Source organism: Tamandua tetradactyla, chromosome 4 (genome assembly GCF_023851605.1).
Source record: "Tamandua tetradactyla isolate mTamTet1 chromosome 4, mTamTet1.pri, whole genome shotgun sequence".
Classification (NCBI taxonomy): Eukaryota; Metazoa; Chordata; class Mammalia; order Pilosa; family Myrmecophagidae; genus Tamandua; species Tamandua tetradactyla.
Window position 1 is genome coordinate 44,179 of NC_135330.1, and position 72,089 is coordinate 116,267.

At 39.7% G+C, this 72,089-nt stretch overlaps 1 protein-coding gene across 4 annotated transcripts; it reads right to left on the reverse strand.

Annotated features, from left to right (window-relative positions):
• Nucleotides 1–24,876: 24,876 nt before the first annotated feature.
• PRKAB2 (protein kinase AMP-activated non-catalytic subunit beta 2) lies at nucleotides 24,877–54,878 on the reverse strand. 4 transcript variants are annotated; one of them, XM_077155888.1, is made up of 8 exons: nucleotides 54,544–54,878; nucleotides 50,860–51,026; nucleotides 49,979–50,072; nucleotides 49,608–49,728; nucleotides 43,571–43,704; nucleotides 42,700–42,768; nucleotides 29,322–29,365; nucleotides 24,877–27,880 (listed from the first exon to the last, which is right to left on the reverse strand). In XM_077155888.1, exons 1-8 carry the CDS (start codon nucleotides 54,697–54,699, stop codon nucleotides 27,877–27,879), a joined length of 789 nt encoding a protein of 262 aa, XP_077012003.1. In that variant the 5' UTR covers nucleotides 54,700–54,878; the 3' UTR covers nucleotides 24,877–27,876. The 4 variants fall into 4 exon arrangements, 2 of the variants coding, with proteins under 2 accessions (XP_077012003.1, XP_077012002.1); XR_013173894.1 differs by lacking the exon at nucleotides 24,877–27,880 and adding an exon at nucleotides 33,464–33,603 and having other exon boundaries at nucleotides 28,299–29,365; XR_013173895.1 differs by lacking the exons at nucleotides 24,877–27,880; nucleotides 29,322–29,365 and adding exons at nucleotides 29,372–32,453; nucleotides 33,464–33,603.
• Nucleotides 54,879–72,089: the final 17,211 nt, after the last annotated feature.

Sequence of the window (72,089 nt, forward strand, 5' to 3'; positions counted from 1 at the left end):
TGAAGGTCAGATTCAACTCTGGTTTCGGATGCTGCATTGTGAATGAGAGCCTCACAGCATTTTCTTAGCTTCTGCTGTTGAGATCAGGGAAAATGAATTATTTCATGAGCCACAGAAAAGAAATCCATGCAAGCTGGAGAAAATAAGCAAGACAGGCATCCCCATAATAGAAATAGAAAATAACAAATTGGGGTCACTGTGGAGCTGCTTTGAGACAAGAGGGAAGAATCCCAGGACTAGTGGACTTAGCAGACAGGAAAGAACAGCTTTGGGCTCTCCAGGCAGAAGGAGCAGGTACACCACACCCAGAAGTTCACCTGTGTACCCTTCTGCTGCCTGAAGTTCCTTTGGTTTACTGTAGGACAGACACAATGGACCTAATTCATCTACAAGAATTGTACAGAACTCGAGATGAAAAGAATCTCATGGGACAGAATATAGGTGCATTAATGTATTCCCACTTATGAACAAAGCAGGATTAGAACGGAGGGAAAACCTCTATACCTCACTGCACAGCTTATCTTGCAGCTTTTTAGGGCTAGAGGTAGGGAGAGATCCTTTATTAGGAAAAATTTCAGCTATAAGAGGGTACTTGACTAAAATGGCTAAGCCAATTACCCCCCACCTGGTGAGAAAAGGGGAAGATGAGCAGCATTCGAGGGAGTTAATAAAAGAGCAGGCTTTGAACAGAGAAATTCTTGAAATATACTGTCTGGCTATCTCTGGACTAACACTTCCTTCCCTTCCCTTCCCTTTCCTTCCTTCCTCGCTGAGATGTAACCTACTGATTTCATGTTATGAGAGATGAAGATTTCGCTCTCTCCACCTCCCTTCTCCCCCCTTCCAAGCGCATTCCATCTGTACAGTTATACTTCTGGTTCCTTTATAACTTTAAATAATGCGCACACACCCTTCAACTTCACGCACAACGATCACAGGTGCTGTCTCTTACTCTCTACCTCATAACGCTGAAGATTTATTAGCAAGCCTCCTCCTTCCTCTCGATAACTAGTCTCTTTATTTGGACATTTTCAAAGTTGATAATGGTATCTTCCATTCTGCTACGATAATGAAGATTTTAGTGACTTTTTTGGTATATATTGAAAATTTTAAAAAGAAACTTTTGAAAAGTTTTGAAAAATTAAAAAGAAGCTTTTGAAAAATTTTAAAAAGAGTGAAGAAATATAAATCTCTGCCGAATTGTGTGCATAAAATTTGTTAAACCTGCAAGTGGTAGTTTTCTTATATTTGCTGTCAATTTTTGCATAAGACTTAGGTTTGACTTCAGATTTGTCATTCCTTTGAGGTTTATTTGAATACTATTCCTATTGTGGAAATGTGATGTGCAAACTTAAAGACATTAGGATATTAAAGTTGAAGGTGGTCTCCCTAATTGTCCAATGCCCTTATTTTATAGAAGAGGAACTTTATCTCCTACGGCTTGTTAGTTGCAGAACCTGGACCAAACCTCAGAAAACCTGATTCTGACATTATACTTGTAATGCCTTGTTTTGATACCATGTGTTGAAACAAAATAATAAATTATGCCATTGACTCTGATTAAATTTTGCTGTCTTCTCTAAATTCTGAAAATCCTTGATATTTTATAGCCAAACTAATTTAGAATCCAAACTTTCATGTCCATCTCAAATGTAATTTCTTTTTGGATTTTGAGTCTCATGAGTGTATTTGCTTCCTGCGAGAAACTCAAAGAAATTAAGCTTTCTGGGCCATTTTTTGAAGTTACGCCATTTGGTAAACGCTATAATTGTACAATCTTGGTTTAAAAAGTTTCTATTGACTCAGTCATTTTACTCATTTTTCTAAAAGCCACATTTAAAAAAATACAGATGATCTGTTTTTGTTTCCCAAATGCTAAAACAAATACCATAAAATGGGTTGGCATAACAATTGGAATGTATTGACTCAAGTTTCTGGTCTAGAAGGCTTGCTTCGCCCCAGGGTCCAAGTCTTCCAGCTGGCCATCAGTCCTGGGGCTGCCTGGCTTTTCCATCACATGCCAATGCACATGGCAGCAACTTCTTTCTCTTCCGGGCTCCACTGACTTCCAGCTTTGGGCTGCTCCTGGTGACTTCTCTCTCCATCTGACTTCCACTTGCTATAAAGGACTCCAATATCTAGATTAAAGCCCAACCTGATTCAGTTGGGTCACACAACTTAACTGAAGCCTTAAGAGATTTTATTTACAATGGGCCCACACCCACCTGGAGGAGGATCAACTCCAAGAAGAGGTCCGAATTGGTACAGTTCAATCCACAACAATGTCAAGGAATAAAACTACTGTAATTGATATCTGATCTTAAATGAACTTATCAGATAAGGTGCATTTGTTTCTAAAATTCTAAACATTTTTAATTATCAGAATCAGTTTCTGAGCAAAGATTTATCTACTTAGTCATATAAATTAATTCAATCTGAATTGCATTTTATCACTTTTCTTTGTAGTCTTTAAAGACCATTATTCTTTGTTTTGAGAGGTTCAGCTAGCATAACTAAATTTTTATTTTCCCTTTTGGGGTCATCATTTTGCCAAATTTTATTTCTCTGAAGATATTAAATCTTGAACAACAATTTCCTGATAAGAAACATCTGAAAAAAGGGTTAGGTTTACAGAACAGTACCTTTTACTTATTCTTTATTCTTTTCCAAAATAATCCTTTTTCTCCTGTTAGAATTAGCCACAAATCAAAATACATATTAGCTGGCCCTTTCTTATTAGAAGGAAGTAGCAGTGATGCTTAACTTCTACTGGGCAAATTCCTTAATTTTTTTTTTGCACATTCTTCACATTTGATACCATTCAAAACAATGACATATTTCTTAGAGTGCATATTTGATCATTATAGCAGTATGCAATTTCATTGTCAGGTATTCATTCCAAACATGGTAAGTTCATTTTAAGGTTAAGGAAATGCAATATGTAAAAAGGCCAGCTTTAACAAAATGATAAATATAGAAGTAATTTAAGTACCTGTTGTTTGTATAATTACAAAAATAATATACTTGGGGAAAAAATTCTAACAGGAAAAAAATAGGAGGAGACAGTGGAGATATGGAGTATAGAGCAATGCTATTCAAAGTGCTTCTCAAACATGCATTAGAATCACCTGGAGCTCTTCTCCCTTTCTCTTTTGTTCCCTTGGTGACAACAGTACGGCCAGCAACTGAGGAGGCAATAAGGCTGAGGGGGCAGAGGCAGGATTAGGTGCCAAATTGGTGCTTGGCATATAGTTAGATTGAGTATAGTGAGAGCTGGGTACAAATATTGAAAGGGGGAAGTCTAGAAAGAACCTGGGGATGCTGGATTAAAACTGGTAATATTGGTGTAGACTTGTGGTTTTTTAAGCTACATATATAGGAAGACACTAAATATAGATGTTTTTAGATAGATGGATGTCTACATATCTAAATATACACCATTGGTCTGTCAACTGACTGCAAAATGACACCTTAGTGGCAATGAGCCAGAGCACACCCAGATCTCTTCTCGATACTCTCCTCCCTAAAAGGAATCAGGGTCCTTGGAGAAATGGCCTATTTAAGAACTAGGACAGGGGAACTAAAGGATAAGCCTGAAACATTGTTTTATGCTAAAGTGTTCAAAATATTTTGAATTGCAAGGTCTCAGAAGTAGAGAACTTTCTAGTGGTCAAGCTGTACACAGAATGCCCTGCTAAGGAGAGGAAGGTGGCTGGGAGAGGTGGATTGTGAGGCTGGAGTGCTGGTAGGCAGATGTTGTGATCACTGAGGACAACAGCTGGAGGTGGAATGGAAAGGACGGCTATCAAAGGTATTGAGGAACTAGGGGAGTGAATTGGAGATGCAGAAGCTTCCATCTAAAAGAGGAAATGGAGATATGATCGACAGCCTAGGCTTTCGTGCAACAGGTTGGTTGGGGGAGGGCAGAGGGTTGGTTGTCTGGGAGCAGCCATGAGGAACAACGAGTATGCTAACCCCTTTTCCTTACTGCTCTAGATTGCTAGCTGCTGGAATGCAACACACCAGAGACGGACTGGCTTTCAATAAAAGGGGATTTATTTCGTTAGTTCTTCAGAGGAAAGGCAGCTAACTTTCAACTGAGGTTCTTTCTTACATGGGAAGGCACAGGGTGATCTCTGCTGTCCTTCTCTCCAGGCCTCTGGTTTCCAACAACTTTCCCCTGGGTGATTCCTTTCTGCATCTACAAAGGGCTGGGCTGAGCTGCGAGTGCTGAGATGAGGTATGCTGAGCTGTTCGGGCTGTGCTAGGTTGTGCTCTCTCATTAAACACCAGCCAATTAAATTAAACATTACATCATTCATTGCAGCAGGCACGCCTCCTAGCTGACTGCAGATGTAATGAGCAACAGATGAGGGTCACACGCTATTGGCTCATGTCCACAACAATACACTAGGCACCTTCACCTGGCCAAGTTGACAACTGAATCTAACTACCACACTTACCCTGGGAGAGAAAGAGTTAACATCAGTGCTACATGGCCTAGAGTCTCCAGGGCTGTGCATGATTTTGAGGCTATGGATTACCATTGTTTAGGAAGAAAATTTGACTGGAGATTAACTAAATTTGTGCTTTGCAGAAAATTGAGTATTAATGTTTTAGATAACATTTTTATATATCACAATGGCCTTAGAATTTTTTTTTTTAAGAATCCACTATACAGGGAGCACATAACTTGTCTCTTTACTGTCTTCTTGTTGTTCAAGGTAGTCCATTCGAGGTAGATGACCACATCTATGACTCTCCAGAATTTCACTCCTCCCAGTTAAGTATCATAGTTTTCTGAATGGCCAATAGGCCATTCTAAATTCATGATGCCATGAATTCATGATGCCAAAGCAACTTATCATATCAACCTTTAACCAACAACTAAAATGGTCTAGGGTGAATCCCAGTTACATGGACACCAATTCTTAAACTAAATCAAGAAAATAAGATCTACTTCTCCTGAGAATTTGAACTGCAAGACACAGGCATAGTCAAATGGTGTATCTGATGGAACAGAAAGGTCATGTTGTAGAGAAAATGGCTCAGGCAACTTGTGTTAGGCAATGTGCATAAGGAAGCCAGGGGTATGGGAGAGAGGGAGAGAGAAAGGAAACTAGGAGAGGCAAGAGATGGGAACAGGGAGGGAGGGACAGACACAGAGATGATGGAAAGTTGCAGACAGGAGAATGACCACAGAACTCCCGAGACACAGAACATACTTGGCTCCTACCTGGTCAGGTCTAGTCCTTGTGATCTCTGCTGGCCTGTTTCTTAACCTTGGATTATCAGCGAGACTGCTCTACAATAGGTTGTATCTTTATAATACTACCTTTCATATACATTAAATAGTTTTCTTTCTACATCTTTAAACAGCTCCACCTTATTCCAAAGAAACATATTCACATATATTCAAAGTTTGACAAAAAAAAAAAGTTTATTCACATGTATTTTTTAAAGGCATTAATAAAAAGTTTAACATACTAAGAAATTTACAATATACAAATATGCTCAATTCCAGTAATGACGCATTGTTTTTAAGCACTTTATGTGACCTTCAGTTACTTTTAATCACCTACATTTCCATTGTTCAAAGATTCAAACTGATTATTTCCTTAAAACACTTTGTTAGTTCTTTAAGCATGGAACATATGCAACATCTGAAAAAATGCACAGGATTGTGCCATCCAACCAGGAGATGATGAAACTTTTGTTTGCATTGACCAGGATACAGCAAAATGCCATTCTCCTTGGGAGCGAGTTGTACCTGAATTTCAAACAAAAAAGTCTAGATGCAATTATGAAATGTAAAAAACCTATTTTCTTATAAAATCATAAGCAGAATAGAGAAAATGAAAAACAATACACTCATCGTGGTAAATAAAACTGGAATTAAAATATGCTAGTATAAAGATTTAATGCAATAGTAATTACAATCTTTATGAGATAGTTCATTAGGCAAACTAGTTGTAAATTTCATTTGGAAGAGTAAATAAGTAAAATCTATTCGACTAGAATATAAAACATATTACCATACAACCAGGTAAGTCCTGAAATGCTGAGGGCCCAGCCTCTTCAGAACATCAGCTAGTTCCATCCCCCTATACCATATTATTGATAGCCCCTTCCAACATGAAGTCACAATAGGCACAGGCCAAATACCCCTAAAGAGTAGGAGGAAGATCAAAGGTGATGGTGGAGTTATACAGAGAAGGTAGGGTTTAACAAATGAGTGTGAGTGCTGAATCATTATATTGATATTTCTTTCAGTCTCCAATACCTTAGAGCAGCCAGAAGTAAAAACTTAAAATTGTACTAAACTCTGATATCTGTTCTACAACTAATTGTTGCAATGTACTCTGAAATTTATTGCTTTTTTATATATATGTTATTCTCCATAAAAAAGAAAGAAAAAGGGAAGGAATATATTACCATACAGCAATTATCAAAATTGTGTTAAAAACACACAATAGTGATTACAATAGTAAAAAATTCTAATTACAATAAAACTATATTTAATTTTAAAAATTCCTTTATTATTAAATTATTAAAAATTTAATATTTTTTCAATTCCTGGAACTAAAATATTTTTAAACACTTAAAATTAAATGTTTAATTAAATTTAAACATTAAATGTTTAGGAATGAAAATATCTATTAACTTCTAGAGGTGAGGAGAAAATAAAACCTCAAATTTAAAAATATCTAGAAAATGATAAAAACCCTATGTAATAGAACCTATGAAATATAGCCAAAGCACTGCTCAGAGGAAAATTTATGGTCCTAAAGTATTAATTTTAATAAATAATAGGCAATAAGAAATTAAAATAAATAATTAAAAAAGATACTTATGGGCGGGCCGCGGTGGCTCAGCGGGCAAAGTGCTTGCCTGCTATGCCGGAGGACCTCGGTTCGATTCCCGGCCCCAGCCCATGTAACAAAAACGGAGAAACAAAATACAATAAAACAAGAAAATGTTTAAAAAAAAGATGTTTCCCTTTCTTCCTCCTTTCCTTCCTTCTATCCTTCCTTCCTTCTCTCTGTCTTTCCTTTAAAAAAAAAAAAAAAAAAAAAAAAAAAAAAAAAAAGATACTTATAAGGGAAGCAGAAAGATGGGACTAACCCCTGGTATATAATTGGGGTCCACTGAACCTATTGTCAGTTTCTGAGTTTTTTTTAACGAGTAGTTCTAACTATGGTAAGAATCGGTAACCTATTCTTTCTTAGAGATCTTCCAAAGAGCAAAGAGAAAATTTACTGATCAAAAATCAAATAAAATTCTTATTTGGCAATTACCATGTGACTCTACTGGCCCATATTACAATCTAAGATTTAATACAGAATCTTAGTGATTTTATTATCCTTTATCTTGAAACATTTGGTGACTACCTCCAGGATGGTCCCCAGTGATTCTTGCCTCCTGGATTTACACGTTCATGTAATTCCTTCTTATTGACTGTGGACTGAATTTAAGGTTGCTTCTTAAAAAAGAGAAAAAGTTAGAAGTGATGGTATGTGGTTCAGAGACTAAGTTAGTGTTTCATTGCTCTCTCATTCTTGGGTAATTTGTTATGTGACAATAGATAACTAATAATACTCATCACTTATTCCCAACCATCTTTTTCTTTAAAAAGACTGTAAGAATTAGAAAATGGAAGAATGGAAAATTCAGATAGTAAAAGAGAGAAAAAAAGCACTGTATGAATTACCTATAAAATAAAATTTAAAGGACTAATGATAGATATATCTTACCAGATTTATGTTAATTAGATATTATTTATTTTATTGGCAATAAATGTACATGACACAAAAATTAAAAAATACAAGAGTAAATTGTGAAAAGTCCTCCTTCCACCCCGTGTTTTCTAATCCTCCTTTAGAGGTAATTTACCTTGAGGTCATTCCTAAAATGATAATCTTATCTCATATAACCACACACACATAAACATATTTACACAAATGACAGTAGCATAGTTAACGCAGTTCTGCACCTTACTTTTTTTATTTAAACATATATCTTAATCAGATGTATAAATATATAACAAAGCAACAATTATTTAAAATCATGTTTAAAACAATAAAAATAAACTGAATGTTTCAAAAAAATAGATTCAAATTATTTTAGAACTTTTACTGTCTAAAAAAGAGTAACAATAGAGATAGGATTAATTATTAAATAAACTGTAATATGAGTGTGAAGAATGAGGGCATTATTAACTAGTTTACTCTTTTGGGGGAACAATATGCAATCATATGATGACCTATAGAAGTATTTAAATCTAGGACCCAGTATATGAAATGAATCATCAGTACACAAAAATAATTCTATGAAATGTTAAGCACAAAGAGCCCAGATAGGTTATTGTATAAAAATATATGTTGATAACTGCAAATCTGAACTCTAAATCTCATGTACTTGAGGGGTATGGAGTGCAATATCATTATTTAGTACATTTTGTTTAAAGCTCCACAACAGATTATCTCTCAGAAAACATGAAACAACTGAAAATTAATTGTTCCAAGATGGGCAAGGTGATACAATGAATGATGCCATCGGGCCAAGTATGTTTGTTCACATCAACGAGGATTTTAAATATGGGGAAGAGATGGTGGTAGACTTGCTCTCCTGCCATAAACTATAAAACTGGGCAGAATATTTGAGGCAAATATTTTCAGGCACTAGACACCACACAGAACACGAGTGAGATCCTTGAGAAAGGAAAACACATCCAGTGAGCTTTGCATTCAGCCCCTTCTGGCTGGATGTGCGTGCCAAACTGCACCGTGGGAGGTGGAGGCCATGCTGGAGTATTGGTCTTTCTGACTAGAGGACAACAGAATTGGGGCCATGGAATAAGGCAGCTGGAATTTGAGGGAGCAGGGTCTGGAGAGGAAAAATTAGAGAGGAGGAGCTCCAGAAATTGGAGGAAGAGCTCCTCTTAGTCCTTGCCCAAATCCCAACTCAGGAATGTTCAAGACAACACTTGATGGGGGCCTGGCACAAACAGCTGCCCAGGGCCTGAGAGCTGGAGAGTTCATTGGTTGTACAGATTTCCACCACTAACTATGGGGCCCAACACAAATAGTTTCACCTCTGTGAGTCTCCCTTCTCATCTGTAAAATGTGAATAACAGTACCGAACTTGATGAGTATAATAAAGATGAAATGAAATAAACTATGCTTAGCATATAGTAATTACTCAAAGTTTGGCTATTATTACTAATAAAGAACAGACAAATTGCACGTGGCAGTTTCTAAATTTCCTTTACAATACAAACCCAAATCTACTAAAACATACCTAAGATTCCATTAGAACTAAAAGCTATAAAATAAGTGTTATGTTTTTAAACGGTAGCCGACTGAAAAATCAGAGGAACCAAGTCCGAGTTTAAAAAAAGTTTATGGTCCAGGTGCTCAGGGTGCGGCTGGGGAAGTCACGCCCCCCTGGGGGCGGTGGGGCTAGATATAGGCTAGCTAGTGGGGGTGCCGACGATGCCTACAGGGCCTCCTGTGGTAGGCCCCCGGCCCGTGTGCAGTGGGCATAGCTACGGGCCGTGTGCAGTGGCCATACCTACGGGCCTTGGCCAGGGGCATAACTATGGGCCATGTGCAGTGGGCATAGGTATGGGCCGTGTGCAGTGAGGGTCCTTTGTTTGTCAGGCCAGGTCCGGGTTGGCTGAGTTTGAATAGCTGTATGCCCAGATGTGCACTAGTTTTAGTTCAGGTGGGCCAGGCCTTACAATAAGATTTTACTTTCTTAACTAGAAATCCTTATTTAAACACAAAGGCTCATTAGCGCTCAGGTTCCTGATTCACACTTGTCATATATCGGAAAACCAAGAACTGACATATTTTCTTTGAAGTGGAATATAACTCAAATGTTAATTACATGCCAATTTTAAATGTTAAAGGTCAATATGTCTATCATGATAACTAGTAATGAAAGAATCAAAACTGCAAACCTCAGAAACTAATCTCTTCAAAACCTTCTCCAACTATAATACTTGATATCTTTAAATATGTTACATATATTATCTCAGGACAATAGCTGAACTCAAAAGTATAAATTAAAAAACAATGCTGTGCAAAGGAATGCATACTGTGTAATTCTATTATATGAAGTTCTAAAGCAAAAACTAGTCTTCTCTCCTGGGAATCAGAATAATGGTTGCTGGGGAGGGGGTAGGGCGGCAAATGGCTAGAAACGGGCACAAAGGGATTGAGGGAAATGTCTTCTATCTTGACGGAGGGGTAAGGAACAAAGGTACTCCCTTTGTCAAAATGGATCAAATTCGTCACTTTAAAACTGCGCATTATACCCTCAAAAAAAGTATGAAAAAAAAGAGTGTTATGTACAAATGTTCTTGAATACTTTTGAAAGGACACAATTCATACATACAAATGACCTATTGTCAAGTACTTAGTGAGATAACTGAATAGTGATGTCTTCTGATTGCTGTATTTAAAATATGGGTTTGTGCAAAAAAGCAGGAATTACACATTCAACTTTAAGACTCTGATTTCTGAATTAAATTGTTTTTCTATTCCCCAAAGAGCTTCAAACCAAACATGACTTAAGATTATAAAAATTCAAGAACATTAACCTTGTAGCTTATTTTTGTTAATAACAACCATAAAGAAAAGCTAAACTTACAATATGGCTGAGATAAAGTAATCTCTGGCTGATCTTAATGAAGGCTCTCTTCAAACATGTCAGTTTCTATTTGTCTCTGTAACTTCTGAACGTAGCTACTACCATAGTTGTATGACAGACTAATTTTCCACCTGGGATTCCTCACAATCATAAGGATAATCATTACAGTGAAAACCAGAAAAGGAGCTCTGTTCTGATTTTCTGCTAGGGTTAGTTTAGGCATCTAGTGTGGCAGCTTTGCTGTTTTCTAGCTGTATCATTATTCAGGTCTAAATTAAGGTAAACAGTCCCTAAAAAGAACTACAGGCCAAATACCACTATAATTAATTCATCTTTAAACCATTCACCTAAGGCAGAATTTATTATAAAGAAAGTCTTTAAAAGTAGGAAGAAATACTGATGCCTAACACTCCAAGATGAGTGAAAGATTGATAGAAAAATCTGAAATCTTTCTTCCATTCACCATTTTCTTTCTCCTTTGACATTTCTTCATCCTTCCTCCAGTCTGTAAACTCACCCTTGGATTTCTATTAAAAAACTGTGACAGATACCATGGAAATGATGAAGAACAAGATATAGTACCTGTCCTCTAATGAGTCAGATAGACATATGCACATAATAAAAATAGTATGTGAAAAGCTATGTGATGGAATTAGAGAACATATTCATCCCCGTGCTTAATTTATCTAATCACTCTTTTAGACTTGGTTGAATAAGTCAACTAAAGAACCTCAATTGAATATAGACCAACCAAAGAATGAAAAATGATTTTAACCAAAAGATGAAACACAGATAATTATATCTTAAATGTGATTATATAATTAAGAAAGAAAAAAAAAAAGCACCTCGACCTCCAGCAATGCATATCCCATTTTGAATAGGGAAAAGAAAATGTAATTTTCAAAAATATGCTTTTCAAGGCAACATGGAAACACCTACAAAGGATTATAATAATGTCTATTATCTCTTATCAAATATTTACATCACAGAAACTTATCCTAAGGCTATGAGAGAATGAATAGAATTACTCATATATATGAAAATATCTACTATAACATTATCCAGAATAACAAAAACTACTGAACTAAAGGAACAGTGGCATACCATAATGGCAAACAATCTGACAGAAAAACATGTAAAATGAAAAATGTGATATTAGTTGGGGATACATACTCACACACATAAAATGCTATGATGGTATCCATATCAAACCATGCATGAAACCAAATATATATGAGCCAAAAATGTAAAATAATATGCCAAAGTAGGAGTAACAGAGACATGGCTAGTTTTTTTAATTAGCTAAAAATAATAGACATTTTTATTATGCATTTTTCAAACATACAGAAAATAGAAAAAAACAGTACAATGAACATTCATGTACATACCGTATATACCATGTAGATTCAATTAACACTTTGCCATATATGCTTCATGGGCACAAACACACACCTACATCTTGCCAAACCATTTTAAACTACATTGGAGACATTATAACATTTCACTCCTAAATATTTCAGCATGCAAAATGCATTAAAAAAAGGCATTTACCTATAAACTGTAATACTCACCACAACACATACAATTAGCAATAATTATTTAATCTCATTTAAAATACAGTCCATATTCAAATTTGCTCAAGGTCCCCAGTCTTTTATAGATGGTTTATCAAACCTGGGTCGAATACAGAATGCCATATTCCATTTATCTATTATGTCGTTTAAGTCTCTTTTAATCTAGAATAGTTACCTACTCCACCACCTTTTTTCTTTCACGACACTGATTTTTTGAAGAAATGAGACCAGTTATTTTCTGCAACAACTCCATATTCTGGTTTATCTCATTTTCTCTTTTGTGACGTCATTTAACTAATTCCTCTCTCTCCTGTGTCCCCAATAAATAGGAAATTAGATCTAAATGCTTGATTGAATTCTAGTTAATCTTTTTTGATCACAGCACTTTTAATGCACTGTACTTCATATTGCATCACAAATCAGAAAGCACATCTAGTTGTCTAACTAAAATGTGATGTAAAACTTCATCACTGATTCTAGGAATATCTTAAAGATATGTTTTCTGTCTTCTCCACAGAACGTAAGTATAAGGTGAGATGATATTTTGGCACTACGAGAAAACTATAATGGGGATGAGGATCAACTTTTCATCTAACAGTTTTGACACCAAAATGTTTTTAATATTGTTATTATATTAACATTTCAATTTTAAACATTTGTTTTCTGCAAACCACAAAACAGGCACAAACGTGAGAATCATTTGCACAGTGATGCAGACTTACTCCTAATTGAAATGCGAGCATCTTCCTTCTTTTTTATTTTGTTTGAAACCCTGTAAAGGAAAAAAGTAAAGAAATGTAAAAGAGCAACAAACATGCTTTATACAAATATTAACAAGTGTTCTGTTCTACAAAATGCATTTTACTAAACAAAATACCATCAGAAAATAAGTTTACAGCCCTCCAACGTGCTTTAAAACTGATTCCAAAGTTAAAAAATCAAGCCACAATTAAGAAATGTTTCTACTTTTACTAGTCCAGTGACGCTCTTGAGCCTACTTATACCCAATTACCATCACATAAAATATATAATGACCTAATATTACTTACATCATACTCACTTATTAAATGAAAAACAATTAAAGTCTAAAATTCATTACATAAAAGCAGTGAAGAATTAAAAAAAAAACAACACTCAAATCTGTGTTGCTTTTCCTGGCTACACCTGGTCTCAAATGGCCAATATCTCTCATCTGGCCTCCCCCAACCCCCCTGTTGGATAAATTCTGAAATTTATTTATATTTTATCTTTCCTTTAATTAGAGCAGTGACTTTCCACTTCACTACTCATTTACACCCAACAGGCTGTAAAATGTGTTGAAAATGATTTATTACTAACGAGTACCAAAGTTACAGACTATTTTACATTATTCTGATAACATTACTCTTGATTTTCTACATTTCGATGTGATTTCTTGAAAGAGAAAAAGTTAGAGGTAAGAGCTGGCCCCACAGATGTGGCCTCTATCTCTAAGCCAACTTGGGCAGCTGAACTCACTACCCTTACTACATCACATACACATTACATGGGACAGAACTCCCAGGGTGAGCTGGGACCTGGCATCAAGGGATCAAGAAAGCCTTCTTAACCAAAAGCGGGAAGAGAGAAATGAGACAAAATAAAGTTTCAGTGCCTGAGAGATTTCAAACAGAGTCAAGAGGTTGTCCTGGAGGTTATTCTTATGCATTACATAGATATCCCTTTTTAGTTTATGGTGTACTGGAGTGGCTGGAAGGAAGTACCTGAAACTGTAGAGCTGTGTTGCAATAGCCTTGATTCTTGAAGATAATTATATAGAGTTATAACCTTTACAATGTGACTGTGGGATTATGAAAACTTTGTGTCTGTTGCTCCTTTTATCTAGGGTATGGATGGATGAGTAAAAGAAAATGGACAAAAATTAAGTAAATAATAGGGAGCACAAAGGATAAAATGGGTAGATAGAAATACTAGTGGTGAATGAGAGGAAGGGATGAAGGAAACAGCACGTATGAGCTATTTTTTCTTTTTTCTTTTTATTTCTTTTTCTGGAGTGATGCACATGTTCTAAAAAATGATCACAGTGATGAATACACAACTATGTGATGAAACTATGAGCCACTGATTGTATACCATGAATGGAATGTTTATATGTGAAGATTTATCAATAAAAATCTTAAAAAAAGAGCTGGCCCCAAAGCCTATCAGGCTGCTCTTGGAAGTAGGCTGACACTAGGGCAGAAGGTTGTTAACCACCTAACCTTTCCTGAACAATGATTAAGAATTGCTGGCCTAGGGCAATGGTATCCAAAAAACACTTAAAACTACTGGACAACTTGGCAATGAACAACAGCTTGTTCTTTTTTGTTCTCTCAGATAAATAAATTTATTAGTGGCTTAAAATGACAACAAACAATTTCTGTATTTCTCTTTTCTAGTCATTCAATTTCTTTTTCTTTTGCATGGGAATCGAACCCATGTCTCCAGCATGGCAGGGGAGAACTCTGCTGCTGAGATACCGTGGCTCACCCTAGTCATTCAATTTAACAAACATTTTTTTAACAGAAACCACTCAAAATGTGGAGACAAGATAAAATCTTAACTTTAAAATGTATCTCAATCTCCAATAAAGAAATAAAATTTGACCAATTAAAAAATGTATATATATCAATAATAAATAAGTAAACCATCAATTACAGTACAATCATATACAATCTATAAGTGAAATATATACATGCTGCCTAGGAAACAAAGAGGAGCAGCAACTAACTTAGAATCGTGTATTTGGCAGTGGGCAGAGCAGGTAGGAAAATCTTTATATGCAGAATGTCCCTTTAGCGAATATTAATCATTTGGGAAGCAAGGAGGTAGAGTGGGTAAAGGGTATTTCAGGGAGGGGGAAAACCATGAATAAAGGCCTGGAGGAATGAGAATGCATAGCAGGAGCTGAAAATAGTTTAATTTGGCCAGAGCATGCTGTATACAAGTAAGCAAGGTAGAAGGTGAAGCTGGAAAGGTAAATAAGAATCCAATTTAAAAGATCCTGCAATGTAATGTTTAGGACTTTAGATTTTATCTTAAGAAGATGGGGAGCCAGTAAGGATGAAGAAGATCTAAAAAAAATTACTATTCTATTAAGTAATAACACATGATTATTACAGACATCAATTGCACAAAACAAGAAATCAATTGTAATCCCAACACCGGAATATAGCCACAGTGCAATATTTATATCTTTTTAAAATATTTCTCCATGCATTTTTTTAACTTTTTATTTTGAAATATTTTCTAATCTAAATGACCGTTGCAAAAATAATGCAAATCCATACAGAACCTCAACATACCATCCCGCAGGTTGGTATTTTAACATTTTTGCTACCTTTGCTATTTCTTCCCTTTTTTCTCTCTCATCCGTATATCGATCAGTCATCTATTTACATGTGAGCAGGTTGCACACATCATACTCCTTAAGCAGGTACTATTTCCAATGCACAAGGATATTCATTTGTGTAATCATCTTAAGTACACTTATCAAGTTAAAGAAATTTAATATTGAAATAAAACTTACATTCTACATTTTAATTTTTTCTGTCTCTTTTGAGCTGTCGGGGTGGCCGGCATGACGGTTCGGGAGTCCACAGGGAGGGTCTTGCTTCGGACGTCGCAGGTACAAAGCAACTGCCTTCGCAAGTCCTGTCCTCTTCGGGAAAGACCCTGCTCTCTTGGCTTGAAGATTAATTTCAACTAATTTTTGATAATCTAAATATGTGAAGTATGCAGGAAAGTTTTTATTAAGGAAAAAAAAGTACTTTTTCCCCTAAAGTAAAATAACTTGCAGAATGAGAAGCAAATGTGCAGGAAAAAATAGGTGGATATAGAAAGTTGAAGTCTTGTTGGAAGTGAATTTTATTGGTTTGGTTAAGGTTGGCTAAGATTTCACCGTTTTGTAAGATTTATACTAATTTTCCTATCAGGTGTATCTTCATGCAAAACAAGAATTTGGTTTTCACTCAGTTAAAATAACAATGTTCCTTGGATTCTTTGTTTGCTCTTAGTGAGAAACTATAAAATGTTTTTAACCATCTGGAAAAAAGGCTATTTTCCCGGTAAGGTTCATTGTTCAAAAGGTATTAAACAAGCTCGGATTTGGAGAAAAAACAAACAAAAATAGACGCCGCCGTGTCTGGGAAAGGCGGCCATTCCCGAACCTCCCCGCACCTTTTATTTCCGCGCCCGCCGCGCCCTCCCTTCGCGGAACAAAGGGGCCTACGCCCCTCCGGAGTCCTTCTTTGCCCACAGCGCGGCCCGTGAGCGGTGACCTGTGTCCCATTCGGGCTGTCCTGGGGTGACACGCGGAGGACCAGCCCCGAAGCCATCTCCGAGTGGAGGGTCCTCGCGACTGGCTGACAGCCTGGGCGGAGCGACCAGTGTCCTCGGGCCAGCCCGGCTCACGTTTTAACCGGGGGGCCCTCACCATCCTGGATGCCCCGTCGCGGGCAGCTTTCCTGCCACCACGGAGATCGGCTGCAGTGGACACCACGTGGCCCCCCAGCCTGAGTGTGTTTACTCTCTGGCCGCCCCGGGCTGGACGCTGGAGCTCCCCCGGACCTGGGGAAGGGGCCAGCGTGCCCCGAGCCTCCCGGGCGCGAGGGAAAGGGGCGGCCGGTGGACAATCCGGCTCAGGACAGGGACGCGCGAGGGGCGCTGGGCCTGCCTGAGGGCGTGGCAGGGACTGCGGGGTGGATCCCATGGGATGGACCCCTCAGGCGCGCCCACTTTCCCACCTGGGCCGGAGCGGGTGCTCGCGGGGGCAATCCGGCCTCGTCCCCTAAGGAAGGGAGAGACTGCCTACCGGGGGCGGGAAGCGCGATGCTGACGGTGCCCGGGGGTCCCTGCAGCCCACCGCAGGCTGGAGGCCAGAGCTCCGCTGTCCCGAGGTGAGGGGGGCGCAAACCCGTCGCTGCCAAGTTTATGCAGGACGGTGCACCAAGTCGTGCCCTTAATTCTTCCGGCTCCATCCTCAGACCCCAGCCTTTATCTGAATTTCTGCCCCCTCCCCCTCCCCTGTACTTTATAAACAGCCTCGACGTGTTTGGTTTTAAACTCTGAAGAAGTGGGTTGCATCCCTTTTCCGCCCAAAACAGGGCTGGGGCCGTGAGTTCCTCCCAAGCCATAGGGGTTACACTGAATTAGCCCAGGGTTGGCCCCAAAGTGGGTGGACACGGGAAAACCTCGTCCTCGCCTGTTCTAAGGTCTCATGGGTCAGAAGGAGATGCACGCAGGCCCTAACCCAACCGTCTAACCCTAATCGCAGCCCCCTTGCCCGCACACGCTGTCCTCTTGAGGCCTCAGGCTCGCCACCTGCTGGTTGAACGAGGGAAGTGCAGGCCGATGCTGCCGTCTGGGAAGGGGAGCCTGAGGTGAGAAGGTGCCTCGGGATCGCCACCTGCTGGGCAGAAAGGTGAGTGCAGGCAGTCTAACTCCCTAGCCGCCAGTTTTCACTTTATTTTCCTAACATTCAACTTTCTTTTTGCCCCTTTTTTGAAATATATATGTATTTTTATTTGTAGTATAATTACTTTTTCATTATTTTATATTTTATTATTTATTTTTATTTTTATAGAAATGTTATGCTTTTATATTTTTATTGATTATTTTTTGTTTCTTAATTTACTATTTACTATTTAAACCCCGAAACCGCACCCAAATCCGGAACCCCGAGCCTGAACCCAGGACTCTGGGTGGGACCCTGGCCATTCTCCGCGGACGTCCTGCCTACCCACGTCTGAGTCTTTGCAACTTACGTTCCTACTTTCAGGACAATTGACTCTTATTTGTGTGACCTTTTCTCATGTCTTCAAACCGATAAACGGAGCGAAATTGTCTCTATTCACATCCATGCTCTTTTCTGACTGAAAAACTTCATTTTTACCGAATACTTACCTAGTGCTGTGTAATACCTGTATGTAATCAGCTTTTAAACCTGAATGATATACTTCTTCCATTCAATTCCTTGCACTTTCATGGGTGAAAAACAGCATTTACACAGAACACTCACCTAGTTCTTGTGTGAAACTGTTACAAATTCCGTTTTGAAAACTGAATGAGTACGCGGCACCATTTTCAGCTTAAGACAAAGCATATTAGCAGAGATGAAAGGGGACATTTGATAATGATAAAGAGGTCATCAATGTTTCAAGAAAACACAAAATTCCTAAATGTGTAGGCACCTAATAACAGAGCTTCAAAATATGCAAAGCAAAACTAACAAAAAGAAGAAATAGACAAATCCGCAATCACAGTCTTAAACACTCATCCCTCTGTAGTTCATAGAACAAGTAAGGAATCAAACAAAAATATGTACGGCTGTAGACAATTTGGAAAACAGGTTTGTAGGATGCCCAGAAAATTTTAAATATTTTACATTTAAATGGAACATTCACTAAGACAGACTTGGACTAGGCTATAAAATGAGCCTCAAAAATATCTAAGAATTATATTCATGTATGTTCTCTGACCCAACAGAATTAAATTAGAAATCAACAATAATTCTTTAAACAAAAAACAAAAAACACAGTATGGGTCAAAAAAGTTAAAAGGGACTAGAGAAAATAGTTTTGAACTGAGGAATAATTGAAAAGCAACACATCAAAATGTATTTTAAAAAGCACCTGAAGAAGTCTTTAGAAGAATATTTCTATCTCTAAGTACTTACATTCAATTTGATATGCCTTTAGCAAGGCTAGCAGAGACGGAGAGGAGAGAGAACGAAATTAGCAATATCAGGAAATAGTGTATAGTGTCCAAACACCTAGCAACGGAAAACGCCAGGTTTTCCTTGCCTCCTATCCTCTCTTTTTCTTTCCTACCTTCATTTTCTTCCCGGCTCGTCTCTACTCTTACCCATCTCTCCTCTTTCCTCCTTCAGCTACCTCTCCAAGCCCCAACATTCTTTTTTTCAAGCCCCGTAAAGTAAGCCCTGGAAAACAGTTGCATTTGACAATCTTTTGTAACCACTGAAAGTTCAAAAACCTAAACACCAAGGAGAGATGCTCTCTAACACCTGGCGGAGAACATTTTCACTAGAAAAGACTGTCCTTCAAAATCCCTGCATGCCCCCCTGAGGCGACCCCTGCGATGCCCTCTTGGACACGCCCCTGCGATGCGCTCCTGCGATGCCCCCTGCGATGCTCCCCTGGACACGCCCCTGCGATACCCCACTGCAGTGAGCCTTCGCGACGCGCCCCCGCGATGCCCCCCTGCTATGCCCCCATGCGATGCACCCCTGCGATGCACCCGAGGCTCCGTGGCCGCCGCGGCTCTAGGTCCAGACCCTGGGTCTCCGCAGACGCTGGTCCCCGGCCCTGAGTCCACTTTTTGGCTGAGTTTAGGAGTGAAGAGACGATTCCCACAGACTCAGGGAGAAGTTTAGGGAACTGCGGCCTCTGGTGGACTCAATATCAACTTGGAGGCTTCGGATTCTTCTGCTTATGGCTGAAAGGATCTGATGAAAACGAAATAAAACCACCCATCCAAGTGCTTGAACCTACTACCCCAAATCAACTCTCAGTATCCCACTTTATTTCATATCTAAATTATTCTCTACTTGTGCAGAAGCAGGCAGTTGGCAGTTTCCGGACATCTCCGGTGAAAGGAATCTCGGGCTCTGAGGCTTGGCGGACGCTGCCTCTGCCCTTTGTCCCCGAGGCCGGAGGCGGGACCGCGAGGACTGCGCGGCCGCTGGACTCCGGGGCAGCGAGGCGGGGGATCGGATGCCCAGCCGCGGCCAGGGAGCGGACAGCCTAGGGCCTGCACGCTGTGGGTCAGCAGGTTCCCTACGGCCGGGCCACTTGGGAATCCCGACTTCGGTGGAGGAGGAGGGTGGAAACGCCTGGAACACGAGTGAGAGGCGCAGAGGGCGCGGGGAGCTGAGCAGGAGGAACAGGGGGAAGCAGAAACTGGAAACCAGATCCGATTTACTGTTTATTTGGGAGAACTCCTGTTTGGGTAGACGGAGTGAAAATCCCTCACGTTAAAGGAGAAAGGACGGCTGGATTCAGAGTCCAGAGTGCCCACCATCACCTCGCGGGGCCGCCTGCGCCACGCCCGCCGGGCTCTCCGGACGTGCGTCTCTACCAGCCTCGTGCGCCACAGGTTTCCTGCCCAGGGCCTTATTCTGCTGGCCAGGAAGGACCCGAGGGAGGCTCATTGTCGACTCTTCAGGCTTGTACCGCAGGGAAGGAGACGAAGTCCGCTTGGGGTGGAGACACAGCGTTTCAACGAAGCCACCTGCTTTGTCCCCGTTTACAAAGGCCCCCACCCTGAGATAAAATTCCCCCACCCCCAGCAAAAGTGTTGCTTTTCTTTTCTTTGTGATTGTCCTCTTCCCACTGCCCCAAGAGCGCTCAGGAACTTGGCAATTACTATTTCCCCATCTTCCTTCTACTCCCGATTCCTTTCTCCTCCGCTCTCTTTCTCCTCATCCCTCCCGCTTCCTCCATCTCCTTCGCTACCACTCCTCCACCCTTCTTTCTGATCCTCCTTCCCCTACGCACAGCACAGGCTACATACTCGTGTGGAGGACACGGCTCACCCCTGTTTCACCAAATTCGTCAAAATTGAACCCCCAGCACAGCTCAGTTCCGCGGGCCGAAAAAGAAGGCGGTGGTCCCCTGGCATCGCCCTCTCGGGCCACACGGAGAAGAGTGACCCGTTCAGCCCCCGGAGCGGCTAGTGCCAGGGATGCCAGGAGAGGAAAGATGGAAAGAACGCTCGGTGGTTCTCAGGACCTTGAAATGAAACGTCCATCCAATCCGAGATAGAAGAAAAAGGGCATGCTCTGCTTTCCTAGCTACAAACCAGCGCTGGGAAAGCAACTACCTGGTGTTTCAGTATTCAGAATGTGAAGATGACCTCAGATGTTTGCTGGGCAGTAGAAAGGCTGAGGGTCAAAGAACTCCCACCCATCACAGCCAGACCTTTGGCCTTTAAATTTCCTGTCTCACTCAGTCCAGGCTCTCCCACCCCTACCTGTGTGCAACCCAACATCTGAGCATCTGCACTCTCATAACACTTGAATAGAAGATTCCTTATGTAGGACTGGAAAGTGGAGTAAACGTTTAGCCTGGTGCCTGAGGCTATCGAGATTCAGCAGAGAATTCCAAGTGAGCCACAGCTGCGATTTACATACTGTAAACAGTAGTTTTACCCTTAGGAAAGTTGAATATAAGGGCTAAGACTGTAAGATTCTCTCTAGATAGATTAAACAACAGATACAGAGATAAAATGATACATATATTATTTTAACATACAAGTAATTTAAAAAGAGAATATACCCATGTTCTCCTTATGCTTAAAAAAATTAGGAAAATAAGAACAAAATGAAAGGTCAGATATGTGACACATGGTTCTGTGTCATATTCATAGGTTCTGAGAATTAAAGATCAGACATCTTCGCAGAGTTATAATTCAGCCTACCGTAAGTGTTCTTGGTATACTTGGTATAACTATACCCTACTACTAATGCAAGGCTTTTCTGAATATTCTACATAGTCTTTCTTGTTAATTACGAGGGTTACAGGTTGATACGAACAGCCACTATTTCTAACCCTGTGTGATCTCTAGGTTCTGTTCCTTCAAATGCTTTCTGGTGGATCTTTCCTCAGCCTCAGAAAGTTTCCTTTTTCACATGTTGTGACAGTTAGATTCAGTTGTCAACTTGGCCAGGTGAGCATACCTAGTCTTGTTGCTGCGGACATAAGCCAATGGTATGTGAACCTCATCTGTTGCTAATTACATCTGCAGTCAGCTAAGAGGCATGTCTGCTGCAATGAGTGACAGTTGACTTAATTGGCTGGTGCTTAAATGAGAGAACGCAATGTAGCACAGCCTAGCAGCTTGGCATTCCTCATCTCAGCACTTGCAGCTCAGCCCAGCAACCTTTGGAGATGAAGAAAGAAGTTACCCCAGGGAAAGTTGTTGGAACCCAGGGGCCTGGAGAGAAGACCAGCAGAGACCATCCTGTGCCTTCCACGTAAGAAAGAACCTCAGTGGAAAGTTAGCTGCCTTTCCTCTGAAGAACCAACAAAATAAATCCCCTTTTATTAAAAGCCAATCCGTCTCTGGTGTGTTGCATTCCGGCAGCTAGCAAACTAGAACACATGCATTGGTAAATACTTTGTTGAATGACTCTTTGCAGATTTCAATTTCACCTCTTTCGTACTATGCCCGGCACATTCTAGCAGCTTTGGTCTCCCTAAACTCTCAACTCCATGTCCTCATTCAGGCAGTTTATCAGGCAGAAAACTAGGTTTTCTAGCTATGACCCAGAAACTTTCTCAAGGTAGTAAGCTGGGATAATTTGGGGGCTTACCTTGTTTGTTTCCCATGTTTCAGGGATCATTGTCCTTCACTGCCGATAGTTAATGCCTGAAAAACATTGTTTCATATATTTTGTTGGATTTTTAGTTATTTGGGGTAGGAGGGTAAATCCACTCCTGATACTCCATGTCGGCCAGAAGCGGAAGGCTCCTGCTAATTTGTGATTGGATGTCAAGCACTGTGACTGTTTACCTTGTGGACTGCAGGATATCTTTATATTCCTATAGATTTTCTTGAGTTTTGTTCTGGGATGCAATTATTTAGAAACTTTTTAGTCTTTCATAAACTTTTAGTTTATCTCTTTAGCATTCCTACTTATAACACTTCAACTACCATATGCTCAAGTTAAACCCCTTACTCTAGTTGGCCTTTATCAACCTGGCCAAGTCAACACAGACTTTGGGAGATTTTACTCCCTTTATACATGCCTTTGTAGTAGCTCTGGAGCTTCCCACAGTCCAGACCTCAATTGCGTCCTTTGGGGAAAACCAGCTGTGCATTTAAAAGCCCTGAAGTTTAGAATTCATCCTGCTAACCCTATGCAACCCCCTAGAGGTTCCTTGGTTTCACTTTACTCCAACAAACACGCTGTTCCTGGGCAAAACTCAATCCTCAGCCCATACCCAGAATAAGCAAAATGGCCCCAGGAAACAAAATGGCTCCTTCGACAATTCTACCTTCTTTTCTGAACCTAGATTTCTCCAGACCTTGTGCTCCCAGTTCTGTGCTGCACCCAAAAATAAGGTGCTACCCTCAGAATTCTGTCTGAGGTCAGACTGGCTCTTGTTCTGGTGGTAGACCCCTGGGTTGTCAAATTCCTTTATTTCCTCCCCAAATACTTAAAGATTACTCTCCCAGACAACTTTCAGGACTCAGCTATGCTAATTGGTGGAGAAAAGGAAACACTGTCTTTAGGTTAACATGTTTCCGATGCCCTGCCACCAGAAATATTTTCTGAGCTCTTGTTATATCTAACACCCTTCCCACCCCTTAATCCCAATCTCTAACTTTTAACTGTAATGTAGATATATTGTAACCAATGACAAAGATCCTGGAAAATAAAAACTACATCAAAATTGTAGGTCACAGTTTTGAGTATGAGTCTGGCCTGGAATCAGATTCCCATCCCACTCCTACCACCAAATCCAGGTATCAGATCTGCATTAATCTTCATGGTTCTTTCCAGCACTCAATACCCTTACCTGAAGATCACTAGGCAGAGGGCACTGAAAACTGTAGTGAGGGGAAATTAGTTCCGGAGTAGAAGAGAGAAGTCTTTTAGACCTTACTTGGGGTTCTGAAACATCACACAGCAGATGGAACTTGGGCCTTCTGACCTCTGACAGGAAGTCAGCGAAAGGAGAAAACTCTCAGTTATGAGTCTCCTTCAGAGATTAACTATCTGAAGAATACCTACTGATAGATCATAAAGCAGTTCATCTTCCGTTAATGGAAGTGCCCTGGAGCCAGGGAAGGGTTAGGAGAGGGAGGTGGTATTTTACCTGCATGCGTGCTCTTAGATGGAAGTGACCAGAGGTCAGAAGGGTGGGAAGGGCAATTCATATGATGTTCCCGAACCTCTGGCATCATGGGTAATTGTGGATGCCAGGGGACCAGGGTAGGGGTTGGAAGGGAACCAGTTAGGACACCCCAAGCCAAGTGGGTCAGGGAAAAATGCTTTAGAAACCACATGCCAATGTGAGTTTGGGTCTTGGTGGAATTTCGGTACCATTTTATTTCAATGACCAGGATAACATGTTAAGAGACTACTCTGCCAGAGCCTGAGTTCATTTCACATCTACCACCCTCTACTTCTAGTCTGCAGGTAGTCTCTTGACCTCTAATGAGGTTTGAGGATAAATGTTTTCATCCATTTCTTTATCGCAGGTTTCCATTACCCTTTCTTCTGTGCATCTCCACCCCTCTCATCAGCACCCCCTACCCTCTAGTTGCTCCTATATTGTCACTGTCTTGTCTTGTGCAGGCAGGGAAGAGAACCATTGGGCTAGGATCTATGCTAATCCTGTACAGAATGATAGAAAAGTGTGCAAGCAGTTCATAGAAAATGCTGAAAATCAAACCATTGGATAGGTCTGCATTCCTGTCTAACATTGGCATAAACTGGGGGGAAAAAAAAGAGGAAAAGTGGCAGATGGAGAAATGGCACCACTTTGTCCCTTACATCTGTACTTCGCCCTTTATTTAAATGGGTCTGTCTCTCTGGGAAACTACATTCTTTAGGTCCTTCCTGCAAGTGTCAAGACAGATAGATTAAAATATAAAATCAGTAATCAAAACTCAATTATTATTGCTGTATAATACTTTTATTAAATAGCTTTATGGAAAAAGCCCACATTTCTGAATGTTACATAATTTTCAGGTGTATCAGAGTCAAGTAACAGATTATATTTGGGTAAAAGCTTTAAAATCGACACTTGTATGCCACCCCCTTGTGAAATATTGAAAAGCAGCAAAAAGCACCATTTAAAGGACTCGCACACATTTATTCTCCTTGAAATTACAGTCTTATACCCTCTTATGACACAGAGCTGCATTCATTCAAAATGTTTTCAGTGTAACATCAACCAACATCCTTCAACTTATCAAACTTCAAACAAATTTCACACATGTGGTCCAGCCAGTGCAGAGATTAGGAATAATCAATGTCAGTGAGCTTTGGCTGTCCTAAAACCACAAACTGGGTAGTGTAAGTGTCTTGTAGAAGAGAAAAGCAGGAAGATGATCAATACTTAATAGTTAAAGTAGGTATCCCTTGGCCATTTAACTTAGACACAACAGAGGTTTCAGCATTTTGCACCAATTTTAGTGCAAAGTACTGTGCCACACACATTTAACTGAAGTATCAACTAACGCTGGAGTTAATATTATTTTTTACCAAAACTTATTTACTTCAAAACACAACTGAGAAAACCAAATCAAAACAAACCCAAATTACAACCCTAAAGGGAATATACTGTTAAGACCTGGGTTGCTTAAGTTTTTCTTGAGTTTTCCTTCCTTCCTCCCTGCCTTGAGCCTTCCTGTCTGAGTTCTTTCCTTTTTCTTTCTCTGTCCTCCTTCCTTCTTATAATTTAAAAAACAGACATCCTTTTTATTCCCAAAGCTCTATACTCACTGCAGAAATCATAGCCCTTTTACCTCCCACGTGATAAGTGACTAAAAATAGACAGATACGGAGATCTACAGACTTTCCAAAGACCTTAATCCTTCACCTTCCCAAATCCTCTATCCTGTGGGTAACTAGAATCAGTAGTAACTGGAAGAAGACAACAAGAATTTTAAGGATAAGTCAGAAAAATGAAGGCAGAAACTGCCTATTAGTTTTTAAACCCATGCCCCAAATCACTGGAACGTGTGGGATTCAGAAATCTCTCAGAATAGAATATACTTCAAATACACACAAAAACAGACTATTGCATATCATTTTTAGTTGAGGTCAAAATTTAAAAAGCCCTGTTTCCCCAATTAAAAGTAGGGAATCCTATCATTAATATGTCCTTCATTTATACACAGGATAAATATAAAGCATTCCGGAAGAACCACTTCTTTCTAAATTTAACTTCATTTTAGCAACATACATGGAGTACTAAAACTTTCCAGTGGTTTTATCTAGGATCTACTGGAACTACAAGAAACTAGAAATAATTGGAGGGAAATTAAGTGGGCCAAGGTTTCTAGGATCCTCCCAGAAACTTCTCTTGAATTTAAGCCAAAACTATTGAGGCTACAGATGTTTCCTTGAGGGGTTTTGCCTACAGAGGTTAAATCCCATTTAATTCTAAGCTTAAAGAAAACTAATAGTCAAGCAAAATCTGGAAGTTCTTTGCACAAGCAATATATTGAGCCTTTTATTCTAGGTAATGTTTGACTTGAGACCCTGGTAAAGTCCACCTGATAAATGAAATTAACGCAGAATACAGAAGAAAAGATTGAGAGCAGGAACAAGAAACAAAGGGAAGATGTTTTATGTAGTGCTAAACTTTGTAAAAGATCATGCTATGTCTGATTTAATTTTTCAAGAAAAGGATATTTTCAGTTTTGATTTACTTAAGCCTTTATTTTTCTAATATCACTCCCCAGCTCAGTCACTCTTCTTTCTTTTTCCCACAATCCCAAAACGAAGTTGTAGTTCTTTCAGGGTCAGCCTGAAGGCCTATTTTCTTACTCTGCTATCTCTGACTATGTGAAAACCCTACAGATAAAAAAAAAAAAACAAAAACAAAAACTGAGTTGCCTTTTCTCATTTTCAAAATCTACCACACTCTCTTCTGCAGGAACCATGCAAAACAAAACAAAAAACCCAAACTATTACCTTAACACACCCATATTAAAGGATGAGTGAAAAGTTTTCAGAGGGGACAGACCAAGAGGGTGACAGAGCTTCTCAAGAGGATGAGCTATAGAAACCATACAGAAAAGCAACAGTACAGAATGACCACCCGAATATTCCTCTTACCCATCCCCTTCCATAACAGCTGGTAGGCTCTCCTCTCACAACTGGCTGAGAGATGACCTCAGACCTTGGGAAACACACTCTGCACATTTCCAGATTAGAAGGGTCTGAAGGCCACCAGCACCAAAACCTACTGTCACTGGAGCCAGAGCCTCTTCACAGAAGCCTCTGGCCTGAGAGAAATTGAAGGGATCTCTGCCCCACTCTACTGATATACCTGTATGGAGTAAAAATTTTAATACATGAACACACAGACAATTACATTTCAATCCATTTGCAAAGAAATGAGCACAACAAAATCTTCCATATAACAACAAAGATCTGAGTCTTCGTAAATGGCCCACTTACTTAATGGATATTGGATAAAAACAAAATTCTGGTACAACTGAAAGACTATGTGTATTATCTGATAGTTGGTTATAATAAGAGTCTATCTAGATTTTTAAAATAGCACACCATTTAAAACAGGGTAGGGAGCATAAAAGTTTCTCCACAAAAGTCTTTTGCTACAGAAGAAAGCTTAGGGTGGCTAAAGCAGTATTTACTCTCAGCAATAAGCCACCAAAGCACTTAATACTGCATTCCCAAGAAAACAACAACCCCACACCTTACTGCCTCACACCTGGAATACAAGAGGTCTACTACCCCCAAAGGCAACTGTATTGTTGCCAGCTTTGCATGGGAAAGACAGGAGGTAGCTAAACTGACCTGTGGCTGCCCTTTCAGTGTGGCTGGACTCATCTTAGCAGTCGGGGAGTCTCTCAATCATCAACAGTGTTGTTTCCTTCAGTGTTGAATGTTTCTGACTTGCATTTATCTGTAAAATGGAAGAGTCACATATGCTTGGAAAAAATGTTTTGCATGTGAACCCCAGAAGTGAACTGAATAGCTACTTTTCAGCCCATAAATGGAAATAATTGACCCCACTTCATTATCAAATACTTTTAAAAGGAGGCAGAAAAACAAAATCATACTGTCAGAGTGGTACTTTTCATGGCTGGGAACACCAGGGTTATTTTCTTGCTCTTTGGCCTAGTCAGTCTTTAAGCTGTGTGACCCTCTGAGTGTATCAAATGAACTGAATGACCCTGTACCTAGAGCAGTACTTAATATACTGACGTGCACAACGTCTGCCACACTCATGTAACACTGCAGAAGGTTACACTAAAGAAGAAAGTCTTAGAAACCATTTATCAAGAGCCTGAAGTTTTCCTGTATAGTTTCTTAAGACCAAGGAAAAGGCATTTTTTAATTAAAGAAATGTAGGCACATAAAAATCTTCCAAGGATGAAAGACATGAAAGTTTCCCCTGGTTCCATTCCCACTTTACTTCAGAGCTGTCTGCTCTGAGAAAGAAAAGACGGAAGTGGGGCTAGGGCCCATGAGAAAACCAACAGGAATATCTACACAGTAAGCTGCGGCACCGGATAATACAAGAAAGTCGATCTCTTGCATTCTGTCTTTCCTGTAATACAAAGCCTTAGTTGTTTTTTTTTTAGTAGAAGTTAAAACAAGCAATACTAAATTGGCCTGGGCTCCTCCTGGGTTAAAAAGGAGACCTTCTGGCAGCCCCAGTCTCTGAGAAGACTACAAAGGGGTCACTTACCCAATGAGTTTTGTGTTAGAAAAGATCAGATATGAGCCCTGAAGGGGTCTATCAGAGCACAAATGAGAGGGAAAACCGTTCTTTGTGGGTCATATGATATATAAAATACAGATTGTGCCACATGCCCTGGGAATACAGAGAACCCATGCAAGAAAAACTACCCCTGCAATGAGGCAACTGTGAGTACGGCAGTAGTCTGCCACGAGTCCATTCCCTCGAGAACCAAGGAAGCAAGCACAGAATCTCCATCCAGGAAGGATCCTGAGAGTTGGACTTTCATTAAGTTTTAGGAAAATAGTTTCCACACTGTCTGGTTCTTCCGGTAGTTAAGTGTTTTGACCAGGTCTTGGTGCGCATACCCACTGGCAGAGAGAATCCATCTAGTTGGAGCTAGGAACCTTCCAATAACCTTATTCTCACATATGCATTTCTTAAAATAAATTCCATGAACTCTTAAAGCCTTCATCTGCAATCAAATGCAAAAGCAGAACATCCTACTAAGAGGCTCTGAAACACACTTAGCCTCAAAGCAAATCAGCCTTTTAGTCTCAGATAAGACTGATTCAGTCCAGAAAGGAGGTGTTTCCCCTGAATCCTGGGGAACAGGAAGGGATCCCATCAGATGGGCTTATACAGCAGAGTAGTGACATACTTCTTCTTGTAGCGATGAGTTGCACTAAGGACCATCACACTGTCCTGCAAGGGAAAGAAACACAATCCACTAATTCATAAGTTCAAACATTAGCCACCTTTTCTCAGACATCATTCCTTCACAGCTACTTACTTTTTTTTTTTAAGCTCACTTACTCGATGGTATTTATTTTTTAACTTTTTTTTTAACTGTATAATATAACATATACAAAGCAAAGAAAAAAAAAGCAATAGTTTTCAAAGCACTCAACAAGCAATTGCAGGACAGATCCCAGAATTTGTCACGGCTACCATACCATCATCTCAGATTTTTCCTTCTAGCTGCTCAAGAACACTGGAGGCTAAAAGGAATAAATATTTTTTTTTATCATCACAATTGACTTTTTTTGTGAAAAAATAACATATACACAAAAAAACGATACATTTCATTCAAAGTACATCACGACAATTACTTGTAGAACAGATTTCAGTGTTTGGATGGTTTACAATTCCACAATTTTACATTTTTACTTCTTGCTGCTCTAAGATACTGGAGACTAAAAGAAATATCAAAATAATGATTCCATAATCATACTCATTTTGTTAAATCTTACCTTCTCTGTATGATTACACCATCACCTTTGATCTTTCTCCCACTCTTTAGGGGTATCTGGGTTATGTTCATTCTAAATTTTTCCACTGTCAATAATATGGGGTAGGGAGATGGAACTAGCTGATGTTCTGGAGAAGCCTGGCCCCTCTAGGTTTCAGGACTTACCTTGTCCAGGGTCCTATCTGGAGGTTAAAGATTGCTGAAAAGTTACCCTAGTGCATGAAACCTTTGTAGAATCTAATCTTACAGATTGCCCTAAGTGTTTTTTACGATTGGCTGAAATGGTTTTGGTTGAGGTTTGGCAAGTTATGATATTGAGGCAAGTTATGATACTGGAGATAAGTTATGACATTGGAGGCAATGTCACTTAGCAATGTCTAACTGAAGGTTGCATAAGAATGACCTCCAGACTAGCCTCTCAAATCTATATGAACTCTCTCAGCCACTGATACCTTATTTGTCATACTTCTTTAGGTCAGGATGGCATTGTTGATCCCATGGTAGCAGGGCCAGGGTCATTCCTGGGTGTCATCTCCCACGCTGCCAGGGAAACTTTCACCCCTGGATGTCATGTCCCACGTAGGGGATTGGACAATGATCTGACTTGCAGAGTTGGGCTTAGAGAGAATGAGGCCACATCAGAGCAACAAAAGAGGTCCTCCAGAAGTAACTCTTAGGCATGCCTATAGGCAGGCTAAGCTTCTCTGCTACAGACATAAGCTTCACAAGAGCAAGCCTGAAGATTAAGGGCTTAGCCCATTGATTTGGGTATCTCTAATGTTTGACTCAGTATCAGGGGTTTCCGTGGGGAAAAAGTTTAATAGTTTCATATTTTTTCTCCCATCCCTCAAGGGGCTTTGCCAATACTTTAGGATTATCTGCTTAATATAATGTAGCCAGAAATTACATTAAGCTATAGAGGATTAAAGAACCTCATTCTTATTCTGGGCTCCCTGTGTTTCAATTGTTTAAATGAGCCATCCAGACAGGTGGAGTTAGATTATGTGCTACAGATAATTTAGTTTCTGGACAAAATAAACTTTTCTTCCTTTGGTCTCAGAAAGTACATAGGAGGTGTTCTAGTTTGCTAGCTGCTGGAATGCAACACACCAGAGACAGATTGGCTTTTAATAAAAGGGGATTTATTTTGTTAGTTCTTCAGAGGAAAGGCAGCTAACTTTTAACTGAGGTTCTTTCTTACATGGGAAGGTACAGGGTGATCTCTGCTGGCCTTCTCTCCAGGCCTCTGGATTCCAACAACTTTCCCTGGGGTGATTTCTTTCTACATCTCCAAAGGCCTGGGCTGAGCTGCAAGTGCTGAGATGAGGTATGCTGAGCTGCTCGGGCTGTGCTATGTTGCGCTCTCTCATTTAAGCACCAGCCAATTAAGTCAAACATCATGCACTGCAGCAGGCATGCCTCCTAGCCAACTGCACATGTAATCAGCAACAGATGAGGCTCATGTACCATTGGCTCATGGCCACAGCAACAGAACTATGTGGCTTCACCTGGCCAAGTTGACAACTGAATCGAACTACCACAGGAGGGTTTCAAGATGGTGGCTTAGTGAGGTGTGGAATTTAGTCTGTCTTCCAGAGCAGCTAGAAAATAGCCAGGAATAGGAGAGAACAACTACTGGGGCCACATCAGTGTGCACCAGTCTGGAGAGCTGGACCAGCTGAGACCCCACCCAGAACTGTGAATCCCCCAAGCTGTGGAGGCCACAGACTAGTTCCTGGAGGGGAAAGGAAACAGGCTTTACAAGCACCAGGGCTGAGCTCAACCAAGCTCCAATTATGGAATTTATTAACAAACTCTGACTACTGAAAATAGGCCCCCAACTCAGATAAACCTTGGATAAGAGCTAAAGGTACTAGGAGTTTCCGACCTGGTGCAGAAGAGGCAGGGTTGATGGAAAAAAAACAACAACAGAGGTTTTTGGATCAAACAGCACAAAATACTTGAAAAAGGCTGAAACCTAAAAAAAAAAAAAATGGGGGGTACAAAGAACCTGGAGATATATAGAGCAACGTACTCTTGATTAACAAACACGAGGAATGGGAGTCCTGCTCTGAAAGGATTTTTTTTTTGCTCTGTTTCTACTACTTAACTGCTCATTGGATAGAACTGCAAGACTTCTCAGCCTCCAAATGTCCCAGGTTAGGGCAGAATTAGGCTAGTCTGAGAGACAAAGAGGCCGGTCAGGTGGAATCCCTCTTTCAAGGAATTTAGACCCTAGGACTGGAAAACTGAAGCAATAAAACCAGCCTACAACCTCTCCTCTATCTCAACCACACCCCAGCAGGGAGAGTCTGCTGAAGTTAAAGGTACCACATCACCTTATGCTAGTGGGACCTGCAGGCAGACACGTGCCACATACCGGGCAGGATAAGAAAAACACAGAGTCCAGAGGCTTCATAGGAAAGTCTTTCAACCTGATGGATCTCACCCTTAGGGAAAACTGATGCAAATGACTCTTTCCTCCTGAGAGGAGGCCAGTCTGGTCTGGGAAAATCTGATTGGGGTCTGAAGTAGATCCTCCTAAGGAAAAAAAAAAAGTTCCATATAGGTGGGGCAAGAAACAAGAAAACAAGAACTGAAAAACTCTGATCCATTAAACGAAACATATATAGAGGTGTAAAATAAGCTGAACTGAATGTCAAAGAATACATAGAGAATAAAGCCATCCAGCAAGAAAATTCTAGGTGAAAGAGTGAAAACAATCCCCAGAACACACTAAGTAAGGAAATTAAATACCGAGATGCCAGCAAAAAATAACGACTCATACTAGGAAAGCTGAAGATACGGCCCAGTCAAAGGAACAAACCAACACTTCAAATGAAATAAAGGAGTTGAAACAACTAATTCAGGATGTTCGAACAGACATAGAAAATCTCATCAAAAATCAAATCAATGAGTTGAGGGAGGATATAAAGAAGGCAATGGGCGAACAAAAAGAAGAAATCAAAAGTCTGAAAAAACAAATCACAGGACTTATGGGAATGAAAGGCACAATAGAAGCAATGAAAAAAACAATGGAAACCAACAATGTTAGATTTCAAGAGGCAGAAGAAAGGATTAATGAACAGTAGGACAGGACATCTGAAATCTGACAAGCTAAAGAAAATATAGGGAAAAGAATGGAAAAATATAAGCAGGGACTCAGGAAATGAATGACAACATTAAGTGCATGAATATATGTGTTACGGGTGTCCCAGAAGGAGAAAAGAAGGGAAAAGGAGGAGAAAGACTAACGGAGGAAATAGTCACTGAAAATTTCCCAACTCTTATGAATAACTTAAAATTACAGATCCAAGAAGTGCAGCACACACCAAACAGAACAGATCCAAATAGACATACCCCAAGACATTTCCTAATCAGAACGACAGACGTCAAAGAGAAAGGGAATTTTGAAAGCAGCAAGAGAAAAGCAATCTATCACATTCAAGGGAAGTCTAATTATCCTATGGGTGGATTTCTCAGCAGAAACCATGGAGGCGAGAAGGCAGATATGATATATTTAAGATTCTAAAAGAGAAGAAACTGTCAACCTGTTGGAGACGGTCCTCTGAGGGCTCGAGTGGTTGACTGACAGCAAGGACATGGGGCATAAGCATGCCATGCTCTGATGACAGAGCAAGCTACAGAAGCCAATGTTCTCAAGGATGTCGACTCAAGATTCCGAAGAGACCTGAAAAGAGAACATTCTGATAAGAAATATACAGTTCCAGAGCAACTGGGAACCAAACTCTGTAGCTCTGCTGGCATGACAGATATTCAAAAAAAATCTTGCTTTGATTACACTCCTTAAAGCAGTTCCTGTGTAAGAGCACAATAAATATGTGGACGTCAGTATATTCGGCATTCTTGAGCTTGATGAGCTTGAGTACCCTGGCCCCACTTAACTATCTTCCTGTGTCTGTCATTTCTTAATCCTGTGTGGTGCCCCTTCTTCTCCCCTGTTCTCCGGGGAATTCCCGACATCAACCAAGAATTCTATATCCAACAAAACTGTCCTTCAAGAATGAGGTGGGTCTTGCCTGCCATGCCAGAGGGCCCGGGTTCGATTCCTGGTACCTGCCCATGTAAAAAAAAAAAAAAAAAAAAAAGAATGAGGGGGAAATAAAAACATTTTTAGACAAAAAAAATCACTGAGAGAATTTGTGACCATGCAACTGGTTCTGCAAGAAATACTGATGGGAGCACTAGAGATAGATAGGAAAAGACAGGAGAGAGAAGTGTGGAGAAGAGTGTATAAATGAAGACTATCAGTAAAGGTAAAAAGAGAAAACAAATAGATATGACATATAAAATCCAAAAGGCAAAATGGTAGAAGAAAGTACAGCCCTTACAGTAATAACACTAATGGTAATGGATTAAACTCCCCAATCAAGAGATATAGACTGGTAGAATGGATTAAAAAACAGGACCCATCTATATATTGTCTACAGGAGATACATTTTAGACCCAACGACAAACATAGCTTCAAAGTGAAACGTTGGAACAAGATATTTCATGCAAACAACAATCAGAAAAGAGCAGGAGTAGCTATACTAATATCCAACAAATTAGACTTCAAGCTTAAAACAAAAGAGACAAAGAAGGATACTATGTATTAATAAAAGGAACAATTCAACAAGAAGACTTATCATAAATATTTATAACCAAACCAGAGTGCTCCAAAATACATGAGGCAAACACTGAAAAAAGAAATGGACAAATCTACCATAATAGTTGGAGACTTTAATTCCCCACTCTCATCAATGGATAGAACATTTAGACAGAGGATCAATAAAGAAACAGAGAATTTGAATAATACAATAAACAATCTAGACTTAACGGACATTTATAGAACATTACACCCCACAACAGCAGGATATACCTTTTTCTCAAAGTGCTCATGGATCATTCTCAAGGATGGACCATATGCTGGTTCACAAAGCAAGTCTCACTGCATTTAAAAAGACTGAAATCATATAAAACACTTTCTTGGATCATAAAGGGATGAAGCTGGAAATCAATAACAGGCAGAGGGTCAGAAAATTCACAAATATATGAAGGCTCAACAACATACTTTTAAACAACCAGTGGGTCAAGGAAGAAATTACAAGAGAAATCGGTAAATATCTCGAGGCAGATGAAAATGAAAACACAACATATTAAAATTTATGGGAGAGGCGGTGCAATGGTGGCTCAGTGGCAGAATTCTCACTGCCATGCCAGAGATAAATGAAATTGGAGATCTCACACTACCTGACTTTAAGGCATATTATGAAGCTACAGTGGTCAAAACAGCATGGTTCTGGCATAAAGATAGATATATTAACCAACGGAATCAAATAGATTAGTCAGATATAGACCCTCTCAGTTATGGACAATTGATCTTTGATAAGGCAGTCAAGCCAATTCACCTGACAGAACAGTCTCTTCTATAAATGGTGCTTGGAGAACTGGGTATCCACATGCAAAAGAATGAAAGAGGATCCATATCTCACACCTTAAACAAAAATCAACTCAAAAGGGATCAAAGACCTAAACATTAGAGCTAGGACCATAAAATTTTAGAAGAAAATGTAGGGAAATACCTATAAAACTTGTTATAGGAGGCAGTTTCCTAGATCTTACACCCAAAGCAAGAGAATTGAAGAAAGAAAGATAAATGGGAACTCCTCGAAATTAAACACTTCTGTGCATCAAAGAACTTAATCAAGAAAGTAAAAAGGCAGCCTACACAATAGGACACGATATTTGGAAATGACGTATTAGATAAGGATCTAGAATCCAGAATATATAAAGAGAATCTTCAACTTAACAACAAAAACACAAACAACCAAATTAAAAAATGGGCAAAAGACATGAACAGACACTTCTCAGAAGAGGAAATACAAACGGCCAAAAGGCACATGAAAAGATGCTCAACTTTCCTAACTATTACAGAAATGCAAATCAAAACCCCAAAGAGATATCACCTCATACCCAGCAGAATGGCTATTTTCAAAAAAAATACAAAAAACATTAAGTACTGGAGAGGATGTGGAGAAAGAGGCACACTTATTCACTGTTGGTGGGAATGTAAAATGGTATAAATGTTGTGGAAGGCAGTTTGGTGGTTCCTCAGGAAGCTAAGTATAGAACTGCCATGTGATCCAGCAATCCCATTACTAGGTATATATGTATAATATATTCAGAGGATCTGAAGGCAAGGACAAAAACGGACATTTGCACACCAATGTTTATAGCAGCATTTTTTACAATCGCTAAGAGATGGAAACAGCCCAAATGTCAATCAACAGAGGAGTGGCTAAATAAGCTATGGTGTATACATACAATGTTATGCTGCTGTAAGACAGAATAAAATCATGAAGCATGTAACAACGTGGATGGATCTTGAGGACATTATGCTGAATGAAACTAGCCAGAAACAAAAGGACAAATACTGTATGTCTCACTGATATGAACTAACATTAATGTTTGAATTTGGAGAATTTCAGTTCAGAATAGCAGTTATCAGGAGACAGAAATAGGGTAGAGATTGGGTAATTGGAGCTGACAGGGTTCAGATTGTACAACAGAACTGACTGTAAAATTCAGAAATGGATAATGAACTAACATTAATGTTTGAATTTGGAGAATTTCAGTTCAGAATAGCAGTTATCAGGAGACAGAAATAGGGTAGAGATTGGGTAATTGGAGCTGACAGGGTTCAGATTGTACAACAGAACTGACTGTAAAATTCAGAAATGGATAGCACATTACTACCTGATTGTAGCATAATAATGTAAGTACACTGAATGAAGCTGAATGTAAGAATGGTAGAGGGAGGATGGCTGAGGGCACATATGAAACCAGAAGGAAAGATAGATGATAAAGACTGAGTGGTATAATTTAGGAATGCCTAGAGTGTACAATGATAGTGACTAAATGCGCAAATTAAAAAATGTTTTTGCATGAGGAAGAACAAAGGAATGTCAATATTGCAGTGTTGAAAATAGATGGTCATTCATATTTTAAAACTTCAATTTCTGTGTGAGACTAAAGCAAGAAATGTTTATTTGGTACAAAATTTATATTTTGACTAGTGCATTTCCTAATATAACTTATATGGACATTTTTTTTTTTTTTTTTTTTTTTTTTTTTAAAGAGAGAGGGAGGAAAGGAAGGAAAGACAGAGAAGGAAGGAAGGATGGAAGGAAGGAAGGGAGGAAGAAAGGGAAACATTTTTAAACATTTTCTTGTTTTTTATTATATTTTGTTTGTTTGTTTGTTTTTTTACATGGGCTGGGGCCGGGAATCGAACCGGGGTCCTCCGGCACGGCAGGCAAGCACTCTTGCCCGCTGAGCCACCGCGGCCCGCCCTATGGACATTTAATTGAACACCCTAAGTACATGAAACCTTGAATAGGGCATGAGAGTTTGTAGATTTGTCCAAGTTAGTGTGATACCCCGATAAATTCTGGAGTGATTTGAACAGTGAAAAAAGAAGTATTTGCAAAGTCCCCTTAGAGGAATGGGGAGAAAGGGGGAAAAATTCAACTTCCCCATTTGGAGAATACCTGATATTCTTGCAAGCAGTGGAGACAACCAAATCAATAGGCCAGGCTCTCAATCTTGGGGTTTGTTCCTATGAAACTTATCCCCACAAAGGATAGGGTGAGCCTAGTTAAAATTTAGGCCTAAGAGTCACCCCCAAGAGAGCCTCTTTTGTTGCTCAGATGTGGCCTTTCTCTCAGCCAACACAGCAAGAAAACTCACTGCCCTCCCCCTCGCTACAGTGGGCATGACTCCCAGGGTTGTAACAACCATCCTGGCAACGTGGGACAGAAATCCTAGAATGAGCTGGGACTCAGGATCAAAGGATTGAGAAAACCTTCTCAACTGAAAGGAGGAAGAGAAAAATGAGACAAAATAAACTGTCAGTGGCTGAGAGATTTCAAACAGAGTCAAGAGGTTAACCTGGCAGTTAGTCTTACACATTATATAGAGATTCCCTTTTTAGTTTATGGAGTGGCTGGAGAGAAGTACCTGACACTGTAGAGCTGTGTTCCAGTAGCATGTTTCTTGAAGATGATTGTATAATGATATAGCTTTTGCAATTGTGACTGTGTGGTTGTGAAAACCTTGTGTCTGATGCTCCTTTTATCTATGGTATGGATAGATGGGTAAAAAAAAATATGGATTAAAAAATAAATAATAGGGGAAACAAAAGTTAAAATAAATTGAATAGATTAAAATACTAGTGGTCAATGAAAGGGAGTGATAAGGGTTATGACGTGTGAGTTTTTTTCTTTTTCTTTTGCTGGAGTGATGCAAATGTTGAAAAATATGATCATGGTGATGAATAAACAACTATGTAATGATATTGTGAGCCACTGATTGTAAAAATGTCAATAACGTTTGTATGTCATGAATATCGGTATATTTGTTCATTGTTTATAATAAAAATATTTTAAAAAAGAAAACTACATGAGGTTCTAAAATATAGAGAATATCTTCCTTACTCCTGTGTTCTGAATTTCTTAATCCAGACCTGATCAGCTTTCTTCTTCTCTCTAAATACCAGGTTATACATATATAAAAAAGCATCTCAAAATCCAGAAATATTAATTACCACCCCAGACTAAATGTGACAAGCACTCACTTTTAGCAGAAAATGTTTGGTACAACAGAATGAAGTTAGTTTTGGAGTTGAATAGGCTTGAATTCCACTCTTGACTCTATCGTTACCGTATTTGTGGCCTTGGGTAATTTCAGTCTTTTTTCTCATCAGTACAAAAGATAACACCACCACTGACGTGGCTATGATGATTATAGGAGAATCTGACATATCCCCTGACACCTAATAAGTGCTGAGAATATATTCATCTCTTACATTACTTTCTTCCCTCTTCAAACTCTAATATTGGTTATAAAATCAGCAAAGATGTTATATTATCTGTTAATTAATATAACTCTGGTAAATGTGTAAAAGTGAAACCAAACAAAACCTCTGCCATGGAAAACATAAAACAACTGTCTAATGTTTTTATTTCTGAAAGTAGCTTTATTTAAAAATGCTTACAAAACTCAGAGCTTAGATTGTAAGCTTTGATTGTTATTTTTAAATTCTGAAATGCTTTGCCATTTGTATAACCTAGTAGTTCCCTGGAAGTTTAAATATCTGTGTAACACCTGAGACTCAAATTAGTTTTCCAGCTCTGAGAGTCAGTATAAGCCCATAGAGCAACTGTTTAAAAACAAAACAAAACAAAATGATCAAATTCCAATTAATGATATGATGAAACTGATCTGGTTAAAACTAAGGTAAATCAATATACAAGGTAAAGAATAATATGTCTACATTTTGAAGTTCTAACTTTCGTGTGAGATAAAAAGAAAAATATTTATTTTGTCCAAAATTTGCACTAATTTAATCTGTCTAGTCAGTTAAACAACCTAATACAGCTTTATTTCATATAGAACCTGGAGTAAGAAACAAAATCTTAATATTTTGTACAAGTTAATGTTATGCAATGCTGCATTTCAGAGTATTTGGGCAGAAAACAAGAAGTATTTGCAAAGTCCCTTGAGGGACTGGGAAAAATAGAACTATTATGTTTCCCTACCTGGGGAATTCCTGACATTTTAAGCAAGAGAGGCTCCCAATTTAACATGCCAAGTCCTCAATTTTGAGGCTTGTCCTAAGGAAATTTATTTTTGTAACAGTAAACTGAACCTAATTATGATTAGTGCCTAGGAGTTGTCTCCAGAAAATCTCTGCTGTTGCTCAAATATGGTCTCTCTCTAAGCCAAACTCTTAGCTTCTCCCCAATGTGGGACATAATTTCCAAGGGAGTAAGTCTGGCCCTAGCAGCGTGAAACATAACTGGCCCTCTCATTAACTGGCCCTGGTAGCATGAGACATAAGTTCCAGGGATGAGCCTGGCCCTGATATCATGGATGAACTGACCAAAAGAGGGAAAAGAAATAGAGTTTCAATGGCTAAGAGATTTCAAATCAAGTCGAGAGGTTATTCTGGAAGTTACTCTTATGTAAGCTTCAGCCAGATATTGCAAAGTGCCACAATACTACTGCAAACCCCAACCAACAGTGTTCTTTGAAACCCCAAAAGACATACTGTGCTCTATAAAATTTTACTTATTAAGTCTGTTTTTCAGAGACTCGAAACCTCCAGGTTGTTCCAGTGCCAGAGAAGCTCTGAAACCCAGAGTTACCGGACTTTCCAAGAATAACAACTGGTTTCATTGCTTCATCCATTTGCCCCTTAATAACAATGCCCCTTTTCAGCCTTGAAACAGTTAGTGAGTCATCATCCAGATATCCCTCAAGATTAAGAGATAATTATCAAGTCAGAGGGAGAAACTATAACTGAGAAATCAGGATTTAAGGGATGATTCTGATTACTGAATCATTATATAAATATTCCTTTTTGCTTTCTGGCATATTGGAGTGGACAGGGAAATACCTGCAATCTCTGAACTGTAATCCAGCTGCCTGATAATGGTTGTATAGCCTTTATCTTCTGCCCCAGTGTTTGTAAAAACCTTGTGACTAACCTTCACCTACACATAGTTATCCAGTTTTTCAACTTTAGAGTCTTGTAATCACTAAAGATAACCCCTAATGTTTGTTAATGAAGGGTGTTGGGTCCGCCTGGAACAGACCCACCCCAAGTCCAAAGTTATCTTGATGACTTAACTTAAGTAGGCCCACCTGACATGCACAGTAACTTAGACTTTAACCTACAAGTCACTTATACCTCATTCCACCATTTTCTTTCATACATTCTGTGACTAAGCATGTAATCAATCTGTCCATGCTCAATAATCAAATCACCCCTAATTACATCATCTGGAGCCACTGTAATCATTATCCTAAACCCTGCCTACCTTTTCTCTAATAAAACTATCCTAATTACTGCAGTTCAGGAAGACAGATTTGGGGCTGCTAGGCCAATCTCCTCTCCTACTATGTGCCTAGTAGTAACTCTTTCTCTCTTAAAAATAAAACCACCTAGAAAAGAAAAAAATATCCTGGCATCCATTTCTAGAAGGAAATCTTGCATGCAAAGAGAACAGGAATTTATCATTTTGAAAAACCATTTTCAAAATGCACCAAAGCAGGTCTAATTTCCATTTAATATCAGGGATGATCTCTAAAAATGCTCTCTAATCCCAAGGGGACCCAGGAAGCCCACTAATATCCCTGAAAAACAAAAAGGACTCCAAAGAAAGACACTCCATCCAATGGCTCAAACTGAAAGAACCTGAACAATCTGAGAGACCAGGAAAGGGTCAAGGCTAAGCTGAACCACAATGATCAAGACTGTTGCCTTGGTCAGTACCAAGATGAAGAGAGTAAGAGGTGCCATTTCCCAAGCTAGTGCTACAGGCCAGTGGCATACATAGGAGGATATAATGGGCCTGTAGCATCAATCAATAACCAAAGAGCAGTTACAGGAGGCAAAAATTCAATCAGATCCCAAACAACTCAAACAAATCTCATTTAGGACCCAATATAATCTTTTACTTACCTCCATATTGTATTATCTATAATGAATGATCCTCAGTGAATATCTTGTGACCAAAATATGATGATCACAGCCTAATATGACTGAAGCAAGGCAGGTAATAAATTTAAATCCTAAAAGGTTTTGGTAGAAATGAAGAGCATTTCTCCAAATGCTTGGAAAGATCTGGCACAATAATATATATGAAAGAACATGGGATTAGATTAGCAGATCCTGTCTCTAATACTTAATGGCAATTTGACTTTCTCTGAGCCTTAGTTTCTTTATCTATAAAAAATCAGTTAAAAATAATATCTACCCAGTGGCAGAATGCTGGCCTTCCATGAGGGAGACCCAAGTTCAATTCCTGGATAATGTACTGGGTAGTACATTATCCCCCTCCCCCCAAAAAAAGAAAAGAAAAGAATATCTACCTCACAAGGTTACTATAAAAATTAAAATTCAATAATATATAATATATATTATAAACATCATATAATCTGTAAAGTCACCTGCATCAGTGACTTCTGTAATCTGACTGCACAGAAATACAAACAGTTCAAAGATAATAGATAACTGGACCTACCTTAAAGACACATTTATTCAGAATCTCTGGAGGTAGAAGAGTCTCTGAATCTACAGTTTTACAAAATTCCCCAGATGACTGTAATGATGGTTTGGTCTGGTAACCAGAGCGATTTAACTTTATTCCAACAGCCAAACCACAAAGACATGACAAAATAGAACACCATGGGTATTTTCAACCCAGACTCTAAAGCAGCAGAGAAACCAGTGGAGGACTCTAGAGTTGGAGAAGCAGGGAAAATCTGGTCACATTTCTCCTTTACCCAGTGTATAGGAAAATGCAAGCACTTAGGTAAATATGTCTGAGGCACCCCAAAGTAGGTTACATCCATATTTTAAAAGTAGAAGCTTGTAATTAATATCATATACAAGCATTCCTTGAACTGGAAGCTAAACTTGCTCTCTGTATAGATACAATGCAACCAGTCTGTTCCTCAACCTCTTACCTTCAAGAATGAAATACTACCGCCTTGAACTCAAAAGTCCATATAATCACAGGGTAACTTAGCTAGCTAGACCACATACACAGATGCTGAAATGATAAACTCACTAGTTAGAAAAAAAGTTCTTATTCCTATCATTTGACCATTTCTGCCATCTTTGGCAAAGTGGGATAGTAGGAACCACTGGAGAACATGTGTTACCTTCATCTTCCCATTTCACGAAGCTCTGTGGAAAGCCAGGCCCACCACATACCTTAATGGACAATGCATAAAGATGGTTCAGCATAACATGGTTGGGCTCAGGGAGCAAGGCTGGGTCACACTAAGAGAGAAAAAACATAACTTAACAGGGTTAAATGATAGAATACAATCAAACAATTTACTATTCCCCAGAGCTCCTTGGGATTTCTCAGAAACTTCAAATTTCCTTTTAAATAATATATCCATACCTACCCCAATTTATATCACTATTACATTCTCATTATAGAAAATTAGGAAAATTGTGAGTCCAAGGCAGAAACTCTATGCTACAGGACCTATTAATCTTCATTCAAAGACCTAGAAACAAATTTTGCTCAAAACACAAACAGAAGACTTTTGTAAAGAGGCAAAAAATATTAGTGGGAAACAAACAGACTGAACAGATATGTCAATTTCATGCAAAAGGAAAAAGAATTTATACTTCTTTGGTATATTCCCAAATGATAAGCATGGCTTATACTGTGTTGGAACAGAAGCCCCAGAAATTGACTCTAGCAATCCAGAGCTCTGGTTCTGATTTTATTTTTTTTCTTTTCTTTTTTTTGGTCCTGGTTTTAGAAAGACCAAGAAACAACTATGATTTTCTTTTTTTTTTTTTTGCATGGGCAGGCACTAGGAATCGAACCCAGGTCTCCAGCACTGCAGGCAAGAATTTTGCCACTGAGCCACCATCACACTGCCCACAACTCTCAATTTTGATATCAGTACCTGAAGAAGCCATATCTCATTCCTGGAGAAAGGAAGCTGAAATGGTATTTATATGTATATTATTTATATTCTGATCACACCTTTGCTTCCAATCTCTAGGATTACTGAACCAGTCCATACTACAGATGCCCCAGGAATACTACCAGGGTACTCACAGAAATATTAGTGTCCTTGTTAAGAATAACTTGGAGAAGGTGAGGAGGAAGGATGGGTGGGGACTTGAATCGCTCCTCTGATCGAAACACATACATTTCTTGACCATAAGGCCCTGGGGGTGAGCTGGAAAGATCTGCAAGATATTTATCCCAATATGAAAGAAAGTTGGAAAATTGGTAAAAATGATTGGAAAATAGGTCACAATACAGGGTAGCTAAGACTAAGCTATGAGAAATCATAGATCATAAACTTGTGACCTATTGGGTCTACAACTACAATGTAGCCAAAGGAGACTTGAGTCATCCTGGACATAAACCAAAAAGTCCCTAAACCTAGCTATATGATGCAGAGGGTAGAGACAGAGATGAGGGGTAAAAGATCCAGGAAAGAAGTACTTTTTCCATTTGTACATTTGACCTTGTTACAAATCTTTTCATTATGGGCAACTTCATCATCTATAAAATTTTACATATGAAAACAGACACCTTATAAACAGTCAGACAATATGAAAAGGTTAAATTTCTTTTTTTTTCCCACACAAGCAACAGGCAACGGGTTTAGAATTCTGTGACAATGAAGTCAAAATATATGTAGTAGTCATTAGGCAAATATAAATAAAACCACAATAAGATACCACTTCTCTTTCACTAGGTAGCTACAATCAGAAAAACCAATAGTAAGCATTGACAAGGCCGTAGAAAAACTGCAATTTTCATACACTGCTGGCGGGAATATAAAATGATGCAGCTGCTTTGGAAAAGTTTAGCAGCTCCTCAGATAAGGATAAAATTAAACCCAGCAATTCCACTCCTAGCCATACACCCCAAATAACTGAAAACACATGGTCACGCAAAAATTTATACACAAATGCTCAGAACAGCATTATTCATAAAGGCCCAACAGCGAAAACAACCCAACTGTTCAACAACTAAAGAATGGATGAACAAAATGTACTATATAAATACAATGAAATTGCTAAAAAAGCAATGGAGTACTGGTATATGCTACAACACACACAAAGCTTGAAAACAATACGCTAAGTGAAAGAAGCCAGACACAAAAGATCATATACTGTATGATACCATTTATACGAAATGTCCAGAATAGACAAATACATACGGCCAAAAAGTGGATTAGTAGTTGCCAAAGGTATAGAAGGGGAAGGGCAGGAAATGGGGAGTGACTGAAAATAAGCACAAAGTTTCTTTGGGGTAATGAAAAAGTTCTGGAATTAAATAATAGTGATGGTTGCAAAATATTGTTACTATACTAAAAGGCCACTGAACTGTACACTTTAAAAGGGTGAATTTTAGGGTATGTGAATTATATCTCAATTAAAAGATGGAAAAATGTATGCAGACAAGATGAGAAGGAACTATATAAAATTGAAGAGAACTGTATCATGATGGTATACTTTGTTTTTTAAAAAACTTTTGTTTCTATAGTCTCCAATGAAATAGATTTTCATAGCCAATACTGTATAAGAACCCAGATTTCAGTTAAATATATATGAAGCAAAAAAGAGAAAGTAATAATACTGTGATATTAAACAATATCTTAAACATATATAGACAACAAAAAGAGAAACAGTTCAACTTAAAAATGAGCAAAAGACTTAAATAGTCATTTCTCCAAAGCATATATACAAATGACAATAAGCACATGAAAAGATGCTCAATATCATCAGCCATTGGGAAAATACTAATCAAAATCACAAGATATCATTTCATACCCACTAGGATGGCTATGACTAAAAAAAAAAGAAAATAACAAGTATTGGAAATAGGAACCCTCATTCATTCTTGGTGAGAGTGTAAAATGGTATAGTCTCTGTGGGAAATAGTTTGGCAGTTCCTCAAAAGTTGAACACAGAAGCACATATGACTCAGCAATTCCTAAGTATATACTTAAAAGAATTGAAAACAGTGATTCAAACAGTACTTGCACACAAATGTTCATAACAGTATTATTCACAATAGCCAAAAAGAAAAATAACCTAAGTGCCCATCAACAGATGAATGGATGAACAAAACATGGGATAGCCCTACAATGGAAAAAGGAATTAAGTTCCAATTCATGCAACATAAAGATGAACCTTCAAACCATCAGGCTGTGTGAAACCAGACAGACAGAAAAGGACAATGTCATATGTTTCCCTTATATGAAATACCTACAATAAGCAAACTCAGAGTGAGAAGGTAGATTACAGGTTACCAGGTACCAGAAATGGGGAATCTGAACACAGAGTTTCTGTTTGGGGGTAATGAAAAAGTTTTGGTAAGGTTGGAGGTGTTGGCAGCTAAAAACTATGAATGTAATTAATACCAGTGACTTGTGTACATGTACGCAGTTAAAATAATTTTCTACTGTATATGTTACCACAATAAAAATTAGAGAAAAAAAAGAGACAGAGGCAGAGGGAGATTGGAACAGACACATAGAGGAGAAGGAAATGATTACAGGAACAGAGACCAGAGGGATGGAACCATAAGCTAAGGAATGCTGGCAGTCACCAAAAGCTGGAAGAGGCAAGGAACAGATCCTCCCCTAGAGATTTTGGAGGGAGTATGGCCTAACCAGCATCTTGACTTCAGTCTACTGATGTTAAACTACCAAAAAAAAAAAAAAAAAAAAAAAAAATTAATTAATTTACAAAAAAGTATATAGCTCCTGAAACTTTTCAAAGTACTTTCAGGAACTTTGTCACATATCCACAAAACATATATTAGGGCTCTCTAGGGAAAGAGAACTAATAGGATCTATCTATCTTATCTAATCTAATCTATTATCTATCTATCTAGAATGTAACTATTATGAATTATAGGAATTAGCGCATATAATCTATCTATCTAGAACGTAACTATTATGAATTATAGGAATTAGCTCATATAACAATGGGAATGGTCAAGTCCAAATTGGGTAGGGGAGGCTGCAAGCTGGGAATTTCAATGATGGTTTTTGATGAATTCCCAGGAAGAAACTGGCTGGCTAAAGTAGAAATGGAAATTTTCCATTCCGATTGCTGAATTTATCACTTTTCCTTTTAGGGCCTTCAGGTGATTGGATAAGATTTCTCTCATTGTTGAAGGCAATTTCTTCTGTTGATACCAGCCATAGATGCAATCATTTTACTGATGAATTTAAATCTATGAAATATTCTCACAGTAATAATCAGGCTATTGCTTTCTTGACTAAACATCTGGACACCAAAATCTGGCCAAAGTGACGTAAGAACTTAATCAACACAGTCTACCCCTTGTCAACTTGGCATCCATACACACCTCTTTAAACCATACTTAATCTCTAAATAAAGCAGTAATGATCACATTTTTGCCTAACAATACACAATTGTCCTGCATAGAACAGGAAATGCACTAATGTTTCCCAGAAAAAGATGTTGAGCCCCTGGGGTCGAAGTCACTTTCAAATTTGATAACCTGTTATTAAACACTAAGATAAAAAGTTAATACAACTTATGCCATGTGATAAAGGGGTAGGATAGGGAAGAAAACAAAGATATGCGCTTTATATATATAAAACAAAACAAGAAAAAATATTTATAAAGCCTCCATTTCTGTAACTGGTCACATGATTGCAGTTTGTATTTATAACTACCTTCTCCCACTACCCACTCCATATTCCCTTTGCCTTCAACAACCCCTCAGCTGGTCACGGTTCTTTGTCTGCTGAGATAAGCTAAACCTTCATTCCTGAAGTTTCTGGGCCATTAGTAGTCCTGCCTTTATTGGGTGGTTATAGTTTTCCACAGACTTTAATCACAGGGCATGGTAGTACTAAGAAACACCCTAGGAGATTTTCTGTATTCCAGGCAAACTCTTCTTTGTATACTAGCAGTCCCATTTCCCCTTAAAAATCAAGAAAAATCACTCCAGTCAGTACAGTAATTCTCTTCTTTGGCTACTGATTCAAAGATGAGGAAAAACCAAAGTGGTGAGGTGCCAATCTTAACTTCCAGTTCGAAGGAACCATCGTTTTGTCTCCTGGTGGAAGGACTCCTCCTTTTGGAACTAAAGACTTACAAATCAGCACAGCTTACAGTCGCAGAGACAAACAAAAATTTTTCTAAGCAGATCACTAGGATTAATATTGAGCAGTACCACTCCTATTTCCACCCCTTGATTCCTGGTCCATGAATCCTGGTTATGGGAGAAACAGCACCGTAGAGTGGACTCTAATTTACAGTATATACAGCCTCCTGGAGAACAATGCCCCAGCCCTGCAAGATGCTGCCACCCAGTCGGCACCATAACTGAGTCTTCAAAAGGCCATTCCACTATTCTGTCAATCCACCTGCTTCAGGATGATGGGGAACATGGTTAAGACTAGTGATTTCCATGAGCATGCGCCTAATCCCATATGTTGATTTGATTTCCTTGATCCGTAAGCCCATGGAGGGTACTTTTGGCAGAAGAACTACATGAAGGGAAAAGCAAACCCATATTCCGAATTTGAATCTATTCCAGTTAGAACAAAACGCTGCCCCTTCCATGATGCAAGTGGTCCAATGCAATCAGCCATAGAAGCAATAAACTTACTTATAACTTAAACCTATGAAATATCTTCACAGTAACAATCAGGCCAGTGCTTATTTGGACAAACAACTGGATACAGTAACCTAGCCAACTTGATCCATGAACTTAACCATCACAGGAAGTATATAGGACAGCTTTTATTTCCTTTTTACAGAAAAATAAATATAAGTTGGCTAAGTGATTTGCCCAGAATCACATAAATGGCTAGATGGTAACTGAGTACAGTTTACTACCTATTATCTGCAGACTCTTAATAGAAATTATTCCAAGCCTTAGCCCAATGGATCAGGAAATTCGATGAAAGAGCAAAGAGATAAATATCAAAAAGAAGTTATGCTAATTTTCTTTCTATATACAGATGAGTAAATGTCTATTATTCATTGGCTACACTGCCAGAATCATGTAATGCAAAAATTTAGAGTCACAAATAACCTCATTACTTCAGTAGTCTTAAACCCTGTTTCATCCCCACCAGCGAAAAAGACTGTCCAGCTTTACTCTGAGTTTATATAATGAAAATGATCTTTAAAAAATATTCCTTAACAGAAAATTATGATCTTTTGCTTATTCTTTTTGGAACTGCATAAGATATCCTTTTGTCATGTGATCTAAATGTCCCACTTCAGGGATTGTATCTCCTCAACTAAGAATGGCTGACAATCACTGAGAATCTAAGTCCCTGATTTTACAGATAAAGATCCAAAAAGGTTGAGTGGCTTGTCGATGATGGCAGAGCTAGTGAGTAGCAGAGACCGGCTTTGAACCCACAAGGGAATTTCTACTGGGAATTCAGAGCAGTCCTTTAGACAGTCACAGTTTTCAGCGTAAAGCAACAATATGGTAACGCCAAGTGTGGTTAGTAAATCATTCTTCTAAGAGAAAAAATTACAAATTTCATTTTATATATACGCATAAGAATTGTTGTGTTTGGGTTTTGTTTGTTTTTACCTTTTTCTCCTCAAAGATGGCCATAACTATAACGTTACAGCACTTGGGGCCTTGTAAAATTGTAGAACTGTCAGCTGAGTTCTCACTCTAGCAGAACTGAGGCAACTAAATAAGGCAAACCAGACACCTGTCCTCTGCTAGATCAATGAAAAACGTGAAATATTACTAGAAATAACTTTTAAAACTATAGGCTATGGCCTATCAGTGGGTTACAGAAGACAGAATTAAACAGAAAATAGAGTGCATCATAAATAATAAAGGCAAATATTATAGAGACTTGTATTACAGTTGTATTTGTGTGTGTGTACTGGTTTGCAATACAAAATAAATATCTACTGTAGGTCTCTAGCAAGTCTGAAATTAAATACATTAGGCTGAGAAACTTTTTGAATCAGAAAAGGGGACCTAATGTTTATAGGAACAATATAAATATAGGATTCAGAAGACTCTTGAGGAGAAAATAGGGAGAAAAACATTCTTGGCAAGGAACATGCAATTACAACAGACACAGAAAGAGTAAATACTACAAAATTACCTCGACAAGATGTCTCTGAGCTTTCCATAGAATCTAGCTTTAAAGCATCAAACACCTCAAAATCAGATTTCTTGACATGGATCAAATTGTTAATCGTGCCAAGCTGACTGGTAACCACAGGCTGAAATAACAAATGAAAAAAATTAAGGAGCTTCCTTTGCAAATCCATCTCTTCTATCTGACCTTCCTCTTTCACTAAAAATTAAAAAACATAATGCTTGGCACCTCCATCTTTTATCAATAAAAATATCCTCCAGTGCAGGGTAGCTGCTGTCCACCAATCCTGACAGCACTGGGGTTTGGCCTCAGAGGAAACAACAGCTAAAACAAAACTATGAAGTCAACAGGTAGCCCTGGAAGGCAGGCCTTACCTCTGACGGATCGTGCACCCACTGGCCATCCACAAAGAACTTGTACTGGTGCTCTCCCTCAGGGAGGTCCAGGATGGCCACAAAGTCATTATGGCTACAGAAGAAAACAGATTCAAACAGGCAAGGTCCTATTAGAAAACAATATAAAAGCCACTTGGCATTATGACATACCATCCATTTCCCACATTCTTAAGCTTTTGTACCCCCTGAAGAAAAAGATAGTTTATAAGGCTGTTCTCCTTTTATCACCTTGAACATGTATCTGCCAGCAACTTTAGTTCCTAACTAATATCTAGGGAAAAAAAACATGAAGACATTGATACTATAAAATGGCTTACCTTAGAACTATTTCACTGAAGTAAAATAGATCCCTTACATATGTAAACAAGATAGAAGGGAGGTACAGGATACAGAAGTGCCCTTCCATACTTTGGTGAGACTTCTGGAATATCATCTAAATACAAAGGGCCATTTTGATAACCAATGAAATAATTCACTATTGTTGTACAAGTGACAAATAGTACTATTACCTAAAATGTTTTGCTTTAGAGCAAAAGTCAAAATAAGTGGACCCAGCCAGTTAAGAAGATATCTGCAAGCACAGAAAGGACTTTCCACAAAGCACAGAAACTCAGTTCCAAAGAACATAATGATGAAAATTATAACTCCCTCTGAGGCAATGATATTCTAAATGGTAAAGCATCTCTGATTCACTATAATGTTAAAAAAATTGAAACAAATATACTAAGTTTATTCACAGAAAAGGGCATGCTCCAGAAAGCTCCCAAAAGGTAGAGAAGAGAACTCAGATAGAACTCCTTTATGAGAAAGGAACTCATGGTTCTAATCCCAGTAGACCCTACCAAGATGCTTGTCTTCACCTCTTAATAAGTGGAATCTTGGCACTCCAATTGTTGAAGGAACCAGAGATGAAGACTTCCTTGCCTCCTTCAGACCAGCGGATAACAGTGGGCCGGGCCTGCTGTGTGGGCTTTACAGAGTCTTCCAAATCCTGCTGCCACGATACAAACTCTTTGTCCCCAGGAAGCTGTAAGAGTTAAGTCATCCTTAGAATAACTTGTGACCCAAGGATTCTTAAAAGTTCATTCTCCTCTCTAGGGCTGAGAAGGGTGCTAGGCTTTAGCTAAGTATTAATAAGCCCTGAAATTAGCAACTAAATTACATTTTAAACAAACTACAAAAACAGAACTCATTCAGGACCAAAAACGGTCAAATGGCTTATGCTCAAGCACTGCCCAAATCATAACCTAAATTTTGAATCTATATACATCACTCACCCTTTCAGAGTCTTATGTAAATATATATAACGTTTATTGCTGATTTAACTCATTGGAAGACAAATCTGATGTGCTTCTGAATGCACCTTAAGAGAAAGAATATGAAAATGAGCATGGTTCTATAAAAATAATTAAATCAACCATGTATTTTAAAAGACAAATATGGACAACGCTCTGTACTGGAAGTTGGAGATAACAAAATTTGTAAGTAATTTATAAATTCCACTTTAGCTAGCTAATAAGTCACAAGAAAGGACATTAAAAATTCAAAAAACATGAGTGATTTCCTAAAATTTGAGAAGTGGTTATGAAACATTATTTGCTCACCTATGCCAGGATTATTTTAATTATTTCTAGAGACTCAAGGAGCAACATATTAAAAATATAGTCCGGTTTAAGAAAAGCATTTCCACTATGAAATGAGGTTTCTACGATTCCGAAAACAATCAACTCCTTAGTTTCTTTTCACTATCATCCTTTACCTCAGGACTTGGCAACAGTAACCAATGTGCCTGATGTTTTTGTTAATAAACTTAAATGAAGCAGAGTCATACTCCTTACTTAGATATTTTCTACAAGGGCTTTTGCATTACAACCACAGAACTGAGTAGTTATACAGCGACTATATGGCTGCAAAGTCTGAAATATTATCTGGACTTTTACAGAAAAAATTTGCCAATCCCCTCTTTAGACTGGATTAAATAGCTTTAGTAAATAGGTAAATACGTGGGACATGATTTCCAGAGGTGAACGTCTCCCTGGAGGCATGGGAGATGACTCCCAGGGATGAGTCTGGCCATGACACTGTCGGATCGACAATGCCATCCTGACCAAAGGGGGAAAAGAAGTGTAATGAAGTATCAGTGGCTGAGAGAGTTCAAATAGAGTTTAGAGGTTAGTCTGGAGGTCACTCTTGGCAAGCTTCAGTCAGGCATTACTACCTATCATAACTTGCCAACCCCCAACCAAAACATTCTTGCTGATCCTAAAGAACACCTAGGGCAGTATGTAAGATTCTACAAGGGTTCCATGCACTAGAGCAACTTTCCAGAAACCTACAACCTTCAGATGGGTCCCTGGACCAGATAAGTCCTGAAACCTAGAGGGCCCAGCCTCTCCAGAACATCAGATAGTTTCATCTCCCTATCCCATATTAGTGGCAGACCTTTCCAACATGAAAAAGTTAGAATGAGCATAACCCAAATACCCTTAAAGAGTAGGAGAGAGATCAAATGTGATGGTGGAGTTATACAGTGAAGGTAGGTCCAACAAATGAGTATGAGTGCTGAATCATTAAATTCATGTTTCTTTTAGTCTCCAGTATCTCAGGGCAGCTAGAAGTAAAAACCTAAAATTGTGGAACTGTAACCATATCAAACTCTGAACTGTGTTCCACAACTAATTATAGTGCTGTGCTTTGAAATTTATTGCTTTTTTGTATATATATTACTTTTCATAGAAAAGGAAAAAAAATTACCACAAAAAATAATGTTAGTTAAAAATAAAGGATGATATGGAATCCATTTGTGTCCACAAATAAAACTTTACTGGAACACAAAACAAAAAAAGGATGACTTATTCATTTGGGCTTTCCTTCCAAAATGGTTGCAGTAGCTTACCTTCTCTACTGTCTCTTGATATTCCTCAAAATTACACTCTGAAACACAATCCAAAGTAAATGGAGAGAGAACTGAAGAAAACTTCCAATTATATAAGGTATTGGCTTATGTAAAGGTACAAAGAGAATTAGGAACTACCGAACTAAGGAAGGCTGACAATGCCTTAGTGACTCTCACTATCACCCTTTCTATCAGTTACTTTTATGCCTTTGGATTTTACATTTAAAATATGAAGGCATAAACTATTAATATGCCTAGCTTTGGAGAAAGGCCCTTTCCCGTAAGACACGGCATCTCTGAGGGAGGCACGAGGACAGCCGACAACAGAAAGACTGTTTACTCCCAAGTTAGTCAGCAAAACTTCCCAGAAGCAAAACAACTAGTCTCGAGTTTGAAAGCGTTTAAGTAAAAAAAACGTTGAGGCAAGAAATGAAGAAGACAGATTCAGAATTTCAGAATTTTATTTGGAAGAGACCTTAGGAATTACTTAAAATAATTCCATTACTTCACAAATAGCAAGTTTGCGGTGAGAGAAAGAAAGATCCAAAACTGACCCTAATTCAAAGACAGCAAGCGTGGCTTTAATTAAGGCCACATAGTTTTAAAAAAAACTTAAATCCCGAGTCTTCAGCGTAAGAAAAGGTTAAAAATACAATGAGGCCCGTCACCTTGAGTATAATCTAATGGCTGTGTAGACAGCCTAAAGGATTTAGTAGTCCTGATGTGGGGCAGGGAGAAAAGGAGGGGTAAAGAACCCCCCAGAAATGCGTTTCTCTCTGTGATTATTTTCTTAATCAGGATCCAAGAAAATACCAGCACCACGGACTCCCAATTTCAGAGGCCACCAGTGTGGCTGGAGACACGGCCTCCACTCTCGGCAGCCCGGCTCGGGGGCAGCGGGCGGGCAGGACGAGTCACCGAACACCCGCCACCTCCCCCCCTCCCGTGTCACCATCCCCCCCCCCCCCCCCCGAGGCGGCCAGCGGGGTGCAGGACCGACAGTCAATGCTAACCACTCCAAAACGGACGGAGGCATCAGGATGGTAACAAGCACGGGGCAGTCACCACCTTCCAGGGAAGCTGTGGGTCTCTTTGAGCCGTGGCCACGCCGAGGTACTGCGGGGAAGCCGAGACGCGCGAACACGCGGGCCTGGACGCGGCAGCAGCACTGCCTCGGCACCCCACTCGAAGGCGCAGGGTGGAGAGTGGACAGTCACCAGTGTGGCCGGCCTTCACTGGTCTCCAACAGGATAAAGGTTCCACGAGCACGGTTCCGGCTGAGAGCCCGGCCAGAGCGGCGGAGGGAGAGGCGCTGAGCTCCATTCCCCAGCTCGGGGGCAGAGAACTGCCGCCTGTGCGCAGCAGCTCCGCAACCATGTCCAGCTCAGCAGTCCTCCAGAAGAGCCCCCAGGCCCGCCAGAAGAACGAGGGGTCTGGGGGGTCTGTTAGTCCCGTCCTAAAAGGCGGCCACAGATTGGTCAGAAAACCAGGAAAATAACTCCACCTCTTTATGCTATTTTTGAGGCTGCCTCGCTAGAGGCCAGCCAGAAAATCTGTCTAATTAAAAAAACCCTCAACCCAGACCAGTGAGAAGGAAGAGGCGCCCCGAAACCAGGCGCACCGCAGCGGCGCAGGCCGGGGCGCTCACCTTGGGGTCGGGCAGGCTGAAGACGTTGGGGTCGTCCGTGCTCCCCACCAGGATCCGGTGCTCCTTGCCCGGGGCCTGGCCGCCCGCGCCCTCGCCGCGAGCAGCCTTGGCGCCGTGGCGCTCCCCGGACAGCCGCTCGCTGGCGGTGTTTCCCATGGCCGCCGCGCGGGGCCCACCTAGGATGGAGACGGCTCGGCCGGGCCTGCGCCGAGAGCCCGAGGGGAACCCCGCAGAGGAAGGCCGGCCGAGGCCGGGCCAGGACGCGCTTCCACAGGCGCCGGAAACCGCCGACCCCTCACAGGCTCCTCCTCCTCCTCCTCGGGAGCCGCCTTCGGGCGCCGCGACCCCTCACAGGCTCCTCCTCCCCCTCCCCCCTCCCCCTCGGGAGCCGCCTTGGGGCGTCCCGACCCCTCACAGGCCCCTCCTCCTCCCCCTCCTCCTCCTCGGGAGCCGCCTTGGGGCGTCCCGACCCCTCACAGGCCCCTCCCCCTCGGGAGCCGCCTTGGGGCGTCCTGACCCCTCACAGGCCCCTCCTCCTCCTCCCCCTCCCCTCCCCCCTCCCCCTCGGGAGCCGCCTTCGGGCGTCCCGACCCCTCACAGGCCCCTCCTCCTCCTCCCCCTCCCCTCACCCCTCCCCCTCGGGAGCCGCCTTGGGGCGTCCCGACCCCTCACAGGCCCCTCCTCCTCCGGAGCCGCCTTCGGGCGTCCCGACCCCTCACAGGCCCCTCCTCCTCCGGAGCCGCCTTCGGGCGCCCCCGCCAGCCCGTGCTCCCTGCCCCCGGGCGCCCCCGCTCGCCATCACCTTCCGCGATGCTCTCCCTCCTCCAGGGCCGCTGGTGCGATGGCTGCTGTGCAGATGAGACCGCCCAGGGCGAGGACCCGGGTTTCCTCCTGAAGTGGCTGCGAGGCCCGCCGTGCAGGACCCGCCTCGCCCTTCCCCGAGGCCGCCTCTCGCGGCGCCGGGTCCCGCTGCCTCTCTAGCCGCCGCCGCTGGATGATGGGCCGCTCGGCAGAGCCGCCCGCCGGTGGGGGCAGGGCCCGGGGGCGCCGAGGAGACGGCGGCGCTGAGGGACGCCCGCCATGCCGCGAGCGTCGGGCCTGCCTGCTGCCGGTCTCCGGAGCGTTTTCTGGGCGGTGTCTTGCTGATGAGCGACCGCTGGGAAGTCGGGTTCGGGCGGGGAATGAGAAAGCGGGCCTCCGCGTCCCGGCAGAAGGAAGCGTTGTTACGGCCCCAGGTTTACGCTGGGTGGTGTCTGGAGCGACAAGTGGAAAGGGCAGTTAACCGACTGCGGCCCCGGGGAAGGCTTCAAGGAGTGGTAGGGGAGTAGACCTTGAAAAACAAGTAAAATGCTAGTCCAAGGAGAGGAGGGGGAAGGCTGTTGTAGGCTAAGGCGAGTGCAACAGCAGCCTCAGAAGGAACAGTAGTGAAGAAACAGCATTAATGAAAACAGAAGAAACAGTGGTTGCATAGAAGGGCAAAGACCGTCTTAGCTTTTTGTTGATAATTAATGGAGCTTCTGTGCTGGTGACTAATTACTGCTTTGTATTGTAATTATAATTATATGCATGTCTCATTTCCTACTAGAACCCTTTGCCGCTCACTGGTGATCCACAGACATCATTAGTGTCGCCTGGAATCGGATTAAAATACAGAATCAGGCCCCATCCCAGACCTACAGATTCAGAGTCTGCATTCTAACATCTCCCTGGTATGTGTAGGCACATTAAAAATATCAAAACCGGCAGAACAGGCTCAGTTCTGATTCCTGTTCATGATCCATACGGAATCATGTGCAGAGTAAGCTTTTAATAAAGATTTGCGCAAGAAAGTGTGCAAATGATCACTATATGTCTTACTTAAACCCAGCCGATGATGGGGACCACCGAGCCACAGCAAGGCTGCATTTTCTGAGTAAGCAGCTCTATTGGTGGAAAAATACATTTTTATATGAAGTTGGAAATTCACTTTACTTCAACGAATCCACTTCTCCCCTATTCTTCTGTGGTATGCCCCTTCTCCAGTCAGACTTCCTTTGACTCTTGACCAAAGGCAGTTTGCAGGAAGAAAATACCCTTTTTGCTACAGCTTCCTTCTAAATCTTGATAAGTACTTCTGTTTGATTAACGCTCATCATCCCCCTAGTTCCTTTCAGGCTTTCCTTCAAGTCCCTTGAAGGAATAATACATTAAATCTTGACTTGTGTATGAATTAGTTTTCAGACTCTAGTTTCTCCATGCTAAATGTGTCCCTAATATGTATATCCATGCCATCGTCCCATGAGTTTAGGAAAAGCAAACCTAGTATTATATTAATCTATGGAAAACTTAAGAAGAGAAATAAACTGTTTACAATTTACCGTATTTCAAAACCAAATGGAACTGTTTTCTATTATTATTATTTTGGGGGGATTATCCGTGACATTGTTCTGCACTAATAGCATTTATAAATCAATCAACAGTTAAAAATAAAAGTCCTCTTTGCATAGTGCATGGTTTAGACACAAAACGAAAGCAGTGTGACACTGTAGGAAGGGCTAGGTACTTCTCCCTAGCCCCCGATTATTATTTTTGATTAGACTCAGGGATGACCAGGTAAAGAAGCACCCCTAAACCATGGCAGTAGTTTTATTGCTGTTATCTCAAATGCTCCATTTTCTTTCAGGATGGAAGGAAAAGAAATAGTTAATAGGCAAAGTAATTGGTGAGGGTCCCCATGCTACTGCTATATCTAGAAAGGCATTGCCAGATCTCTGATGAGCCATTCTACCTCACAGATTGAGAAAAATAAATCATGGGAGGGCCTCACAGCACAGTAAAGGTACTAAAGTTGTCCTGCTTCTTCTGAGATGTGAGGATGTGAGGCTGGAGGAAGAGTGTATTGATTTTACAGAACTAGATGAAAAGTTAGACTGGTTTGAGGGCCTGATTTTCTCATCCCATCTCTGCTCACCAGGGGTCACCCCTCATTTGTGATCAAGAATGGATGTGACCTCTGGTCTTGGTGGTTCTCATTTCAAAAAGCAATCGGCTCTTTTGTATAAACGTTACAAATTAAACATACACTTATTATTCAGCCTAGTAATTCCACTCTTAGGTATTTATTTGTGTGAAATAAAAACAGGTTCACGTAAAAACCTGTGCACAAATGTTTATGTGTACTATGACTTACCTGTTTTTATTCAAAAACAAACTCCCTCCCGTAATGAACTGATAAATAAAATGTGTTCTAGCCATACGATGGAACACTATTCCGCAATAAAAAGGAATAAAATGATACCGGTAACACAATCGATCAATCTCAAATGCATTAGACTAACAAAAGAAGTAAGATTCCATTTGTATGACATTCGTAAAAAGCGAAACTATGGTTCAGAAAACAGATTAGTGGTGACTGGAAGTTGTGGGTGGGGGTGTGGTTGGTTATAAAGCACAATGAGGAATTTGGGGGGGCTGGGTGTGTTATGGAACAGTTCTAGTATCTTGATTGCAGTGATATATGTGTTTGTCAAAACTGTACTGTATGAAAATCATACCTCAATAAAATAATGAAAACAATCTGTCCAACCTAATATAATTATCAAAATTAGTTCTAGCAAGAGGAAAGATACAAGTTTCTATACAAAGATTGCTTGACCATTGCATAAACTGATTATTTTTAAAAATGAACCATTGAATTTATATTTTTATACAAACTAAGAAGTGGTAGTGAAGGCCATGCACTGCCCAATGAAAGGAGGAGGGACCCAATTTACAGGTCCAGAATTTTCCCCACTAATTTTAAAAACCATTCTGTTTATGGTATATTGCATTCCAGCAGTTTACAAACTAAAGCATATGGGTTTTCCTTGAAGCAGAGTTTCAGTTTTCTATTCCATAGCTCCCCAAACCTAACTTAGAATAGCAATAATCATTTATTTGTTCACAGTTATATAACAATCAGTGGGGATGGTTCATCTCTGCTTCATGTGGTATATTTTGAGGCTCAAATGTCCTAGATGATTTCTTTTGTCGTATGTCAGGTGCCTCAGATGAGATGGCTGGAACAGCAAGGGGCTGACTGGGCATCTCTTTCTCTTTATTGTTTCTCCATGAGTCTAGCTTGGTTTATCTCATAGCATGGCAGTCTCAGGTTAGTCTGACTTCTGACATGGTGGTTGCCTTACCTCGGAGTGCTAAAAGCTTAGAAGACCCAGGATATCCATCCCACCGCATTCTGTTGGCTAAAGTAGTAGCAGGGCCAGCACAAACTCAAAGAGAGGGGAAATAGACTTCACCTCTTGATTAGACAGTGGTGAGCTCACTCATAAAAGAGCATGTGGTACGAGAGTTATTATTGCAGCCATCTACATGATCTACCACACATAGGGTTATGTTTTTGTCTCAACTTTAAAAAATATTGAAATTGTTAACATAAAGTAAATTTTCTGTCTTCTTTAACACATGCAGTGAACATAGCTGTATCTTTCCTTAATGACTCAAGGACATCACCCTGAATGAAATCATATTTCTCCAGGGCACACCTGTCTGGGGTTTAGAGTGGGATCACAGTGACAGTAGAAACTCAGTTTCACTGCTTTGTCATCAGCTGCAGGATCCTAGTGACCTATAGAGCCTCCTTGGGTTACCAATGAGAATTTCCTAGAGCAACCTCATGTATTTACAAAAAAAAGTCTCCCAGCCTTCCCCACTTCCACTAGGCACTGCTGCCACTTCTGTTTATGCACCCCATCTCTGCTGTACCCTAAAACCACCTGTTTTATTTTTCTAGGCTGCTTAAGCAATTACCATGAAAAAGAGTCGGAATAAACAATAGGAAGTTATTCGTTCACAGTTTTGAGGCCAGGGAAATTTCCAAATCAAAGCATCATCAAGACGAAGCTCTCTTCTGTAAAACTGGCACTCTGGGGCAGCTACTGGTGATCCCTGGTTCCTCGGTCACATGGCAGGGCACACAGTAGCATCTCCTGGTCGCTTCCTTCTCTTTCGGGTTCTGTTTCAGTTTCTTGCTTCCTCTGGCTTTCTTTCCGTCTGAATTTCATTCTCTTATAAAGGACTCCAGTAGTAGTATTAAAACCCTTCCCAACTGAGGTGGGACATACTTTATTTGAAGTACTCTCCTCAAAAGGTACTATTTACAAAGTGTTCACACCCACAAATGGATTAGATTTAAGAACATGGTTTTCTAGGGTACATGCAATTTCAAACCACCACCACACCACCCTGCTTATTTCCCCCTCAGCACCACTGTACCTCCAGATGGAGCTACCACTGCTGCTGGAATTATCCATTCTGGGATAATCTGCCTACACAACTGCTACTTATCACAGCCCATCTGAGGTAATGCAGATATTCTGTATCCATGCACTGACCAGGTACACCACTGCATGTGCTGGGTCCTATTTTGTCTGCCAGGTATTGAAATCTATGCTGCTGTAGAGCACCTCTGTTGTCATCACTGAGACCTGAATGTCCCACTTAATCCCTCATTATACAGTTGGTTATGTATTGATTTAGCCAAATTCATCAGACTTTTTGATCATTGGCTTTTTGTTTGTTTATTTTACAAGTTCCCCAGGTACTGCTGGTGTGATAAAACTTGCACAAAGGATTGTACAAGTGCAAACACCCTTTCTAACTACTTGAGATCCTCAAACAAAACTCAAGCTTTGACCAAATTGTTCTTTTCATGATTCTCATGGAAAAGAGACCCTAAGGTGATGGCCAATAAGGTCAGCTTCTTTAGACCTTAGTGTAATCTTTTCCTCTTGAGTGTGAGCTGGAACTGTGCTTTGCTTCTATTTAGTAAATATAGCAAAGGTGATGGGATATCACTCCCATGATTATTATGTAAGACTCCATCTTAGCAGGCTAGAGTTAGACTCCCTTGCTGGCTTGGAAGAAGTAGCATCCATGTTGTAGAATCCCACATGGCAAGTAACTGTGGGAGGCATCTAATAATCACAGATGATCTATAGGAGCTAAGAGTGGCCTCCAGCTGATAGCAAGCAAAAATTGGGGTCCTCAGTCAAAAAGTCACAAGGAAATGAATTCTACCAATGACCCACATGTGCTTGAAAGAAGATTCTTTCCCAGTCAAACCTCCAGATGACAATACAGACCAGCTGATGACTTGTTTGCAGCTTTGTGAGCACCTGAGTAGAGGGCCCAGCTAAGCTCTATCCCAGTTTGGAAACCATGAGGAAATAAATGCTATTTGTAGTAATTTCTTATATGGCATTAGAAAATTTACACATTTTCCTGGCTCTTTGAAGATAAAACAATCAATTTATCAGTGTTTAAAACCATGGGAAAGACAATATTAAAATTATCAGACAGTACAGGAATGGAAAGGAAGGGAGTAAAAAATGTAAAAGACTAATAAAATAATTATAATAAGTCTAAATGGGAAAAAAGTTAAAAGAAACGACAACCGTTCACAGAAAATATTAAAACAACCCTCTTTTTGTTAACAATCAGGATTACAAGATTATTCTAGAGTACACTGATTTAATACAATGGAATATTTTGAGGAAATAGTTATGGAAAAATCAACACAACTGAGAAAAAATGTTTTGCTACAGTTGGGATTAGAGTCACATAATGTGAAATTTTTTGCAAGTCAAAATTAGTCTTGAAAAATATCTTAGAAAAATACTACATTAGAAACTGACATATTATTTCTTAATGACTTAAAACAACCAACTTTTCCTTAGTTTTATAACAAATGGCTGTTTCTTTGGTTAAGCACTAGTGTACAAGTAGTTAGTTTCATTTTAGGTTCTTATAATGTGAAAAATCCATATCAGTAAACCCTGCAACAACATTCACATATTAAAAGTACTTAATGTAGAGATCTGTACTGGAAATGAGACCAATCAAGGGAACAGCTAATCCAACTCTCATTTCATAACTTATGCTTATTGAGTGGAATGGCAGGCAAAATTATCTGCATAATTTAAATTGTCATTTTATGTCTTTTTTTTTTCCTGAATTCTTGCAACAGAAATACAGTAACTAAATATGGGTATGGTGGTTAATTCCATGTGTTAAATTGGTTAGGATTTGGTGTCCCATTGTTTGGTGAAGCAAGCAATAGCCCAATTATTATTGTGAAAGTATTTCATAGATAAATTTAAATTGTTAGTCAGTTGACTGCATCTACAGCTGATTATGTCTACAGTTGACAAAGGAAATTGTCTTCAGTGATAAGCAGAGTCTCTTTACTCTATCTGTTGGAGACCCTAAAGTGAAAACTGGTAATGTCAGCTATCAGAAAGAATAATTCTGGTGACATCATCAACATGGCTATAAAGACATCACCTGGAAAAGGCTTCCCAGTTATTTAGAAAATGAAAGGACAAATTCCACTTGCTTAGGACTCTGTCAAACAGTAGAGACTGGAGAAGGGCTCCACAAATGCTGAATCAAAGAAACAGAAAAAATATCAGGTAGGAAGATTCTGTCCTGGACCACCAGTCCATTCTCATTCCACTACCCCTCAGTTGGACCTGCTGAAACTCTTCAAAAAATTGGAGAGGAAGGGAACACTACATAATTCCTTCTATGAGGCCAAAATCACCTTAATACCAAAGCCAATAAAGAGTCTACATGAAAAGTAAATTACATACTAATTTCTCTTACGAATATAGATGCAAAAATCCTCAACAAGATATGTGGAAATCAAATCCAATAGCACATCAAAAGAATTATACACCATGATCAAGTGGGTTTTATCCCAAGTATGCAAGGGTGGTTTAACACAAGAAAATCAATTAATGTAATACATCACATCACCAAAGAAGGGGTACAGAAACCACATGATCATCTCAACGGATGAAGAAAAGGCATTTGACAAAATTCAGCATATTTTATTGATAAAATCATTTAGAAAAGTAGAAATAGAAGGAAACATCCTTAATGTGATAAAAGTCATATATGAAAAACTCACAGTGAACATTTTACTCAATGGTGAAAAACTGAAAGCTTTCCCTCTAAGATCTGGAACAAGACAAAGATGCACACTGTCACCACTATTATTCAACATTATAATGGACGTTTTAGTCAGAACAGTTAGGCAAGAAAAAGAAGTAAAATGCATCAACACTGAAAAGGAAGAAGCAAAACTTTCACTATTTGCAGATAACATGATCCTATATGTAAAAAACCCTGAAAAAACTACAGCCAAGCTACTAGAGCAAATAAGTGAATTCAATAAACTTGCAGGGAACAAGATTGGCATGAAAAAATCAGAAATATTTTTATATACTAGGAATGAACACTATTTCCTCGGAGGCAGAAATCAAGAAAAAAATTCCATTGACAATAGCAACTAAAAGAATCAAATACATAGGAATAAACTTAACCTAGCATGTAGATGACTTATATTCAGAAAACTACAAAACATTGCTAAAGAAATCAAGACCTAAAAATTGGAAGAAAATTCCATGTTCATGGATTGAAAGGCTAAGTGTCATTACGATGTCATTCTACCCAAATTGATTTATAGATTCAATGCAATACCAATCAAACTTCCAATAACTTATGTTGCAAAAATGGAAAAGCCAATTATCAAATTTATCTGGAAGGGTAAGGGACTCCAAACGGCCAAAAACATCTTGGGAAAAGAAAAGTAGAGTGGAGGATTCACATTTCCTGACTTTAAATCACATTACAAAGCTACTGTGATCAAAACAGCATTGTGCTGGCACAAAGATAGATGTATTAACCAACTGGATTGAATTGAGACTACAGAAATAGATCCTCACACACTATAGCCACTTGATTTCCAACAAGGCTGCCAAGAACACTCAATGGGAAAGGACAGTCTCTTCAACAAAATAGTGCCAGCCGTCTCCAGCCTTGGTCTACCACACCACCCCATCCCTTCTGTTTGTGCGCACATGTTTGGTATGTTTCCATTTTGCAAGAAATCACAAGTAGCCTGTGGGAAATGTTAGACTGAGAAAAACAAACAATCCAGAAATGGAAAAGTCTAAACATACCTTGAACCTGAAAATGGAAACAAGCAGCCTCAGTTTCAAGGTAGGGCTGAAACTCTACACACAGGTGGCTTGGTGCATGCTTTTTTTCATTGGTAGGGTCCCTTTGCCCTAAACTGTACATAAACCTAACAGGCCGGCAGCATAGGTGCCCCTCATTTCCAATACAAAAAAAAAAAAGCCCCTCATCTCCAGTACAAAAAAAAAAAAAAGTGGGACATACAGAGCTGCCATCCATTCACCTGACAAGCAGTTGGCCTCCCTGGGGGACTGATCATGATAGGACCTTTCTCCCTATTCTTTTAGACCCTTTGTGCTGTGTAAGTAATAACATGGTCATTTCTGAAAATCTCTGTTGTGCCTAAGCCTGTGTTCCTACAACATACTGTGTAGCAAGTCATTCCACAGATGTTAGTACAGCAAGTAGGGTACACGGGGATGTATTGAGTGGGTGGGTTTTTTATTTTTTGGCTATTCTTTTAATCACTCTTACTTTTTTTCTATATGCTTCTGGAGCACCTTGGGCAACACAGGACTTATGGCTCATTTGCTTCAACGGAGGGGTTGCCAGCTCAGGCAAAGTTACCAATCCATGGCTAAGGGACCTTGGATGTGCTATCTCTGTCTTTTTGGGGAAAGATGGTGATAAATCAGATTTTGAAAATCCCTGTATAAATGCCAGGGAGTTGGCTAGCTGGTTCCATATTGACATCAATGAGGTTTGGGTTTCCACCATCCAGCATACGCTCCCCTGGCTCATGGCCTCTTAGATCTGTTCTCATTCTGGAACCAGGCATACCCACTCATGCCACCCAGACTGAGATTGAGGTTAGTGTGAGGCTGGTCATTATTCAGGAGACTATTAGAACAGAAGAAAGGACCTGGAGGTGAAATTGAAAATTCTAGCTTTCACTGAGAAGGAGATACAGGATATGAAAGATAGGCATGGGCAGAATCCTGGAGAGAATCTCCTCACCAACTTCATAGTGAGATTGCCACTATCACTGTGCTCAATCTTGGCTGCTTCACGTCAAACCTCATCCTCCAACAAACTTAAGTTGCAGTTAAGAGAAGAGGAAGCGCTTCCCGGGCCGGCCGAGAGTTTCGGAGAGGCAAGTTTCCCAAGTCGAGGAGGCCAGCGCCCCTCTTTTGCGGGCGGCTTCGAGTCTCGGCTTCGAGTCCGCAGCTACGAATCTCGGATCAGAGGGCTATCTAAAGTCTGGACTGGCTAGTCTGACTGCGAGACTCGGCTGCGGTGAGATCACCGAGCGGCGCGTGATTTCCCAAGCAGCGGCAGCTACGGCGGTCGGAGCTACTCACTCCCTCCTTCCCGGGCCGGCTGAGAGTCTTGGAGAGGCAAATTTCCCAAGCCGAGGCAGCCGGCGCCCCTCTTTTGTGGGCGGCTTCGAGTCTCAGCTTCGAGTCCGCGGCTACAAGTCTCGGATCAAAGGGCTATCCAAGCCGCGGTGCCCCCCCCCCCCCCGCGGGAGTCTTCCTGGTCTGGTGGGGAATCCCCAGGCCCGCTGCGGCTGGCGACCAGCCACAGGGTCCCCTCAAGCCACGGCAGCTGATGCCCCCACCACACGCGGCCCCTGAACCAATGGAAGAATTGGATCAGAAATCCCCAGGCCGCGGAGATCGGTGACCGGGGGGGACCCATACCAAACACTTGAGACAAACGTGTGCCACGTGCGCCACCTACTGGGCAAGATAAGAAAAACAGATCCCAGAGATTTCACAGAAAAATCTTACAACCTTGCTGGGTCTGACAACCAGAGAAATCTGAATAAATGCCCAGACGCCAGCAGCAGAAGATAACTGTCCATGCTCAAAAGATTGAGAATATGGCCCAGTCAAAGGAACAAACCAATAGCTCAAATGAGATACAAGAGCTGAGACAACTAATGCTGAATATATGAACAGAAATGGAAAACCTCTTCAAAAATGAAATCGATAAATTGAGGGAGGACATGAAGAGGACATAGGCTGAACATAAAGAAGAAATAGAAAAACTGAAAAACAAATCACAGAACTTATGGAAGTGAAGGATAAAGTAGAAAAGATGGAAAAAACAATGGATACCTACAATGATAGATTTAAAGAGACAGAAGATAGAATTAGTGATTTGGAGGATGGAACATCTGAATTCCAAAAAGAAACAGAAACTATCGGGAAAAGAATGGAAAAATTTGAACAGGGTATCAGGGAACTCAAGGACAATATGAACCGCACAAATATACGTGTTGTGGGTGTCCCAGAAGGAGAAGAGAAGGGAAAAGGAGGAGAAAAGCTAATGGAAGAAATTATCACTGAAAATTTCCCAACTCTTATGAAACACCTAAAATTACAGATCCAAGAAGTGCAGCGCACCCCAAAGAGATTAGACCCAAATAGGCATTCTCCAAGACACTTACTAGTTAGAATGTCAGAGGTCAAAGAGAAAGAGAGGATCCGGAAAGCAGCAAGAGAAAAACAATCCATCACATACAAGGGAAACCCAATAAGACTATGTGTAGATTTCTCAGCAGAAACCATGGAAGCTAGAAGACAGTGGGATGATATATTTAAATTACTAAAAGAGAAAAACTGCCAACCAAGACTCCTATATCCAGCAAAATTGTCCTTCAAAAATGAGGGAGAAATTAAAACATTTTCAGACAAAAAGTCACTGAGAGAATTTGTGACCAAGAGACCAGCTCTGCAAGAAATACTAAAGGGAGCACTAGAGTCAGATACAAAAAGACAGAAGAGAGAGGTATGGAGAAGAGTGTAGAAAGAAACAAAATCAGATATGATATATATAATACAAAAGGCAAAATGTTAGAGGAAAATATTATCCAAACAGTAATAACACTAAATGTCAATGGACTGAATTCCCCAATCAAAAGACATAGATTGGCAGAATGGATTAAAAAACAGGATCCTTCTATATGCTGTCTACAGGAAACACATCTTAGACCCAAAGATAAACATAGGTTGAAAGTGAAAGGTTGGGAAAAGATATTTCATGCAAATAACAACCAGAAAAGAGCAGGAGTGGCTATACTAATATCCAACAAATTAGACTTCAAATGTAAAACAGTTAAAAGAGACAAAGAAGGACACTATATACTAATAAAAGGAACAATTCAACAAGAAGACATAACAATCATAAATATTTACGCACCGAACCAGAATGCCCCAAAATATGTGAGGAATACACTGCAAACACTGAAAAGGGAAATAGACTCATATACCATAATAGTTGGTGACTTCAATTCACCACTCTCATCAATGGACAGAACATCTAGACAGAGGATCAATAAAGAAATAGAGAATCTGAATATTACTATAAATGAGCTAGACTTAACAGACATTTATAGGACATTACATCCCACAACAGCAGGATACACCTTTTTTTCAAGTGCTCATGGATCATTCTCAAAGATAGACCATATGCTGGGTCACAAAGCAAGTCTTAACAAATTTAAAAAGATTGAAATCATACACAACACTTTCTCGGATCATAAAGGAATGAAGTTGGAAATCAATAATAGGTGGAGTGCCAGAAAATTCACAAATACGTGGAGGCTCAACAACACACTCATAAACAACGAGTGGGTCAAAGAAGAAGTTGCTAGAGAAATTAGCAAATACCTCGAGGCGAATGAAAATGAAAACACAACATATCAAAACTTATGGGACGCAACAAAGGCAGTGCTAAGAGGGAAATTTATTGCCCTAAATGCCTATATCAGAAAAGAAGAAAAGGCAAAAATGCAGGAATTAACTGTCCACTTGGAAGAACTGGAGAAAGAACAGCAAGCTAATTCCAAAGCAAGCAAAAGGAAAGAAATAACAAAGATTAGAGCAGAAATAAATGAAATTGAAAACATGAAAACAATAGAGAAAATCAATAAGGCCAGAAGTTGGTTCTATGAGAAAATCAATAAGATTGATGGGCCCTTAGCAAGATTGACAAAAAGAAGAAGAGAGAGGATGCAAATAAATAAGATCAGAAATGGAAGAGGAGACATAACTACTGACCTCACAGAAATAAAGGAGGTAATAACAGGAATACTATGAACAACTTGATGCTAATAAATACAACAATTTAGATGAAATGGACGGGTTCCTGGAAAGACATGAACAACCAACTTTGACTCAAGAAGACATAGATGACCTCAACAAACCAATCACATGTAAAGAAATTGAATCAGTCACTCAAAAGCTTCCTAAAAAGAAAAGTCCAGGACCAGACGGCTTCACATGTGAATTCTATCAAACATTCCAGAAAGAATTAGTACCAACTCTCCTCAAACTCTTCAAAAAAATCAAAGCAGAGGGAAAACTACCTAATTCATTCTATGAAGCCAACATTACCCTCATACCAAAACCAGGCAAAGATATTACAAGAAAAGAAAACTACAGGCCGATCTCTCTAATGAATATAGATGCAAAAATCCTCAATAAAATTCTAGCAAATCGTATCCAACAACACATTAAAAGAATTATACATCATGACCAAGTAGGATTCATCCCAGGTATGCAAGGATGGTTCAACATAAGAAAATCAATTCATGTAATACCCCATATCAACAAATCAAAGCAGAAAAATCACATGATCATCTCAATTGATGCAGAGAAGGCATTTGACAAGATTCAACATCCTTTCCTGTTGAAAACACTTCAAAGGATAGGAATACAAGGGAACTTCCTTAAAATGATAGAGGGAATATATGAAAAACCCACAGCTAATATCATCCTCAATGGGGAAAAATTGAAAACTTTCCCCCTAAGATCAGGAACAAGACAAAGATGTCCACTATCACCACTATTATTCAACATTGTGTTGGAGGTTCTAGCCAGAGCAATTCGACAAGAAAAAGAAATACAAGGCATCAAAATTGGAAAGGAAGAAGTAAAACTATCACTGTTTGCAGACGATATGATACTATACGTCAAAAACCCGGAAAAATCCACAACAAAACTACTAGCGCTAATAAATGAGTGCAGCAAAGTAGCAGGTTCCAAGATCAACATTCAATAATCTGTAGCATTTCTATACACTAGTAATGAACAAGCTGAGGGGGAAATCAAGAAACGAATCCCATTTACAATTGCAACTAAAAGAATAAAATACCTAGGAATAAATTTAACTAAAGAGACAAAAAACCTATATAAAGAAAACTACAAAAAACTGCTAAAAGAAATCACAGAAGACCTAAATAGATGGAAGGGCATACCGTGTTCATGGATTGGAAGACTAAATATAGTTAAGATGTCAACCCTACCTAAATTGATTTACAGATTCAATGCAATACCAATCAAAATCCCAACAACTTATTTTTCAGAAATAGAAAAACCAATAAGCAAATTTATCTGGAAGGGCAGGGTGCCCCGAATTGCTAAAAACATCTTGAGGAAAAAAAACGAAGCTGGAGGGCTCGCGCTGCCTGACTTTAAGGCATATTATGAAGCCACAGTGGTCAAAACAGCATGGTATTGGCATAAAGATAGATATATCGACCAATGGAATCGAATAGAGTGCTCAGATATAGACCCTCTCATCTATAGACATTTGATCTTTGATAAGGCAGTGAAGCCAACTCACCTGGGACAGAACAGTCTCTTCAATAAATGGTGCCTAGAGAACTGGATATCCATATGCAAAAGAATGAAAGAAGACCCATATCTCACACCCTATACAAAAGTTAACTCAAAATGGATCAAAGATCTAAACATTAGGTCTAAGACCATAAAACAGTTAGAGGAAAATGTAGGGAGATATCTTATGAAACTTACAATTGGAGGCGGTTTTATGGACCTTACACCTAAAGCAAGAGCACTGAAGAAGGAAATAAATAAATGGGAACTCCTCAAAATTAAACACTTTTGTGCATCAAAGAACTTCATCAAGAAAGTAGAAAGACAGCCTACACAATGGGAATCAATATTTGGAAACAACATATCAGATAAAGGTCTAGTATCCAGAATTTATAAAGAGATCGTTCAACTCAAAAACAAAAAGACAGCCAACCCAATTACAAAATGGGAAAAAGACTTGAACAGACACCTCTCAGAGGAGGAAATACAAATGGCCAAAAGGCACATGAAGAGATGCTCAATGTCCCTGGCCATTAGAGAAATGCAAATCAAAACCACAATGAGATATCATCTCACACCCACCAGAATGGCCATTATCAACAAAACAGAAAATGACAAGTGCTGGAGAGGATGCGGTGAAAGAGGCACACTTATCCACTGTTGGTGGGAATGTCAAATGGTGCAACCACTGTGGAAGGCAGTTTGGCGGTTCCTCAAAAAGCTGAATATAGAATTGCCATACGACCCAGCAATACCATTGCTGGGAATCTACTCAAAGCAATTAAGGGCAAAAACTCAAACGGACATTTGCACACCAATGTTTATAGCAGCGTTATTTACAATTGCAAAGAGATGGAAACAGCCAAAATGTCCATCAACAGACGAGTGGCTAAACAAACTGTGGTATATACATACGATGGAATATTATGCAGCTTTAAGACAGGATAAACTTATGAAGCATGTAATAACATGGATGGACCTAGAGAACATTAAGCTGAGTGAGTCTAGCCAAAAACTAAAAGACAAATACTGTATGGTCCCAATGATGTGAATCAACACTCGAGAATAAACTTGGAATATGTCATTGGTAACAGCGTTCAGCAGGAGTTAGAAACAGGGTAAGATAATGGGTAATTGGAGCTGATGGGATACAGACTGTGCAATAGGACTAGATACAAAAACTCAAAAATGGACAGCACAATAATACCTAATTGTAAAGTAATCATGTTAAAACACTGAATGAAGCTGCATCTGAGCTATAGGTTTTTTTTTTTTACTATTATTATTACTTTTTTTTTCTCTATATTAACATTCTATATCTTTTTCTGTTGTGTTGCTAGTTCTTCTAATCCGATGCAAATTTACTAAGAAACAATGATCATGCATCTATGTGATGATGTTAAGAATTACTAATTGCATATGTAGAATGGTATGATTTCTAAATGTTGGGTTAATTTCTTTTTTTTCTTTTTTTCCATTAATTAATAAAAAAAAATTAACTCAAAATGGATCAAAAAGCTAAATATAAGAACCAGTACCATAAAACTACCAAAAGAAAATACAGGGAAACATCTTCAAGACCTAGTACTGGATATAACTTCTTAGACCTTACACCCAAAGCAGAAGCAATGAAAGAAAAATAAATAAATGAGACCTCCTCGAAATTTGATGCTCTGTGCCTCAAAAGACTTTATAAAAAAGGTGAAGAAGCAGCCAACTCAATAGGAGAAAATATTTGGAAACCATATATCTGATAAGGCTTTGTTATCCAGTATAATAAAGAAACAATGCAACTCAACAACAAAAGAACCCAGTTATAATTTGGGCAAACAATAGAAATAATCATTTTTCCTAAAAGGGAACACAGATGGTTAAAAAGCACATGAAAAGATGTTTGTCTTCATTAACTAAAAAGGAAATGCAAATTAAAACAATGAGGCACCACCTCACACCTATAAGAATGGCTGCCGTTAAACAAACAGGAAACTCCAAATGTTGGAGAGGATGTGGAGAAAGTAGAACACTTATTCACTGCTTGTGGGAATTATAATGGTACAGCCACTGTGGAAGACAGTTTGGTGATTCCTCTGAAAGTTAACATTGAGTTGCCCCACAACCTGGCAATACAGCTACTTGGTATATATTCACAAGAGCTCCAAGCTGTTGTCATAACAGAGATTTGCACACTGATTTCATAGCGGCATTATTCATAATTGCCAAAGATGGAAACAATCCAAGTGCCCATAAACAAATGCGTGGATAAACAAAATGTGGTATATACATGTGATGGAATATAATGCAGCAGTAAGAAGAAATGAGGTTCTGAAGTGTTCTAGTTTGCTAGCTGCCGGAATGCAAAATACCAGAAACAGAATGGCATTTAAAAAGGGGATTCTAATAAGTTGCTAGTTTACAGTTCTAAGGCCGAGAAAATGTCCAAATCAAAACAAACCTATAGAAATGTCCAATTTAAGGCATCCGGGGAAAGATACCTTGGTTCAAGAAGGCCAACGAAGTTCAGGGTTTCTCTCTCAGCTGGAAGGGCACATGGCGAACATGGCAGTGTCTGCTGGCTTTCACGTGGCTCTACCAAAAAAGGGACTCTCTCCAAAATGTTTCCTCTTTTAAAGGATTCCAGCAAGCAGCTCCACCTTCAGTGGGTGGAGACACACCTCCATGGAAATCATCTAATCAAAAGTTACCCCCCGAATTGTTGAGATATATATTCACAACTTCATAGAAGCAATCAAAATGCTCCCACCCAGCAATACTGAATGAGGATCAAATGGGCATGGCTTTTCTGGGGTCCACCACAGATTCAGACCAGCACATGAAGCATATGACAAGATGGATGAGCCTTGAGGACATAATGCTGAGTAAAATAAGCCATACACAAAAGAATAAATTCTTTATGATTTAACTAATATAAACTTCCTGGAAAATGTAAACCCAGAGTCTTAA

Bases quoted from the DNA above. Each gene is read 5' to 3' on its own strand.
- PRKAB2 (XM_077155887.1), bottom strand. From the start codon at position 54,699: ATGGGAAACACCGCCAGCGAGCGGCTGTCCGGGGAGCGCCACGGCGCC. The intron at 51,027-54,543 runs GTGAGCGCCCCG...TAACTCTTACAG, and splicing joins TCAGCCTGCCCGACCCCAAG to CTTCCTGGGGACAAAGAGTT. The intron at 29,366-42,699 runs GTATGTGGTGGG...TTTCCCTTGCAG, and splicing joins TTTATGCATTGTCCATTAAG to GACAGTGTGATGGTCCTTAG.